The 72,089-nt window shown below is 40.4% G+C and overlaps 3 protein-coding genes across 6 annotated transcripts in view; 2 read left to right on the top strand and 1 right to left on the bottom strand.

The window, feature by feature from the left end:
* Positions 1 to 2,506, top strand: part of LOC108703870 (up-regulator of cell proliferation) — a 4,564-nt gene extending 2,058 nt beyond the window's left edge. The window contains exon 1 of the mRNA XM_018240175.2: positions 1 to 2,506. This exon is cut by the window's left edge and continues 2,058 nt beyond it. Coding sequence (XP_018095664.2) covers positions 1 to 2,499 — 2,499 coding nt within the window. The 3' untranslated portion in view covers positions 2,500 to 2,506.
* A 5,290-nt stretch (positions 2,507 to 7,796) lies between these two features.
* LOC108703896 (up-regulator of cell proliferation) lies at positions 7,797 to 17,637 on the bottom strand. Its single transcript, XM_018240200.2, has 3 exons — positions 17,438 to 17,637; positions 15,631 to 15,711; positions 7,797 to 13,119 (listed from the first exon to the last, which is right to left on the bottom strand). Exon 3 carries the CDS (start codon positions 13,091 to 13,093, stop codon positions 8,411 to 8,413), a length of 4,683 nt encoding a protein of 1,560 aa, XP_018095689.1. The 5' UTR covers positions 13,094 to 13,119; positions 15,631 to 15,711; positions 17,438 to 17,637; the 3' UTR covers positions 7,797 to 8,410.
* Positions 17,638 to 34,756: 17,119 nt separating this feature from the next.
* LOC108703957 (interferon-induced very large GTPase 1) lies at positions 34,757 to 71,150 on the top strand. 4 transcript variants are annotated; one of them, XM_041576361.1, is made up of 12 exons: positions 34,758 to 34,930; positions 40,551 to 40,675; positions 40,786 to 40,872; positions 43,523 to 43,573; positions 49,576 to 49,653; positions 50,190 to 50,312; positions 55,927 to 56,013; positions 57,820 to 57,933; positions 58,613 to 58,798; positions 59,787 to 59,900; positions 60,535 to 60,648; positions 65,768 to 71,150. In XM_041576361.1, the coding sequence occupies exons 2-12, from the start codon at positions 40,591 to 40,593 to the stop codon at positions 70,342 to 70,344; spliced, it is 5,616 nt and encodes a 1,871-aa protein (XP_041432295.1). In that variant the 5' UTR covers positions 34,758 to 34,930; positions 40,551 to 40,590; the 3' UTR covers positions 70,345 to 71,150. The 4 variants fall into 4 exon arrangements, with proteins under 4 accessions (XP_041432296.1, XP_041432295.1, XP_041432294.1 ...); XM_041576360.1 differs by having other exon boundaries at positions 34,759 to 34,930; positions 50,187 to 50,312; XM_018240268.2 differs by lacking the exon at positions 40,551 to 40,675 and having other exon boundaries at positions 34,759 to 34,930; positions 50,187 to 50,312.
* Positions 71,151 to 72,089: the final 939 nt, after the last annotated feature.

Below are 72,089 nucleotides of genomic sequence, written 5' to 3'. Positions count from 1 at the left end.
GAGATGGCAACTCTAGTTGTTGGGTTGAGTGATATCACAATAATCAACATGGCCATGGAGAATACAGCAGAAATGAAAGATATTCTGCAGTTAGTGATACATGCTTTCCTTCGGATGAAACAAATAGGCAAGAAGCACAACTGCCAGTTTGTCCACCAAAATGTCAGTGATGTTTCCGCTCATGAGAAGAACCTGAGGGACAGACAGAAGCTCTTGCAGCAGTTGGATAAAATGACAGAAGTTGCAGCAAAAATGGAGAAAAAAAGCCATATAAAGATGTTTTCAGATATTATTGATTATAACCTTGAAGAACATACTTGGTATATCCCTGGCTTGTGGTATGGTGTCCCACCCATGGCTTCAGTTAATGCTGGTTACAGTGATGGTGTGAATGAACTGAAGAAATATTTGATTTCATATATAAAAAAGATGAATGTGAAGGCTCAGACTATCCCAGAATTTACAGAGTGGATAAAAAGCCTGTGGAATGCTGTGAAACATGAGAAATTTATCTTTAGCTTCAGGAATAGCTTAGTTTCCGAAGCCTATAACCAACTGTGTGTGCATTATACAGGCTGGGAATGGAGCTTCCAGAAGGCAACTTATACCTGGTTTAATGAGACAGAAACTTTTATCAGGAATCTACCAGCAGACAAACTGGATTCAGAAAGGAGAAACATTATTATGCAAGAAATGAAACAGATATTGGGAATAGAAGAGAGAACCATGTCACAGTCGCTAGAGGAATATTTTATCAGTGGTTGTGACAATGTTCATCTCTTGGAACCATTTAGATCTGATTTCTTCCGCAGTGTGAAATATCTCAGGAAGACACAGGAATCATCTTTAGCTAAAAAGTGTGAAGATGCAATACGCCTACAAAAGGACAGGTGCAAAGTCCAACAAATACAGGGAAAATTCCTCCAGGTTATAGAACACCATGTAAAAGCGATTATTGAGAAAAGAAGGAATAATTGGTATGAATTGGATGATAATATGTTGAAGATGGCATTTGAAAACATTTGGGAGAATACACTACAGGACTTGCATATGCAAACAGTAAGGAAGAAGAACATAAGCCAAGAAATTCTACATTATCTGCAAAGTGTATATGGCTCAGCCAAAACAATAAGCTTATATTCTGATGACCACTGTTTGAAAGCTGATTATAATGACCCTATAATAAACAAATGCCACAATTATATTACAGAAATAATGAACACTAAAGAGAACTATGATGTGACATACTGCCATGATCTCCTCAAAATGATAATGGTAGAACATAACGAGAAATCTGTACATACTGATTGTTTACCTCCATTGGACCTGGTGGTTTTTATTTTTAAAGAAGCTGCCAAAAAATTCCAGATCCTGCACAATCAGTATATTGAATATAATGACCCTACTTGTTCCCTAGAAAACCTCAAACACCATTACTTTTCCTTGTTTGAGAGCGTGTACAAACAAATGGATGAGTGTGAGAAAAGAGCTAAATATTTCTGTGAGGTTTGCCTGAAGCCGGCCATCGTCCAACACATTCAGAACAATATAGGGAAGGAGCTGTTGGATTATTTTCTACAAAAAGCAGAATTCAGGAGTCGAAAATCTTTTCACTTCTGTGTCCTTGTCCAGCTTCTGAAAGAGAACTCTTTTGAGAAATACAACGAATACATTAATAACTATGAGAGTTTCACCCGACAATTAATTTTAGATTGCGTAAAGCAGCAATACCAGAAGTTGAAGAACAGCAGTGATTTTTATATTAGAGTCCTTGATTCCATTATGCAGAAAGTCAAACATGCTTGTTCTAAATCAGCAGGGCAAGCGTGGACTATTTCAGTTTTTTTAGAAGCTTTTTGCAGACAGTTGAATAAAGAACTGGTCATCTCACAAAATAATTTGAAATTGATCGTTTTTGAAAACGAAGTTAATGTTTCTGACTTTTTAAATTATGTTGAGATCTTTTTAGGAGATACTGGAAATCAAGTTAAAGCAGAAATGAGAGAATGTGATGTTGAGTCCTTGCTCTCCAACATTACTCTGAAGCCTCAGGATGAATTGTATAAGAAGGTCATTGGATGTGGGAAGCAGTGTCCTTTCTGCAAAGTGCCGTGTGAGGCTGGAACTGATGACCATCCAGAGCACTTTGCTTCTATCCACCGGCCAATGGGTCTTGCACAGTCAAGAAAAGATGGTTCAAACGTTCTAGATCATTCTATCTGTTCCACCGCCATTGTCGGTAATAGAAGTTTCAGTTCTGAAGACACAAGATGGAACCCTCATCCTTATAAAGATTACCGTAACTATTACCCAAACTGGAATATCCACCCTGAGGATGGCAATAAAGGAACAGATTACTGGAAATTTGTCTTGAAACAGTATAACAATAAGTTTGCACGTGTGCATGGGACACAACCAGCTGTACTCCCAGAAGACTGGCAGAGCATATCTCAAGAGCAAGCTCTACAAAGTATAAAGAAGTCTTTTAATATCAAATAACTTAATTAATTTAATGGTAAAGTAACAAGAAAGTCTGGAGAGTCTTTGCAAGTGTGTAGTTTTATTATCGCACTAGATGTTTTGGACCCATCTGGTCCTTCCTCTGGTGCAGAGGAAGGACCAGATGGGTCCGAAACATGTAGTGCGATAATAAAACTACACACTTGCAAAGACTCTCCAGACTTTCTTGTTACTTTATGTTACTGAAGGTGGAGATGGCTACTCCATTGGTCTGTGGAAGAGTCTGACTTACTAAAGCTACTGGTGGATCACTGAGGAATAATTTTCAGTTTTCATTAATTTAATGGTATCATTTTGAACTCAGGCGCATATAGAACTAATATTCAGGGCCCTTTGACCATGTTCACTCTCTACCTTTATAGCCAATGTTATGTCTTATAAAAATTTCCAGACCCCTGTCATTGGTTTGGGAGCTGATCAGCTGACATATCTTGAACAACATACATAGTGGAAAACCTATAAGTTGAGAAATGTTGTCTTGCCAATAACAAAAATCACCATTTAGCCACAACACTATAGTCTGTAAAGGAGATCGTCTGAGCAATCATGGCTGATATAAACAAAAATCTATGCACAATAGACACATTTTTTCTAAAGTTTCCTGGCATTCATATAGCCGTTACACATTTCCGCTGCACTTTGCAGAGATTATACATCATTCCACTCTGTCTCTGTCCCAGTGGAGCTAACAATCTAAAGATACCCTATCACATTCATTGACAGGAGGGGCAGTTTTATCAGGAGCCAGTTAACCTGCTGTTTTTTGGAGTACAGGTTCTAAATCAATTCTAAAGTAAATATTTCTTCTTTCAGACAAATGGAGACATTCTTAAATTTAAAAATTGCACATTTTTGAATGATTTGGGCATTGTGTAATTCAACATCTTATTTACATAAAAATACATGAATGTGTTATTTAATCTCTACTAAGGATGTGCACATATCACTTTATTAAGCCTCTCCATGGGGCAAAAAGTACACACATCCCCCATGCACAGAATCAAGAACCTGACATTTTAATCATTAGGGCTCCGAGGTTTTACTTAGAATTTAGGATTATACATCTGCTTTAGCTTTTTTACTGCTGTGTAAAATAAATGCTCGTCATCACCATGATCACGGCCTACACAATTCAACTGCATAAAGAATTCCCTGTCTTAGCAGGAAGTGTCAATTGTTGCTGCAGGTCAAATAAGACACAACACAATTAGATGGTGTACAATAACAAATGTAATAAGTCTGTAGTAGGTAGGGTTGCTACCTTTTTCAGACTCTAGGTCTGGGCAGATGGTGGGGGTGACATCACAGGGGGCAGGGCAATTTTATCACAGGGGCAGCGTAATTGCATCACATGGGCGGGGCTATAAAGTGGCAATCAGTGATTGGCAATCGCCATATGAAAATACTGCCCAGTTTTTCAAATAACGAAAAGCAGTTTTGACCCAAGCAGCCTTTCCAAAAACCAGCTGTCCAGGTCAAAACCAGTAGTACGGTTACCACCTTTTCCTGCAGCACAGACTGGGCAGGGGGTGGGCCGATGATGTAGTGGTGCAGGACATGGGGTGGGTTGATGATGTGGAGATTGGGGATTGGTTGTTCGCCACATCAATCTAGGAGAATCCTGCCAAGTTTTCCTAATTTGGAAAACCAGGCAGGCAGTTTTGCCTCGGGCTGCCCTTCCAAAAACCAGGCTGTCTGGGTCAAAAAAGGACAGATGGCAACCCTAGTCTGTAGCCTTGGCATGTGCTTGTAGTGGGATGGGCATTAGGGCAACAGAAGGGCAGTGTTAAAATGAAGTTCTCTATCTGTAGGCCAAGCAAATTTACTGGGGCTACATTTGCATTCATGCCTTTTTTTACCTAGAACACTAGAATTCATGGAGCCTTTGCTACCTGATTTCACTAAGGGTCTTCATACCCTTGGGGCCTTTCTTTACTGTAGCCTAAGTCCCAGGTTCCCCAGCACTATCCATTCCCTACAGAAGTGGAAGCCAAAACAGGAAGATCCACCCAGCACTATACTGAAGTGTGACAGGAAGTGGTCTCTGGGCCAATGATATAAATAATGCAAATAAGCAAAACTGGATACATTCCCAGCCACTAGGGAATAAGGAAGTGTAGGTATTTAAAGCCGTAGGGTAGCATTAACCCAATGGGTCCCTACATTCAGTAAATATATAAATGCGTATATACAGTCCATCAGAGTAAAATTCTACCACTCTCTATACATTTGTGGGCATATTTAACAACAAGTAAAAGTGACACCAGCTTATTTATATATATATATATATATATATATATATATATATATATATATATATATATATATATATATATATATATATATATAAATACACTGTTACAAGGCCATAGAAGCGAACAGAAAGTTCTTGTCTTCATAATTTAAAAAACAAAAACCTTAAAAGGGGCTTATTATATACTGATTGTGTCTAAATATTCTTTGAATCAATGTTTATATCTGATTAAATGTGCTTAAATGAAAAGTAATCCTGTGGCTGTACATATTTTTAGATACAATAATGGCTGCTTTTATGACATCTGGAGTTACCTGAAAGCCAGATCGGAAGGATGAGTCAATTCTGACAGGTCTTGATGGGAAAACAGCAGCTGGGGTTCAGTATTTTTAAAGTTGTCTATGAATCAGAGCTGAATCATTGATTCTGCCTTGGTTTGGAGCTACCCCCAGGCTCTATACTGTTTATCCTTGAGCAGGAAGCCTGTTGATTTTTGGCACCATGATTTGTTGTGTAATTGAGTTGACCAGGGGCAGAATGATATCAAAATGCTAATTCAGCCCCAACCTTAACTGGGGTTTCACCAGCTTGGCCAGTGAAATACATAGAACACATTAAATATTAAAGGGGAACTATCGAAAAAATTAAAATTTGATAAAAACTTTATCATACTGAAATAAGTGAGCTCTAATACATCTTCTAGGCAAAAGGAGCTCCCCTATAAGATATATTGGCTCATCCATCTGACACCCAACTCCCGAATGAAGACAGAATGAGGAGAAACAGCGAGAGGGCTAGTGAAGATAACTGTCAGAAACCCCTCTAAAAGTCGGAATTGATTTAAAATGGTCCAATACGATCTATGTGGGTCCCACTGACTTCTATAAGACTTTTATGGTTTTTACTTGCCAATGTTTTTCATTTTAACATTTAATAAATCTCACATTTTTAGAGATTTGGAAAAATAAAAAACAAAATTTTTTAGAGAAAAAGTTCAATTTCTTAAAAATAGAGATTTGAACTTTAGTAAATAGGCCCTTAGTGTCTAGTGTGAAATTCCCACTAGTCTTGTAGACAGTACAGACTCTTACTGACTTGGAAGAGACAGAATGTGCTGCCTACTGTCAATTATTACCATGAGTTTACTAAAAACAATATTACAAAGACACTGAAAATGTTTATTGAAATGCAAAACATGAAAACAGCATATAACATAATATACCAATAATCATGTAGCCAATGATTGTACTTGGGTTACATGTAATTGTGTCTTGGGCAGCTAAGAAGGCTGGAAAATTAAATGTCAGAATGTGTAATATTCTATAAATTACAGAAAATCCTGCTTCACTTGTAGGGGACTGATGAATAAATTCTCCATATATATTGCAATCAACTAAAGCTTGGCCACTAAAGGGCTCCTTAGATACAGGAGCTTGGCTCCTCTTCTTGGGTCAAAGCATGACCAATAGTTATTCCTGGTTTAGCCACTAGGTGTGTATTAATATAGCATTTTGCCAGCCCCTTTACCTGAGAAGGCAAGAAATGTTCAGTGGAACCTAGACAAGGTCAGGTCTAGCAAGTAATTGACTACTCACTTTAATAGATTACTCTAGGTGTGATAGACAGTCAAGGCTATTTATGCAAGCAGCACATGCTCCCCGAGGATTGAAATGGGAATAAGATCCCAGGTACTAATTGCCCAGAGGTAGGGACTACTGGGCAAATTTATATAAGGTCGAGATGTGTTTTCCCAAAAATTGAGAGAATAGAGTTCGAGGGTAGTTTCAATAAAAACTCGAATTTTTTTAAAAAAAACAAGATATTCTGAGATTTATCATGCTTCTGAAGCTTTAGTCCATATATTCTCCAGCTAAAACCAATGGCGGAGGTCCTGTGAGCCATCTGAAGGTGTTTTTAGCCTTCATAATTTTTGGGTTTTTGTTGGTAGTTTACACTCGAAAACTTGATCGATTCGAGGTATTCTATCTTATTTCACAGAAAACTCAATCTGTTTTGAGTATTCGAGTCCCCCTCCCCCCCAATTGCATTCATTTGAGTTTTTTTACATTCGTTTTTCATAAATAAGCAAAAATTTAGTTGAGATTTCATTTGAGGTAGAAAAAGTCTCACATACCTCACAAACTTGACCTTTGATAAATCTGCCCCGAAGTGTCAGAGTTAGGGTCCAGGTAGGTTAAATCGTACTGATGCCTGCCTATATTAATCTGTTGGGATTAAGGCACAAGGAGAGAAGCACTGGCCTGAGGAAAGGCTGTGAAAGCCTGAAATTTAGTTGGGGCACATGACACTAAAGATCAGATTTAGATTGGCCAGTTTCTCAAATATTGCTATTATACAGGATGAAGATCTGTGCAGCAATTGGCTATAATAATGTTATGGGTAAGGACGATGCTACCTTATGGCCACTAATGCTGAGCTCTGTACCTGGTACAGAACACAGCCATAAACTGATGCTTCTTTGGCCCTCAATGCTCTTGCACTTGCACCTGGGGTCTCTAAAAATGACTCCCCTTAAGTTTTAGTGAAAAATACAAGATTTTATGGTCCTGCAACAGTCAGACGAGACTTGTGTCTGCAGGGCAAGAGTTTTACTGCGGTGGTGCAACGTTTCCGGAGCCCCTAAATGTATCCTCCAATCACTGTGCACTGAGCGAACCCTAATATTTACACAAAGGGTGTGCGAGCGTCCTCTTCAATTGAAGCCTGCAATAGTCAGCCCAACGTGTCCATCACTACTGATGTTCATCATCTGATATCTAAAAAGGATTATGAACTGAGCTGTAGGGTACAATTAAGAGCATAGAAGGCTACAGTGGCTGTTATAAGTGAATGTTTTAACAGTGCTCTAATAATAAAAAATTATATTATGATGACTTAAAGGCCTGTTCTTTAGCCCAGTGAACATTCCTGCTATTAGTGTATTTGAAAGCAGATAAAATGTTCTGAACATTACTGTGAAAAGCAAGAATTTTTAAGGCAAAAAAAAACCGGTAAAGGTAAATAATGAGGAAAATATTTATTTGTCATTATGATAAGATTTTCTGATAGGTTGTTTATTGTAATATAAAATATGTGTTCGTTTTCATTTACAACATACAGATTCCCTTTAAGGCAGGAAGTTGCTATCCAGCAAGAGAAAAGCAGAAAATAGTGGACAGATAATAAAACAAGGGAACGATGTCATGAAAATTGCAACAAAGACTGATTTACTGTAGAATTCAAATCATTTTCTTGAACTTGATTGAGAAAAGATACCTCCAATATAAAAATAAAAACACATCACATCTTCCAAGGTGTTGGCTGTTGAAGGATTAATTTGCATTACCGTTATGTTATTAATGGATAAATATAGAAAATTCTAATTGCGGAAAAGGTCATGATCTTTACTTTTGATAGATTTTCCCCTAGGTCTAGAAACCTATTAAAATATAATTACAAGGTTGCATTTACTGGTTTTAAAGCAAATATATAACTTGTTGGTATGGGTTACAAGACTTGATAAAATCTTTGTATTACATTGCTTAACAAATGTATAAAAGCAAAGCTATTTGTAGAAGATACCATTCAATTTAGGTGCAAAATTTGAAAAAAGACAACTTAACTATGTTTTATGTATTACTCCATGAAAAATGCTTCTTCAAGGCTCCTCAAAGCTTCCTCTGCAGTCACATCCTTCCAGTCTTCAGGCAATTGAGCGATGTCTGTCAAATAAGCATCTGCAAACTGCCTATTGAACTCTTTGAAGATGTATTTCCAGTAATCAGATGACTCCCCGATTTGTGTAGGCTGAATGATCCAGTCTTGGTAGATGGTTTGGTATTCTTTGTAGGGATGAGGCTTCCCATTTGTTTCTGGACTTACAAAATACAGTTCAGTATCAACATCAGTAGAACATATGGATGTGGTAAGAGAATCAGTTTTTTTCCAAGTGCACTGAGCCAAACCCTTGGGTCTATGAGCAGATGCAAAGTGCTTTTTATGGTCACTACCTGAGGCCTCACAGGGAACTTTACAGAATGGACATAGTTTTATACAGCCACAGACGGACTTGAACACTGCGTTCATGGGGTTGATTGATAACTTGCAAAGCACTGATTCAGTACTGGACGATTTCATTTCTGATGCTAATTGTTTTTCTGTCTCAGTGAGATACAACTGAATGCCATCTGAAAAACTCTGGATATCGTCTTCAATCTGAAAAATGACGACAAGAATATTATTCTGTGAAATGACCAGATCATTTCTAAGCTTCTTGCACAATTCTTGTAAAAGGTCAGAAGGGGTGAGAAGTCCTACTGATCTGAGTTCTTGGAGAACCTTCCTGACTTTCTTGCAGATTCCTGATAGAATGTTTATTTGCAATGTTTCAAGTTGTTTGGACGTTTTGTATTTTCTCAGTATTTCTTTTGCAATCCAAGATTTCACAAACTTCTCATACCTGTTAATATAGTCTATATACTGGTGAAGGTCTTTCTCTTCTAGAAGATTCTTGAGCAGAGCAAACTGGAAATGGCGACTACTAGAGAACTCTTTGAAATTTCCACTGTGAAAAATATCGTCGATGATTGCTTTCCCAAGGTGTCTGTTGATGTGCTCCATTAAAGCTGGCTTCAGACACAGCTCACAGAAACTTTTAGCTCTACATTGAAGATCATTTTTCTCTAGGTGGAAAAGACTTTCAAGGCTTGACAAATAGTAGGGTTTCAGTTTTTCAAGATACAGTTTTGGATCATTTTCTTGTACAAACTTGTCATGCATCACTTGAAGTTTCAGGGCTGCACTTCCCAAAATATTCAGTTTAATGTCCAACTCAAAGATATGTGTTGTGGGTAAATTCAGAACATCTTTCTCTCTGAGTGTCTTATTGATCATGTTAAGCAATTCATGGCAATATATGCTGTCGTAGCCATTGTTTTTGTTGATTTGTTCTGTGACATAATCATTACATCTTCTCACAAGAGATCTAGAAAGCTCATCTATTTTATTATGGGATGCACTGGTAAAATATTCTTTAATGATGACCAATGGATTCCAGTTTCCAGCTATGTGATTGTTCTCTATCTGGAAAGATTGTTTTCCATACTCAGATATTTTTTTTACTGTGAGTAACTTCTCCTTTATGACAGCTCCCTTATTATCCATGTCCTTAATAAGACGTCCAAGCATCTCTTGCCCTATGTTGAGTTTCTTTATTTGACACTTTGGCAATTCCGAGATGGCTTTTGTCCACATGGTTTCAAACATGCCTTTTGCTTTCTTATTTCCAATATTTTTGTTCTGTCTGCACTTTGTTAAAAGACTGCTGACTTTTTCTTCGATTAATTTTTGGTATTTGTTCTGGACTCCTTGGAACTGATCATTAGATTTTTTCCGTCGAATAATCTCTTCGATTTTATTAGACGCTGAATTGTTAAGCTCCTGCCTGAGACATTTCACACTTCCTAAAAATTCTTCTCGGTAACGTTCAATCAGATGGACATTTCCAGTTGCACTTTTGTAATAATCTTCTATTGATTTCAGCATTTTTATTTCTTCACTTTTTAAAATTTCAGATACTTCATTCTTTAACCTCACATTAATGTCTGGTTGTATTTTATCAGCTGTCTGATTCTTAGTTGTGGTTTCTGCATTCATGATCCAGGTATGAAGTTGCTTGCGGAAGTTCCATTCCCACTCTGAGTATTTTACAGCAAGCTTATCATATGCTTCTGCCACTAGGCTATTTTTGAAGGCAAAGATGAATTTTTCATGCTTTACTGCACTCCACAAGCTTTTAATCCATATTATAAGATCATTAATAGTCTGAGGATTCTGAATTCCTTTATGTTGTTTTATCAAGTTGAACAAATGTTTTTTTAATGAATAAACATTTTCGCTGTATCCTGTGTTTATAGAAGCCATGGGCGGAACACCATACCAGAGCCCAGGAATGTACCAGTTATCTTTCTCATGATTATAAGTCATTATATCACTGAATGAGGTGATACCACTCTTTTTCTCCATTTTTGCTGCCACTTTTGTCATTTCATTCAGCTGCTCCAGCAGTTTCACTCTATCTCTCATGTTCTTTTCAGGAGCAGACACATCACTGCAGTTGTGATGAACAAACTGACAAATTGGTTTCTTCCCAATTTCTTTCATACGGAGGAAGGCATGAGCAACAATTTGCAAAATATCTCTCATCTCTACTATATTTTCCATAGCCATGTTGATTACTGTGATATCACTTAGCCCAACCACTAGAGTTGCAAGCTCATTGTCATGTTCATAGCTGTCCTCCAGAGGTCCAAGTTCTGGAGCCTTCAGACCTTCAGTATCAATCACTAGAATAAACTCACAGCCCAATTCCGCTCTGAAGTTTTCTTTCACTTTAATCACGGTCATGAAGGCTCCTCTTGTGCAGCGGCCACTGGCCACAGGAAACTGCAACCCAAACATGGTGTTCAGGAGGGTGGACTTCCCTGTGCTCTGTACTCCCAGCACAGAGATTACTCTCAGTTTACATCCCTTTCCTGTCATGGTGTCCAGTTCAGACAAAACGTCTGTTACCCACTGCATGGGGACATTGGAGGCATCTCCATCTATCAGCTCTAATGGGAAACCATCCAGTAGGAGCTTAGCAGCTATTTCAGGCAGTCTACTAAACTTCCTCTGGTTTATATTAATCAGCTTGTCTCTGATGAGTGAACATTCTGACTCATAAAACTGCCCCAGCTCACGTAGGAAGTGTTCAACTCCCAAGGAACTGTCAGATATCATATGATCTATCTGCTTTAGCTCTGTATGATTACTTATTCCTGTACTGTAAATTTGACTGTATTTTGTTGATAAGGTTGACAAAATATCTCTAGATGTCGAATCAAGACTAAATTTCATGAATTTTAAAAAATGGATCTTCTCAGTGTCAGTTAATTGAGTCATTGCAGTTATAAACTTATTCATGCCATCAGGCATGACCTGTTTGTGCTGTTCCTGATGGAGCAGTGAACGCTTCTTTTTCAGATGGCACCTATATTCTTCAGCATTTTGAAGCCCTTGTTTTTTCATTCTACAAAATTCTTTCTCTAACTGGGACAGTTCTTTCCACAGCTGTCCTTGTAGCTTCATATTCCTTCTTTTATATCCAGCCACATCACCAATTTCGTTAGTAATTTCCATGACCCATTTCTTTGCTTTCTGAAATTCTTCAGCGTTCTCATCTACCCTGATTCCAAGCTTAATCGCTTCTTCTGATATGTCTTCAAGTTTTACTCTCCTACAGGAATTCTTCATAAGGTTACTCATAATGTTTTGCAACCTTTTGACAAGTTGTGTCTCGTTAATTTTTTCCTTGTTTATTATATGTGCTGGTGTAATATTCAGCTCATGAATCAGACTTTTGAGAAAACCCAAGGACTTCTTATGTTTATCTTTCTCACTACTTGGATGAATAATGAAACAGACAGGAGTCCTACATTTTTTGCAGCTGGAGAATAGTCTATAATCATTGTCAGAAATAGTCTCAGCAAATATAAACACTGCAGATGAGACTTGCATTAGGAACTGGAACTGAGTCCAGTTAGAGTCCAAGTTACCACGAAGATTTGTAACTGCAACTGGTTCGGGAAAAATATCAGAAGTTTCTTTACCTGCAGGAAAATACCATGATATTTCCACTAACCCACTGGAGATCTTCTTTTGAATGTCTCCACCATCCATGTTGTCATGTATAAAGAAGCTATGACCTTGCTGCGGTGGGCTAAGCACTTGATTGAGGGTTTTAGATTTGGACATTTTGTTTTGGCCCAGTCTCACAAAAGAAAATATAGGCATGGATATGTTCACCACACTGTCCTCTTTAAACCCTTTGGTCTCTGCTAATGAATGAGGTCTCCATCTTTTTACTATATCTCTCATTGCCCAGAGCATGAAGGTGTAGCCTAGTCCATCGCCTGCAGGGAGCAATAGTGGGATGGCAAACTGACACATGCACATTTTCAATGCAATCTCCTGTTGTAAAACCGAATTCGATTTGTGTAGGACAGCACATAAGACATCAAGAGGATGCATAGAGTCTGTATTATTCTCATCAACCTCAAACTCTTCAAAGATATCCTGATTTGGATTATCTTTACTACTGTTCAAACATGCAGTGTTTCTTGCTTCTTTGTTTAGGGCCACAAGCCTTCTCAGGAAGGTCCACAGAAGATCTTCAACGGTGGTAGAATGCACCTCATCAATACTCTGTGGCCCAATTTCCAAGATATTTTGAAGGCTGAACATTGAGGTGCTATATTCATTCGCACTGAGATGGGCCATCTTTATGCTCCACAAACCTCAGCTTTCTAGGAGAACACATGAAAATTAATTAAATCATTAAAGGGCACTATGCCATCTGTAAATAAAGTGCCATCTGTATTATCAAGGATTAAACCAAGTTTGTCTATCACTGTTCAATTACATATTTCTCAAGCTATGCAGGGTTTGCAGCCCACTTAATTCAAAAGGATCCTCCATTGAGGACCTTGTCTGCTCGTGTACACCCAACCACCCTGTTTTTGCTACTGGAGGCATTAAAGCATGTCTCCTCTACAGCTTATTTCAGTTAGTATTTGGTGCTAGAAAATATATTTTTTTAATTGCCTTCATCATGACCAATCTCATGTACAAATAAAAGGGAGGTGAATATGCACCAAGTAGGCAGGATCCTCAGTAAAGTAGGCAATGGCCACTTTCCCTGGAGAACTGGGGAAAAGCTATAATAAGCATGGCTACTTTAATGAATCATAACTGATGTTGCTAGACTAAGGCTTACTTAGAATGGCATGCAAGTACTACCATCAGTCAAATGTTTTTGAGTGAAAATAGAAATCACTGGAGGAAGAATTTGGCTTGGGGTTTAGTGCATGAAATCCAGGTGGACTTAAGGTGCAAGCAAGGGCATGAAAGACATATGTAGTTATTGTTTGGGATCAGAGTTAGGCTAAGATGCAGCTGTATATTCTATAGTCTAGTGGCCACAAATAACCCAATTACCCAGGCCCTACATCCCTATCTCACGTCAAATTAAAAAAACACGTTATTTGGAGTCGATAGTGGTGCACTTTTAAATTACAATAACTGTTTGGTTAGCAGGTGAGGCAGCTTTCTTTCCCTTTCCTAAAGCTGTGACCCTAAGCTGAAGCCTTTGTAACACTTTATATTTAGATGCTTCCTGTTAGAATGATCAATTCATTAAAAAATCTGTCAGTACTGAGTAACTACCACAAAAAATACTGAGGCTTTACAAAAGATTGAATAAGAAAAGCTAAAAAAAAACAAAGGCCTCAACAGAAAGGTGTAAGTCCCAATTCAGGCACTGGGTCAAGTTCAGGGCAGACAGCAAGGCATATATATGCAGGCAGAAGTCAGGGCTAGCAAAAACAAGCAGAATCTAATATCAGGCCAAGAACAAAACTGGGGAGTTAGAAAGGGGACAAGGTCATGGCAGGAACAGGCTAGATTCAGGAGCAAGGAACAAGGTTTTCAAGATACAGACTATAAGATTTCAGGAGCTAGGAAGAGTGGGAATGATAATCAGTGTAAAAGAGAGGCAGGCTTAAAAAGCCCCTTAAATTAATTTGTTGCCTGTAACTGGGTCACAGGTGTTTTTTAGGGAACACAGACTGGTGATTATTATCATACTTCAGACCAAAAACACAGTGAATCCTGTGGTTCAATTTGGAGAAGCAGAAGCCAGCATACATACTGACCCTGGTTCCAGATCAGGGAGTTGCAAAGATTCCCAGAAATTAGGCCAGCCAAGCTAAAGGCTGACAAAGTTGCTGCCATCTTTCCTGGGAGAAAGCCAAACCACCTTAAATATGAAAGATCTGAACTCAGACCTGTCATCGTTGGGCCATTCCACCACTTTTCATGTCCATGATGTACACTCACGTGCAAATTGGCACATTCCTTGCACATAAAAAGAATTGTCAGTCACATAGAAATCTAGTAGATAAGACCGAAGCAATCCAACTAATGTCCATAATGACAAAGTCCTCCTCTGAATGACTGTACACTCAAGGCATAATAAAGATAACAACACCATGCAGTATGAGAAATACTTTAGCACTGGTGATTCAGAAATTGGTTTGGGATGTAGTCTAATTCTTCAGAATTCAGCAAAACCAAATTCTAGTCATTGATGTTACTGGGCCCTGCAGCAAATTCAATTTATGACACCAAAACATTGGCAAGTTGACCTATTCAACCAAGATGGAAACTGATAATATTGAAAATTTCAATAATTAAGGAACAATTAATTAACAACTCCTGGTACCCCCTGTAACCACAGGGTCTGCCTCCTCTGTAGTTATGCCTATGCTAGTCATCAAAACTCATGTTCAAAGTTTCAGACAGTTAATCTGATTTCTTCAAACTATATTCTTTCTACAATTTTATAGGGTTTTTGTTAAATCTGTTAATTTAGGGTTTGGATTACACTGACAGCGATTTCAAACACCATGGAATAATTTTCAGATGACCACACTCCCTCACTCCAGGGTGGAGCTTAACATGTCTGCATTTGATACTCAACTAAACCTTTTTTCAAGAATTTAATACTGGCCCTTTATTAGCAGTATAGGCAGACCAAAAGTTCAAAGAGTTTGGTCTACCCACAGCCTGATTGAAAAGTGTTATAGGGGGTGTGGCTAGCTGTCAAGCATGGCGGATGTGAACTAGAGGAGCTCCAACAAGATCCATCCAGATCCACCATGACAATTGGCCTAAGAACAAGGGGAAGCATGGAAAAAGTAGAGAACAGGGAGGAGAAGATGGCAAAGTGCTCAAAGCAACAGATATTCAGCACTTACTCAAACAATTCTTCACTCTGACAGACCGATCCAATCAGAATCATCAAGGGTCCAAGATGGTGCAGAGACAAGAGAGTAGTCCTGGGGAGGAGTCAAAAAGGATATCTGTAACTTCAGACTGCATCGCTTTGGCTTATTTTAAAAACCTCCCGGCAAAATAAGACTTTACTGAAATGTTCTCCCAAAATAAAAACCACTCTAAAGGAATAAGTGGCTTTCCTTAAAACCATGATTTTCTCCCTTCAAACCATGGTGAATGAAATAGAAACTAGAAGCCCAGCAGTGGAAGGAGTAGAAGCACTTATCTCTGTGATCTAGACCAGTGCTGCCCAACTTCTTTGGTTACCGAGTGCGGAAATTTTTCTGGCTTACATGGTAGAGGGCCTATAATGGAAGTCAGTGTTCACCACTCCCCCTTTTAAACCACAACCACTGTAAACCACACCCACATTACAACATGAACTTTTAAGATCATATCCACATTAACGGTGGTAGCACACCAAAAAAACCAAATGGTTGGTGCTCACACAGGAAGCACTGGGCAAGCAGAGAATGGCACACCCAAGCAGCACTGGGCAAGCAGAGAATGACACACACAAGCAACACTGGGAAAGCAGAGAATGGAACATACTAGCAGCACTGGGCAAGCAGAGAATGACACACACAAGCAACACTGGGAAAGCAGAGAATGGAACATACTAGCAGCACTGGGCAAGCAGAGAATGGCACACACAAGCAGCACTGGGCAAGCAAAGATTGGCTCACACAAGCAGCACTGGGCATGAAGAGTATGGCACAGACAGGGAGGGAAGGCAGAACAGAGCAGGAGACAGGGAAACCTATCAGGACTCAAACATGGACAGTTCATACTGTGCTACATACAGTGACACAGTGCTGGTGCCCCATTAGCATTTTGTATGAGTGTGAACAGATGAACAATTTGGCAGTTTTAATCTGGGTCTCAGGTGGAACAGTACAGGCTTTAGGATATAAACAATAGAGGTGTCACAAGTGTGAACAGTGCAGGGGGATCACAGGTGTGAACAATACAGGGGATTAGTTTGAATTTGAGGTTTAAACAATGCAGGGGCCAGTTAATCTCTGTAGTGATACCTTTTAAAATGTAGTGAGTCTACTGAGTGCATACTAAGACTCTTATTTCATTTATAATTTTATTATTAGGGATGTGCGAATTTGACCCGTTTCATTTCGCCAAAAATTAGCCGGAGGCAAAATGTCGCAGATGCCGATTTAAGTCTATGGGCGTCAAAAAAATGTTGTTGAACGACGCCCTACGAGTCTATGGGCGTCATTTCTGCAGAGAAACAAGGCAAAAAAATTCGCCCATCCCTATTTATTATCTTTAGTCTCCTGCACCGTCAGCAATTACTGACAATGTAGACTTTTTTCTGAATTACCCGGTGTGCACAGCCACTCTCAATTATATCTCTAATACTTAAAGTTACCTAAAAGGTGAATCCACCCTATTAATACCATTAAACTGGAGAAACAACAAAGCACCTACAACAGAGAACTGGTTCAAAGTAATTAATGAGCTGCGACTGATGGAAGAAATAACGTCTCTCGGGGGCAATTACTACAACTACTCTGGCTTCCGTGCAAGGAATAGATCAACAGAAGGACATAAAGAGACAAATACAGCAATAATATCTCATGGATAACATCCCTCGTCACAATATAATACAGAGAGACCCTGTCTCAGTACATTTCTACCGAATCTACACGTCAGATTGTTGTGATAATTAATAAACTGAAATAATAAGTGTAAGAGAAAAATGACACTTACCTAGTACATCCTGGGAAACCATTCTTGAGAATCTGAAATGTTCATCCCGTGTTATTGTCTTGAACTATATCAACAAAACCTGGTTGAAAAAAAGAAAAATATTGTAGAAACTTTAACAGTAAATGGGTCGTTCAATAACAATGTGCAACAAGTCCCCCTTTTTTATTTTTGTGATATTGAGGGCTTTTTTTTGGCCCTGCAGTTCTCAGGCTTTGAACTGTTAGAACCAGAACAGACGATGATTCATTGAAGAGCCTCCGACGATACGACTGACAATAAAACAAATGATTGACAGTCAACATTTGTAGAACAGGAAAGCGTCATTGTTCAGACCGATAAAAATAAAATGAAATATGATGACAAAAACTGAAAAGGTGTCCAGAATAAATCCATCTATAACTAGAGGGGATATTCACTAAAGTTTGATGTATTTCCCCATTTAAATATCTGTATTATGTGCTAATAACACTATGAACGTTTTTCCTGCTGCTTACGAAGGCATTTTGAAAGAGATATGACAGTTAAGAGAAGGGGTGAATGGGAAGAGGTGGAAAGAGTGGGAGAGGAAAATGGGAAGAGTAGAGAGAGAGAGAAAGCCCAGTACTTATATGAATGAGTACTTGAGTATTGAGAGTGATGGGAGAGTAAAAAAAATAAAAGTTGGAGTAAAGAAAGAGTAAAAGAAAGACAAAAACATTGTACATTGAAGCCTTCTGGAGTTCTCCTGATCTTACCTGAGCAGTCGTTGTTCTGCTGTAGCTCAGTGTTGTCAATGTGCTGCCCTGAACTCTCCCAACTTCGGGAAATGAAACTGAAAGAGAAAAGTTGAAAGGTTTTTTTATATCTAACCTGATACTAATTGTTAGGTAATGGTTGCTGATGTTTCAGAGTGACCTTTGCTTTCAATTGTCTATAGACAAAATGAGCCGATGATAAAAAAAAATGCAGAAAATCCAGATTCGGTTCCATTGTTTACAGAGCCCGTCCCAGTCAAGGAAGAAAAAAACCAAATGTTTAATCAGAAAGAATATTTTTATACATGTGCAAATATTGTTCTGAAGTGCGTTTGTTTGTGTAATACATTTGCCTCCATTGATTGGATAAATAACACTGTTAAAGTAAAAAGAGAGACACTGGTGAGGAACTGAAATGACAGAAAAGAGCATAAATGGGAAACTGGATCTGGAAAAGGGAGAAGAAAAGCAGTATCAGTAGAGACTGGAAGAGGGATCAGTGAACCGAAGGCAATATATCTTGACCTGGCACCTAATCCCCCCCCCCATGCTCTACCTGCTTCTTCCTCACCACACTTTTGCATACAACACCTGCCACCATTCCAACCACCCCCATTCCCCATATCCATCAAGGGTTGCCTCCTTTTCTGGAAAAAAATACTGGCCTTCCTATATATTTATCTTTTTTCCCAATTAATAATATTGAGATAAACCATAATTTTTACTGACCAGGCCAGTAAAATATCGGCCAGGTGGCAACCCTAATAAGGGATCCACTTCTACTAACCCATTCTCCCAGGGCTGATGGGAGCATTGAGACTACACCTCTTTATTTTTTTTTTACCTATTTGCGCCCCCCTCCAATGGCTCCTAGGTAGGTGCCTACTCTACTCCCAGCCCTGAGAGGGGTACAGCAAAAGAAAGAAGATATAACTTTGTGAGTAGAAGATAAGGGAAATGGTGGAGGGAGAGTGAAGATCATGAAAAAGGTAGGGACCAAAGTGGCCCTTGAAAGAGATGTGCGCCTTTTCCAGGTTTGACACACGCATGCACATCCCACTGGTGAGGTCATTGTTGGCGTGAAATTCAATTATTTAAAGGGGACACCGTCAATTGCACATTGTCCAACATAGGTCTATTTTCTGATAGTTCCTGGGTGTGATTCTTGTCTGATTATCTGTTCTTTGAACCCTGCCTGTTCCTGACCGTACCGACCTTTGCCTGTTCCTGACCATTCTGTCAATCCTGACTTTGTATTGTGTTTCTGTTTGGTTTGACCCCGGCCTATGTCCTGACTACGCTTCTGGTTCCAAATTCTGTACTGCACTCATACTGATTGGTATCAACCTCAGGCTGACCTTCAAATACTCTCTCTGTTCCCTGTCCTTTCTGTATAGGTTATGGTTCCCTTGTCTGCCCAGAACTCCCCCCCCCCCCTTGGTCCTCTCACTTTAAGACCTGGTGGCATCTGAGTAGCAGAGGGCTCCTTCCGAAGTGAAAGGTGGTTCTTAGAGGCAGATGCGTGAGCCAAGACTGGGACCTTGGGGTTTGTTCTGGGTTTTGGGATACCATATGTTACAGTACATTGGGCATAATGAGGAATTGGCCACAGCCCCTTTAAGTAATTGAATTTCGCCCAACAATGATGTCACCAGAGCCGCACAGAAATTAAAGGAAGCATACATGCATTGGTGTGTCAAACCCAGGAGCGCAATGCCATCCCCTCCGCCCCTACTAGACCACCAGGTATTCTCACAAGGGGCAGAGAAAAAGGATGAGAGCAGGTTATTAATAAAAAAAGAGATTAAGAATGGGGAGATCAAAAGTTAAAGGGGATCAGTACAAATATGTGCTATGGAGAGAAAAAAGGAAGGAGGTCAAATGAAAATTTGTATGATGGGAATAAATATGCAAGAGAACGAAAACATAATGAGGGAAAGGGATAATGGAAAAAAAATGTATAGCAGCAAATAAGTGGAGAAAGGGATAGAATAAAGAGAAAACAAATTGAAGAGGAGAGAAGAAACACAAGAAAACCAGAATGAAATAGCTAAAGTGGAAGAAAGAGTTTTCTGTTGTCCTCACTGGCTCCCCAACATCTAAGTACAGCCATGAATGGTCTCCCATATCTATAACTGATTCATTATAGTGATGAAAGCTGAATTTATGGTTTTGCCTCTCTTCTTGTAGGGCTCTTCTTCTTGGAAGGACTTGTTCTGAATATTTGGCAGAAATTGTTGCCCCCTCTTATCCATTCCATTGAATCTGGCTGCATGCACAGTATGGAAAGCTTAATAGAAAGTTCTACACTGTGAATGCACCTGACCAAATCCCTAACCAGCGACTCGTGAGCAACATGTTCCTCACCAACCCCTTGAATGTTGCTCCCAGTGGCCTCAAAGCAGATGCTTATTTTTGAATTCCTGGCTTGGAGGCAGATTTTTGAATTTTAAAGAGCATGTATACTGCGGAACAGAGCCTTCTGTAGGATGCCAGTCCACATAGGGCTACCCAATAGCCAATCACAGCTCTTGTTTGGCACCCCAGGGAACATGTCATGCTTGCATAGCTCCTTTTTTGTAATTAAATATGGCTCATGGGTAAAAAAAGGTTGGGGACTCCTTAGGAAACCTGGGACCAGAGAAAAACATGGTGGCACTTCACCTTGTACCCAGGGTATGGAGGGAATTGCCATTGAGTTCTGCTTCCATTCTAGCACGTTTGCACTGAAAAATAATGAACTTTCTTATGTGTCAAGAGTCAATCTATATAATTACAACTGGTGCCTTGCCCTGACCTAACTTGTTTCACTAAACATTAGCAGATTAACTCTCATTGTGTTTAGTTATTCATTAACCAGTAGACCTTTCACTGCGTCTCCATTGCTGGGTGGATGGAATAGAGTTTATTCTGGTTGAACATCTTCCTCATTCCAGTCTATGTATAAACCAGTTGTTTACAGGTTTCTGACACCGGTGAGAGTGGAGCAAGAGGGGGGCTGTTCTGTTTAATTTCTGAATATAAATCCTCTTCTTTATTCCAAGTAGGGAAGCCATTAACTTCTGCCTGATAATTGTGCTGGCGGTTAATATTTCCTGTCTTAGGAAACCCCAGGAAGAACTGCTTTGCAGATACCGAGGGGTGTGTCCCTAGCGCTATATAAAGTTCTATAAAACAAAGCAAAAGAAGGGTGCACTCCCCTAGTGTAATCCCTTTTTTAGAATATTTCTTTATTAGAATAAAATGTGCTTCCAAGATTGGAGGCATTAACCGCTCATCAGTTAGCAGCAAGAAGAATCAAGCCCAATGCGTTTCATCACCAAATAGTCAATAGATCAAAATGTTCCTTACTCACTGAAAGTACTGGGGACACTGGGATCCAGCTGGGTGTGATGGCTTGCACCTCTTAAGAGATCTTAAAAGGTGCAAGCCACCACACCCAACTGGATCACAGTGTCCCCAGTACTTTCAGTGAGTAAGGAACATTTCGATTGATCAATTGGTGATGAAACGCGTTGGGCTTGATTCTTCTTGCTGCTAACTGATGAGCGGTTAATGCCTCCAATCTTGGAAGCACATTTTATTCTAATAAAGAAATATTTTAAAAAGGGATTACACTAGGGGGCGCCCTTCTTTTACTTTGTTTTATAGATATGTGCCAGTTTGATCATCTGTTTTTCTGAAGAGACTGATCCATTGCGGCAATATTAATTTTTATCTGGGCTTTTTTACTACACATTACAAATTTAATTTGACTGGCAGTGTATATGTCGGAAACTAGTTCCTATGTTATGTCAGCCTTTTGTTTTACATTAACTGATATTGCTGGTTGGTTTAGCAGTTGGAACATCTCTGCGGTGTATGTCTATACCATGGCCATTCTCCATTTGTATATGAGAACAAAGATAGGAACTTAAGATAAAAAAATTTATCAAATCAAAAGATGAAGAGAAAGAGAAGGGATCAGAGGCAGGCCATTGGTTGAACATTATCATAGCACATATTTGATAGCAAATCAAAAATTTGTTGTACCATGTTAGTCAAAGTCATGAGTTAGAGATGTGGCCAGTTCATCCATCCATTTGCCCTTCAAGATCAGGGTTGCACTAAAGGGGGGATTTTAGGAGGGAGAAATCAACCTTCAGCATCTTTAGCAGGCAGGAGTTGAGAGGTGCAGTCGCTCCATGCAGAATATATTGTGCGAGAGTCATAGCAGCCTCTGCAGGCATTACTTGTGAGAAGGACTTGGAACCTCCATGATTGCTGTACTTTCTTAGGACCAGGCATGAGTCCATCTCTGGAAATACAAGTATGGGACCTGTTATCCAGAATGCTTGGGACCTGGGGCTTTCTGGATAATGGTTCTTTCCATAATATGGATCTCCATACCTAAAGACTAATAAACTATTCATTAATTAAACCCAATAGGCTGGTTTTGCTTCCTATAGGGATTAATTATATCTTAGTTGGGATCAAGTACATTCTTAGGACCAGGCATGAGTCCATCTCTGGAAATACAAGTATGGGACCTGTTATCCAGAATGCTTGGGGCCTGGGGCTTTCTGGATAATGGTTCTTTCCATAATATGGATCTCCACACCTAAAGTCTAATAAACTATTCATTAATTAAACCCAATAGGCTGGTTTTGCTCCCAATAAGGATTAATTATATCTTAGTTGGGATCAAGTACAAGCGACTGTTTTATTATTATAGAGTATAAGGAAATCATTTTTAAAAATGTGGATTATTTGGATAAAATGGAGTCTATGGGGGATGGACTTTCTGTAATTCGGAACATTCTAGATAATGAATTTCCGGATAATGGATCCCATACCTGTAATATGCCCCATGCAGTCCACCATGCTTACTTGTACTGAAGATTGTGTTAAACATTAAAGGGATTCTATCATAATTTCATGATGTTTTTATTTCTGAATGACATGGTTTACACTGCCAATAATTCACTCTAGGATATAAAATGTCATTCCTGAACCAGCAAGTGTATTTAGTTGTAATATTGGTGTGTAGGTGCCTGGTCATGTGCTTTCAGAAAGAGCCAGCACTTTAGGATGGAACTGCTTTCTGGCAGGCTGCTGTTTTTCCTTCTCAATGTAACTGAATGTGTCTCAGTGGGACCTGGATTTTACTATTGAGTGCTGTTCTTGGATCTACCAGGCAGCTGTTATCTTGTGTTAGGGAATTTTATTGAAAGTAAAAACATTACAGAAAATTATATAAACAATTCAGAAACAGAAAAGCATCACATTAACCAATGAAACATTAATTAAATTAAAGTAAGTTCCCTTTATCACTAAATCCTGTTTAGTTTGTGCCTGGCACCACCACTTTCCTCACCCTCCAGGTCAATCTCAATATCCTCCTCTAGGGACTCCCATTCCTCCTCCTGACTCAAAACCTCCTCCTCCTCTCTTTTCTTCATCTCTCAGCCTCTCCTCATCTTCCTCAGCGAGATCTCCCCAGCGTTTACCTTCTGGCAGAACAAACCTATTGCCTGTTGTTAGCACCATTTTTGGGGGGATGTTTTTCTTTTTAACTGGGGCTTTCTTTCCCACCACTCTCCACTCCTCCCCTCTACTAGGTTGACTGGCGCTCTGCTCACCCTTCTCCTTGGGTAACTTCTCTGCTGCCTACCCACCACCTTACTGCATGGGGCACTGGATTCCAGCTGTACAACCTCCCTTTCTGATCCCGCCACTTCAGATATTGGGGCACCCTCCTCCACAATCTCCATTCTCTGGCCAATTTCTTCCTGTAAATTAGGGCAATCCCTAACAATGTTGTGCCAGGCATCAGGGCAAGAACGGTGGGCATGTCCCAACTTCAGGCACAAATTGCAGCAGATTTCATGGCATTCTTTACTGGGGTGTCCAGTTTCACCACAGAGGGCGCACTTCACCACTGGACATTTAGCTGCAAAGTGCCTGTTTGAGCCACACCTGAAACATACCCTGAGTTGGCCAGGATAGAAGCAAACCCCCCTGTCCTTACCAATAAAAAAGGAATTGGGAAGGTGTTTGGGAACATGGAAATTCATGTGCAGTTTGACCTGAATCTTCCACCCTCCTATCCAGAAACCCTCCTCATCATACAGTGGGGTAAGGGGGGACAGGACAGTGCATTGCCTCTTTAGCCAGACCATCACATCTTCCGGGGGCACACACTGTCTTAAACATAATGGTGACATTCTTGGTCTCAGGCCGGGAGACTGGGATCACACTAAACCCCTCCCACTCTAGAGTGCCTCTCTTACCCTCATATTTGCGCCAGAACTCATCCAAACTCAAACCTGCGCCCAGGGAGCTCACCCCTTCACCCACTTAATTTTCACCTCATTCTTCCTCCTACTGGCCTGCCTCTCACCCAACTCAGAGACATTCTGCCTAAACAGTCTCCTACCACCCCAAACACCTCTCCTCCTTTGTGACCCTTCACTCACTATTTACAGGAGGATTCCCTGCACCTTCTGTGACACTGCTTTCACCATCTAGGTTCTCTCTTACTGCAGCGTCACATACAGTTTTATTAGTCAGTGGTGCAGCCATGTTAGTACTCCCCGCAGCCATGTTAGTACTCCCTGTAGCCATGTTAGTACTCCCCGCAGCCTTGTCACACTGCACACTTGCACCTGACACACTGGGCTCACTCACTGCACTGGGCATGCTCACACCCCTCCAAAATGTTCCTTTTCTCTTCCAAGCCTTTAATGTCTCTCAGGACCCTGATTATTTGGCTGTGATTGGGCCCAGCTCTGCCACAGGTTTTAGGTTTCCTCCAATCAGGTCTATTCTACAGTATAGAACCCTAAGGTCTCATACCGCGGCCATTTCGGCAATGTCAGGTACATCCTGGTCTTCGGATAAAACAGTACAAAGATTTTTTAAAGCCATTCTCAAGACACTACCGGTCTGGAGTCTTCCATTAGTCCTAGGTTCCTTTTCCTTGCCTCCATTTGAGCCCTTGGAGTCAATTTATTTTTGGCTCCTTACGCTAAAGATCTTGTTTTTGTTGGCCACAGCCTCGGCATGCAGAGTTGGAGAATTACAGGCTCTCTCCTGTGCTCAGGATCACATTTCATTCCTGCATGATAGAGTCATCTTAAAGCCGGTTAAATCCTTCCTTCCGAAAGTTGTATCAACCTTTCACTTAAGGAAAGAGCTCACTCTTCCCATCTTTCTGGAAGATATTCAAGGATCTAGAGAAAATTGATCCAGTGAGGTGTCTCAAGTGTTATTTGGAGGTTTCAGGCCCCTTTAGAAAAACCAACAGGCTATTTGTTATTCCAGCAGGAAGCAGGAAAGGACAAAGCGGCTGCCTCTTCAACCATCAGCAGATGGATTACCCTATGCATTTCCAAGGCCTACCAATCGCAGGGCAAGCTAGCTCCAGAAGGTTTGACGGCTCATTCTACCAGTCTCTTTGTCCTGGGCAGCCTTAGCAGACGTCCCGGCATCCCAGACGTGTGAAGTTGCCTCGTGGGCCTCGACTCGAACCTTCATCAAACATTACAAACTAGATTTGTCCTCTTAGTAACCATGCTTTTGCTACAGGAGCCCATCTGGCTTTTTCTAGTCAATAAATTATTTGTAGCATCTGGTTATGTTTTTTCCCACCCTAAGGGAATTGTATGGCTCGGTATATCCAGTTGTAATGCTGATATGGAGTGGCCAGGAAAGTGGAGAATTCCTATCATACTTACCGTAATTCTCTTTTCCTGGCAACTCTCCATATCAGCATTTTCCACCCAAGACAGTCCAGATGCTTGGTATTAGACAAGGTAGGTGGGCTCAGGGGTTGGTCTTAAAGATTGTAAGAAGGAGGGACATTCTCTCTCTCCATGGCTCTTTGTAGGGTGGAATTTTTTCCTCTATTCAATTGCTACCAAGCAATGATCCTCATGAGAACCACTTCATACTATTGGCCTCACCAAACAAGCAGATCTTATAGTATATGGACATGTGCACAGTAGATTCACTCTTCTGCCAGATCTATCTCCAATAGGAAACCGTTTCTTTCCTGCTAAGCTGCAGTTTTCCATCCTCGGTTGTTTTGGGATGAAGCAGTGTTGTTTTTAATTCAGGTCTCTGGGGTCCAGACCCTCCTGCAGAGACACAGTTTTATCTTCTGTGATCACTTGACTGTTCCCCCAAGCACTGGGGTTGGTCACATCAGCCTCATCATCATCATTTATTTATATAGCGCCAATAAGTTAATCAGTATTTTACATTAGTATGGTATTTGCCAGATGAGCAGGGTCGGATTGGGAGGCGTGGGGCCCACCGGGGCTACTGCCCCAGGGCCCCCCTCCGGCCGCCGCTACCGCTCCGGAGTGCTTTAGGGGACTAGTGCGCATGCGCGCGGTGCCGTGTTTGTGCGCAGGCGCGCGGCGCTACCTTTATGCGCATGCGCAGTTACTCTATTATACCGCGACCCCAAACAAAGTGGGGTCGCGCCGCCCCACTAAGTAGCGGATCTGGGCCGGCGGGGCCCACAAGAGCCCGGGGCCCACCGGGGTTTTTCCCGGTGTCCCGCCGGCCCAGTCCGACACTGCAGATGAGTGTATCACAGGGGGGGACCATTGGGGTCGGTGAAAATATGGTTTGTACCAGGGAATTCTCGTAGCCTCTCAAATACATCTGTTTAGAGCTGGGCCAAGTAATGTTGGTGCTCAAGGCAATATCACTGTGGTTTCCACTTTGGTTGGCATGTCTCCTGCCCGGTTTTCTTCATTTATAAAGCCAGGCAGGAAGTTTTGACCCGGACACCCCTTCAAAATACCGGGCTGTCCGGGTCCAAACTGGACAGGTGCCAACCATAGCCTACCCCCAGTTCTGACCCTATATCTAAGAACTGGCCCAGTATAGGGTTGCCATCCGGACAGCCAGTTTTTGGAATGGCTGCCCGGAAGAAATGTGCCTGTCCAGATTTCCAAATTAGGAAATCCGGACAGGACATTTAAGTGAATGACATGGCGATCAGCCAATCGCTGATCGCCACATCATCAGTCCCGTCCCCTACATCACCTGCCCCACTCCCGACATCATCGATTCTGCCCCTGAAATCACTGCCCACCCCCGACATCACCTGTCCCGCCCCCCTGCTCGGTTTCCCAAAACAATAAAGGTGGCAACCCTATCCCAGCAGCTGATCTTTAGTTTTAGCTATTCATAGTCCAATCATTCTCAGTAAGGTTAAACAAGACCCTAGCAACCAGCTGCTGAAATTGCAAACTGGAGAGCTGACGGATAAAAATCTAAGGGGCAGATTTATCAAAGGTCGAAGTGAAAATTTGAATTAAAAAATTTGAATTTCAAGCTAATTGTTGTATATTTTGACTAGGGAATAGTCCAAATTCGATTCGAATTTGAAAAAATTAGAAAATATAAATTTATCATGTACTGTCTCTTTAAAAATTCAACTATTCACCATCTAAAATTTGCCGAATTGTTGTTTTAGCCTATGGGGGACCTCCTAGAACCTATTTGGAGTCAATTGGTGGACTTTGAAAAATTTAAGTTTTTTTGAGGGGAAAACTTTAATTCATGTGTTTTGAATGCGTCATTCCTTCTATTCATATGGTTCGAATTCAGATGAATTAAAATGAATACGGACTATTCACCCGCAAAATAAACTTTGATTTTTTTTAATAAATTTCGGGGTGCTCTTTTTTAATTCGAATTTCGAAGTTTTTTAAATTCGAAATTCGACCCTTGATAAATCTGCCCCTAAGTATCTGAAAAACCACAAATAATAAAAAAACAAAACCAATTGCAAATGGTCTAAGAATATCCCTCTCTGGGGCTCATTCATAAACTTCGCGCAAGTCAGATTGGTTCTCAAATTGAATATATTTGCGCTGCGCATGGTTATAATTATGAAGCTGAATAAGAGGGTGCAAACGGAATTGCAATTTTTTTTTCACAATGCGAATGTCTATAAGGGGTTTTTTAAAGAAGTCAAAAATCGCAAATTGCGAATATTTATGCGCACACTCTGCGACTGAACTATGCGACAACTTTGGTGGCGGAGAAAATATTCGCAAAACTGTTTTGGAAAGTGCGAATTCAATTTACTGTCAACGCTATTTTCGCACACAACAAACTCGCACATTGGGTGCGCTCGCGCAAACTCCCGTCTCATTGGGGCGCCATTTGCGAAAATGTATTCACAATCCGAATTTGCAAAAAATGGAAAGACAGGCAGAGCAGTGCAATAGATTAGCGTTCAGGAAAAAACATGGGCAATACAACCGTTTGCGAAAAAATATGCGCTGCGCGAACTTTATAAATGTCCCCCACTCTGTCTCTTTACAATTTAAAGGTGAACAACCCCTTTAATTGTTCCTCATATACAGTAAGTAAGAAGTCTGTAGAACATGTGGCATTTAGGGGAGAACTCGTCTGTATGGAGCAGAGCCAAGTGGCACGTTTCATAGGTTTCCTATAAGAGCAAAGATTTAGTGAATGAGCCCTTAGCCCTTATCATTCACATCTCACTCCCCCACTTGTCAGCCTATCCCTTCTCCTTTGGGTGCAGCCGACAGTGATGTGTATTTATATGAAGCTCATAATGATATTCATGGGGAATGGAATGAAGGTTGTTATACGTAACTGACAGTTTAATGACTATATAACTCCTTATTACATGACCCCTAATACTGTACATGATATATTTGCTCCAGTGAGCAGGGATACATAAATCAGCCTAACTGGTAAAATACTTGTCAAGGCCAGGTATAGATCCGTTAACCAGAAACCCATTGTCCAGAAAGCTCCAAATTACAGAAAGGCCGTCTCCCCTAGACTCCAAATTTGAAAAAAAAAAAAGATTTCCTTTTTCTGTGTAATAATAAAACAGTCGCTTGTACTTGATCCCAACTAAGATATAATTAATCCTTATTGGAAGCAGAACCAGCCTATTGGGTTTATTTCATGTTTATATGATTTTCTAATACACTTAGGGGCCGATTCAGCAAGGGTCGAATATCGAGGGTTAATTAACCCTCGATATTCGACTGGGAATTAAAATCCTTCTACTTCGAATATCGAAGTCGAAGGATTTTAGCGCAAATAGTCGAACGATTCGAAGGATTTTAATCCAGCGATCGAAGGAATATCCGTCGATCAAAAAAACTTAGGAAAGCCTATGGGGACCTTCCCCATAGGCTAACATTGAGTTCGGTAGCTTTTAGGTGGCGAACTAGGGGGTCGAAGTTTTTTCTTAAAGAGACAGTACTTCGACTATCGAATAGTCGAGCGATTTTTAGTTCGAATCCTTCGATTCGAAGTCGTAGTCGAAGGTCGAAGTAGCCCATTCGATGGTCGAAGTAGCCCAAAACACCCTTCGAAATTCGAAGTTTTTTTACTTCGAATCCTTCACTCGAAGTTAGTGAATTGGCCCCTACATGTATGAAGATCCAAATTACGGAAAGATGCTTTATCCAGAAAGCTCCAAATTACAGAAAGGCCGTTTCTCATAGACCCCATTATAAAGAAATAATCCAAATGTTTAAAAATGATTTCCATTTTCTGTGTAATAATAAAACAGTAGCTTGTACTTGATCCCAACTAAGATATAATTAATCCTTATTGGAGGCAAAACCAGCCTATTGGGTTTATTTAATGTTCATATGATTTTCTAGTAGACTTAAGGCATGAAGATCCAAATTACAGCAAGATCCATTATCCTAGCGTTTTGGATAATAGGTCCCATTCCTGTATTACAAATATAGCAGCAATATAGTCGCTGGTACATTTGTAATATACTAATTAAGTTCAGCCCCTGGCCCTGGTAGTTCGTCTTTAAATTAGTATGTTATATAATGACCAATTCTAAACAACTTTTCATCTGGTCTTCATTTTTTTCTTTGTTATAGTTTTTGAATTATTGGCCTTCTTCTTCTGACTCTTTCCAACTTTTAAATGGGGGGGGGGGTCACTAACTAACTTCTCCCAAGGGACCTGTTGTCTTATATTGTTACAATTACTTATTTGCTTATCTCAACATGTTTACAAAAGTATCTATTTATAGTAAGTTAGAAACATTGTTTCTTTTTCTGGCTGTTCAGTGCAGAGAAAACAGGACATTCCAGTACAAACGAGGGACTGCGGGTTGAGCTGTCAAAAGTGGGACTGTCCCTCTAATTGGGAGGTATGCTGAAATTACAAACTGGAGAGCTGCTGAATAAAAAGCTAAATAAGTAAAAAAAAACACAAATAATAAAAAATGAAAACCAATTACAAATTGTCTCAGAATATCACTCTCTACAGAATACAAACAGTTAATTTAAAGGTGAACAAACCCTTACATTACACATGATAAAGGAAAATCATATTATACTTACCGAGATTTTCGTTTCCTGTTCCTTTCACATGGCAGTGGGCACACAAATGGACTTAACAAGCTTAATTTAAAGGATGGGAAATAAAGAACCATAATCCCATATGTATATGCAGAATTATTTTGTGGATCAGAATGAAATGTAAGATGTGCATGGCGATTGCTCTCATTGGGGCAAATTCATTAAGCGCCGAAGCGCCGAACGCTAGCGTTACTTCGCTAGCGTTTGGCATTTTCGTTACTGCGCAAATTCACAAACGAACGCTGGCGTAGTTTCGCTAGTGTTACTTCGCACCTTTACGCCTGGCGAAGTTTCGCTAGCGACGTAACTACGCAAATTCACTAACGCGCCCAGTGTACTGAACGCTACCTTTTACGCTAGACTTCCTTCACCACCACAGACCTGGCAAAGCGCAATAGAGTAGATAGGGATTGTTTCAAAAAAAAGTCAAAAATTTTTCTAAGTCACAAAAAACGCTGGCGTGTTTTCTACATGACGGGTGATAGGCTGAAAAAGATCCAAATATTTTTTGGGGCTCCCCTCCTTCCCCCCTACATTTCCTGACTCATGACCTAGACAGTGGGCACATGTGTAGGGCAAAATAAAATTTTCATTTGATGTTTTGAAGCTTTTCTAGCCATTTGTAGTGCTGATACGTATTCCTCCATTGAAATTTGAATTTGGCGCCGTATGCAAATTAGCCTTCGCTAGCGTAACTTCGCTTTACTTAGCAAATCAACGCTAGCGCAACTTCACAACCTTACGCTACTCCTGAGCGCAACTTCGGATTTTAGTGAATTTGCGAAGCGCTGGCGAAACTACGCCTGGCGAAGTGTGGCGAAATGCGGCAAAGTTGCGCCTGGCGCAACTACGAATCTTAGTGAATTTGCCCCATTGATTCCATCTTGAAGGTTTGAACCTTTAAATGTTGATTGAGGGTCTTTAGGTTGAGAATCTCCCGAAATGCTCCATTTTGCTTTTGTCTTAAAAATAGGTGAGAATATGTGCCTGCGAAATTGGTACTTCCTCTATGACTCTTTTGGTTAGAAGATCTGATAGGGCAATTTGGACGTTTTTCATGTCTTGTTCTGATCTTTTCTTGTCGATGACGCGAAGCTTCTTTTGGGGGTGCTTTTTAGTTGAAGGACATACCCCCTTGAAGGACCCATAGATCTGTTACATGTTGAGCCCACACTGCCCCAAATGCTTTTATTCTGCCTCCCACTTGGGCCAGAGGGGCTTGCGCACCGTCATGCTGAGTTCTTCTCTGTTTTTTGTTCTTGATTTTGAAACCTGGATCTCCCAGGTTGTTGAAAAAAAAAAAAGGTTTTCCTGGCTTCTACTGTTTTGTGTCTTGAAGGGAGGGTTTTTGATCCCTGGACCAAGTCCTGTAGGGTTTCCTATCTTTTCTACCCTGTGGCAGAAAAGCAGATTTCCCGGCCGAAGCCTTCGAAATAATCTGGTCTAAGCGTTCTCCAAAAAGGAATTTCCCATTAAATGCTACAGAACATAGATTGTGCTCAGATTAGGAGTCTGCTTGCCAGTGGCGCAGTCACAATGCCCTTCTGGCCGCAACTGCCATTCCCATTGACTTAGCTGCCATTCTCGATCCATCGAGTGAAGCCTCAGCTGTAAAATTGTTGGCTGTCTTTATATCTTGGATGATATCCAGTATATTTTCTTTAACTGCTCCTGACTTGATGCCATTTTCAATATCTGCAATCCATATGTTATTAGCTCTAGCCAGTGAGGTGGTTGCTACGGCGATCTTGCATGCCACCCCTCCTACCAAGAACATCTTCTTTAATATGGCATCTTGCCTTCTTTCCATGGCATCCTTTAAGGACACTCCTTCGTCCACAGGTAGCGTAGTTAGTTGGGGTATTCTGGTAATAGCAGCATCTAGTTTGGGTGTGGACACCTAGTTTTTTGCTCTGAAAATGGATACATTTTAGTGAAGCGTTTGGATTCCCCCAGTTTTTTGTCTGGGTTTTCCCATTCAGATTGTATCATTTTAGAAATAACTTCATGCACTGGGAACACTTGAACCCTTTTACTTGACTAAGACATTTTATCTTGTTTTGGTTTAGGAACTTCCTCATCTAAGTCCAACGTAGCTCTTATGTGTCTTATCAGAGGTTCAATAAATTCAATGTTGAATGTTGTATCTCTTCTGTTTCTGAATCAAGAGAGAGGTATTTCAGCTTCAGAGGTGCTTGAGTCTTCAATATCCTCAGTTCCTCTAACTGAGCTCTTACCACTAGGTGGTGTATAACCCTGTTTAGTCAGGTTTTTCATGACTTTTCCCCGTAACTTCATCCACCATTGTAGCCATGGACTGTTTGAAGGTGGATTGCATCCAGTCCATCAGTTCTTGAGCCGGTTCTCTTGCATCTGTCCCTCTGGCGCTTGAATGTGAGCGTCTGTGACTCATTACAGACAGCCTGTAAAACATATGCACATCACAGGTTACTTTGTTTAATTAACCGGAGCTCCCAGCGTTGAAAAACTCCCATAGGTAACTACTTACACCTGGGATTCAGTAATACAGTCAATACACACTGTTCAGCCTTCAGAAGCAGCAACCAGCCACATACACATTCAGTGTAGTAGCTTCGGGATTTTAAAAACATTTTTTGGCGCCATCCCATCCCTTTAAGGCTTACCCGGAAGTTCACACATGTGCAGGGCCGGTACTAGGGGTAGGCAGAGTAGGCACGTGCCTAGGGCGCAAAGCTGAGGGGGCGCCAGGCACCTGCTCTGTTGCCTACCCTGTGTCCGGTCCTGTGTCTCCCTGACTGGTGCCGGCAAATGCGATTGTGCGCATGAGCGTAGTTTCACACATGCGTGCTTGCGCGTAGTTTTGTGCATGCGCGCCGTGCTCGGCCAGGTTGCCTGGGGCGCCTGGCCGGGTTGGCCCGGCTCTGCACATGCGCATAGCGCATTCAGGATGGACGTGAGTAATGGGCGCTTCATTGTCTTATTGCGCATGCGCCGCTCGACAGAGTGCATTGCGAGTTATTGCGCTGTTGGCAACAGATGGCCATGAGCCTATCGGCTCCTCCTGTCTCGGCTCAGGAGCTTCAGACAGAGGGAGAGCAGCTCTGCTGGGTAAGAGAGTATTTTTCCACCACAGCAAGAAAAAGAATGGGCGCCAAGGTGAGTTCCTTTTATGTTGTCATTTCCTGTACCCAGGGGCGCTCCGCCAATGAGGCGAGCTGAGCCGCTCGCCTCAGGCGGCAGCGCCAGACAGGATTCCAGGGGCGGCAAAAAGCCACTCCTGCACCTTTAAGAGGCGAATTTCCGGTTTTTAAACCGGAAATTCGGCTGCGCTATTGCGAGAGAGCGCAATTGCGCTCTCCGCAATCGTGTTCCTGCCTCCCCTCGCCGACAGGTAAGTCGCACCGACTTACCTGTCGGCGAGGGAAGGCAGGAACACGATTGCGGAGAGCGCAATTGCCTCAGGCGGCTCCTTCCCCAGAAACGGCGCTGCCTGTACCTTTCTCACGGCAGGGGGATTAACCCTTTGTCATACCTCCCAACATTTTGGAAGTAAAAAGAGGGACAAAAAAAAATTTTCCGCACGTAGCGCAGCAATTTTTTTGACCACACCCCTTTCTGTGGCCACACCCCCTAATTACCATGTTCGTTTTACAAAACTTGGCAGGTTATGAAAGTTTGAAAATATTTCTCCTTATCTAAACTGTGTTTTTGTGTCTCAAAATTGTTATAAAGTATCTTATTTGCACCTGTTAGCTGTTCTGGGCTCTCTGCTAAAAGCCAATTAAGTGAGAAACTTTGTTTCTTTTTCTGGCTGTTCAGTGCAGAGAAAAGAGGGACTTTCCAGTACAAATGAGAGACTGCGGGTTGAGCTGTCGAAAGAGGGACTGTCCCTCCGAAAAAGGGACAGTTGGGAGGTCTGCAGAGGGAGAGCAGCTCTGCTGGGTAAGAGGGTATTTTTCCACCACAGGAAGAAAAAGAATGGGCGCCACGGCGAGTTCCTTTTATGTTGTCATTTCCTGTACCTTTCTCACGGCAGGGGGGTTAACCCTTTGTGTGCCCACTGCCATGTGAAAGGAACGGGAAACATTATTGCACAATGTAAATCTGTATTCCTTGGATTTCTATTACACTGGCCGGGAATGTTTGTGCTGAGTGATAATGAGATAAAGATAGAGGAGATATCTGCTGCCATTTCCCTGTAGTTAACACCCAGTTACACCCACATACAGGAATGTGAAAGTGAAAGAGACAGACGTGATTTTGTTCTTTCACTTTACTCCATATTCCCCTCTGGGCTCGGCTGCACATACTCGTTACTACTGGGGAGCTGCTGGGATACAACAGGGGCCCTATTATGGGCCACAGAGCCATGGCTGAGACTACAGACATCTCCGGGGGTAAGAGCATCTTATTTTCACCCCTGAGTAACACTTACAATGTGCAGTTATAGACAGGCAGGACTGGGCCACAACTCCCAGCACTTATAACGAGTCAGCTACTGATCTCTGTGTGTGACAGCATTCATTAAAGGGCAAGTTTACCTTGCACAATGCCACCCTGACTGCACTTAAGAGAAGTTAATCTCACCTAAGAATCCAGCGGTCACTTATAGGGAAACCAGGGTAGAAGCTCATTGGCAGGAGCACCAGTGAAAACAAGGCTTGATGGTTCCCTGTATATAACGCCCGCTACAGGCAAGTGCTAAACTGCAACGTCATTGAAAAACTGTTTTTCTTTTGTGCATTCGCTCCGTTCTCCGGTAATACATTCATGACACATTTTGCAATGGGCGTTATTTGTAACAGTAATTGCAAATGAAAAATGAAATCATTCAGCTGGGCAAGCCCTTGCAGTTTAATTCAATGCATGGTGCCATGGGTGAATGATATCCTTGTGTGCCGGGGACCTTCTTCAATTATCGAATAAGGGGTTTGCCGATTTCCCTATCACTGAGCACCAGGAGGAGAGAATTGTGCTGCGCGGTTTATTCCCAATCATTTTTGAGGTATGGTATAGAGCAGGGCTGTCCAACTGGCGACCCACGACCCCCCCTTCTGTGGCCCCCCAGATGCTCTGTCTGGTTACCATATGTAAGATTTAAAAGGTATCACTACAGAGATAAACTGGCCCCTGCATTGTTTAACCCTCAAATTCAGACTTTAACCCCCTGTATTGTTCACACCTGTGATCCCTCTGTATTGTTCACACTTGTGACACCTCTATTGTTTATATCGTAAAGGCCTGTACTGTTCTACCTGAGACCCAGACTGTTCCAGACAGAATCACTCCCCGGCTTCCTTTTGGCAGCTGCTGGCACAGGTACATATTTGTGGGCAATATCTTGGCTGCTACTTGCACAGGTAAACAGATGATATGATGGATATTTGGCTGCTGCTGGCACAAGTACATATATGGAGGCAATAGTGTGGATTGTTTGGCTGATGCTGGTACAGGTACAGATTGGGGGCAATATAAGGGATTGGCTGTTGCCGGCTCAGGTACATGGGGCAATATGGTGGCTGCTGGCACAGGTACACACATGTTTGAGGGCAATATGATGGGGTTTTGGCTACTGCTGGAACAGATGCAAATTGGGGCAATATGATGGATTATTTTGGTTGCCGTTGGCATAGGTACATATTGGGGGAAAAAATATGATGGATGTTCTGGCTTATGCTGGCACAGGTACAGATTGGGGCCTGGGGGCAATCTGAGGGATTGACTGCCATTGGTATAGGTACAAATGGAGGCAATATGATAGGTGCTGGCACAGGTACAGGGGGCTATATGACTGGTAAGTTGGGAAATGGTAATGCAGGACTGGGTGGGGGGGGCACTGATTGAAGCCTTTGCCTAGGGTGCAAAAATACCTTGGCCCGGCCCTGCCTCCCTGTGTGTGCCATTCTCTGCTTGCCCAGTGCTGCTTGTGTGTGCCATTCTCTGCTTGCCCAGTGCTGCTTGTGTGTGCCATTCTCTGCTTGCCCAGTGCTGCTTGTGTGTGCCATTCTCTGCTTGCCCAGTGCTGCTTGTGTGTGCCATTCTCTGCTTGCCCAGTGCTGCTTGTGTGTGCCATTCTCTGCTTGCCCAGTGCTGCTTGTGTGTGCCATTCTCTGCTTGCCCAGTGCTGCTTGTGTGTGCCATTCTCTGCTTGCCCTACCCTACTTGTATAATGTAAGCCTGTTAGGGGTTTGTTCTTGGGGTTAGCATTTGGAAAGTGTTGTTAAGGGCCCCTAAGGTGTTTAATCATGTGTTGGGGGGTTGTTGTATTATCCACAGGGGAGGATGAGGCATATGGATTTAAGGGGATGTTTTTAACATGACTTCAATTTCTCACATATGAGTGATGAGGGATTTGCCTGCAGTGAGCACCAACCATTTGGTTTTTTGGTGTGTTACCCCCGTTAATGTGGATATGATCTTAAAAGTTCTTGTGGTAATATGGGTGTGGTTTACAGTGGGTGTGGTTTAAATGGGGGAGTGACCAACACTGACTTCCCTCCTCCACATAGGCCAGTAAAATTTTGGCCCTCGGTACCACAGAACTTGGACAGCACTGGTATAGAGCAATTAGAAATTGGATCTCTGTGAGTCCCAGACTGGATGCATCTGAAGGGCAGTGTGTAAGGTGGATAAAAATGGTGTTATGTGAAAAGTGCAGTGAATGATGGTGTAACTGTAAGAATGTTTGTTATGTGTATGTATGATTTTTTTTAATGTTGAAAATTATAGTGTTAAAAATGTATTTACAGGGTTTGGCCACAAGAGGGCAGTAGGTTCTCACTAGTTATATAATAGTGTTATGTGACGTGTAATATTCTCCCCGGGCCACTAGAGGGAGCTAAAGGGAATAGTATAAATAGGGGTAAACAACCACGGGAGTGACAGTTGATAGGTGGGCGTGGTCCAGTGAAGAACACCTGCTGGAGGAAAGAAGAGCCCAGCCCTTAAGTAAGTAGTAGGCTTAGCCAGAGTGAGGAGATGTGTGTTATAGTGGCACTAGGTGTACAAGGCAGTTAGGAAAAGGGTATCAAGGGCAGCTAAGAGCCCCAACCAGGAGTAAGTAGTGAGATCCCTGGTACGGCTCCTTGGTATTCAGAGGTAATACCAGAAAATCCTGTGAGTAAGAAAGCTAATTCTGAAAATGGCTATGTGATATGTGACTGAAGACTTGGCTGTCAGTGTGAAGTTGCATCAACAAATTGTAATTAAGAAAATAAAAAGAACTTTCTAACTGCTTGCTGTTACCTGTTACTGTAAGTAACCCTGGGCCACGTACTTACAAGTGCTGTATGCAGGGGATTGCACAGGGCACAGGAGGAAGACATAGGGGCAGTGGCATAACTAACGGGGGAGCAGGGGGTGCAATTGGGCCAGGGCCCGCACCCCCTCAGGGCCCCCCGGCAGCTCGCACACCACTGACTCCGGCAGAGATACGGGCTGATTCCGTATGGAGGGGGGCCCGGCTGCACGTCCCGCGCCAGGGCCCGCCCCCCTCTAGTTACGTTACTGCAAAGGGGATCACCCAGAGCTGACAACCAATGTGGGGAACCCTGCTGAAAACAATTGCCGCTAACTGGCTGTCACGTACAGCTTGGGTTGCCACCTGGCCAGTATTGCTAAGCCTAGCCAGTAAAATACCAGCCAAGGCCAGTATTACAAATTTACGGGCAATGCATTAAACTGTAAATTTAAATCCCTATTGTTACGCCCCCGGCCCACCTCAGATCTGCCCCCTGGTCCGCCTCAGATCCACCACTCTCGGCTCCCCTATTCACCTAATCCAAGCACTGCAGTCCCTTCTTGGCCAAACCGGCTTTAGAACTGAGTTACTCTGCCCCCAAAATGACAAAACGCCACCCCCAAAACAGCACAACTCCGCCTGAAATATCACAACTCTGCTCCCGAAATGGTACAATCCCGCCCCTCTCTGGCCTCATCCACTACGTCACCAGCCGGTAGGGCCAGAACTAAAAGGTGGTGGCAACTCTACGCACAGCGCGCACATTCGCAATACACACGCATACGCAACACATACAAACTCTACCCATAAATGCCCAAACGTTCTCCTATGATGTCACTGAATGCTATTGCGTATGCTCATTATGGAATTTAAAGAGAACCTTGAAAAATTGGGGAAAATCTGGAGAATTCTGGAGAATGTTGGGAGACAAGTAAAATTGCAAGAGCTTGTCCTGCTGAAACTGCAGTTTGTGTGCCAGGGAATATTCTCCACAGCTCATTATAGGTGCATCCGTCACTGCAGGGGGTTCCCTTTCATAAATGAACCTGATAAATTGCCCTTTGTACTACTGGAAATATAAATGTAGCATATGGTATTGCTAAACCTCCCAACTGTCCCGTATTTCACAGACAGCCCCGATTTTGACAGCTCAATCTGCAGTCCCAGATTGTTACACTTTCTCTTTGATCTCCTGCACTGAACAGCCTGAAAAAGATAAAAAGTTTTTAAAACTGAATTGGCTTTTGGCAGAGAAGCTAGAACACTCAGCAGGTGCACTTGGATACTTTTGTAACAATTTTAGATAAGCAAAGAAGTAATTGTAACAATGTAAGCTAAGCAGGTCTCTTGGGGAAACTGATTTGCAGCTTAAAGGGCAATTCACCTTCATTAGCAAAACTGAAATAACACATAAAAACCACAGGAATATGTTTAAACTTTCATAACCTGACAAATTTTGTGAAATGAACATGGTAATTAGGGGGTGTGGCTACAAAAATGGGCATGGTCATAAAAATCCACATCATTTTCAAAAAATGTTTTTTTGGAGTCTGGCATCATATAGAATTCACCATTCAGGATGAGTGTGATTTTTAAAAATGAAAGGGGTGGTTTATCTTTAAGTCAAATTTTAGTATGATATAGAATAGCTAATTCCAAGCAACTTTTCAATTGGCCTTCTTTTTTTATTTTTTATAGTTTTTGAATTATTGCCTTTCTTCTGATAGTTTCCAGCTTTCAAATGGGGGTCACTGACCCCATCTAAAAATGAATGCTCTGTAAGGCTACACATATACTGTTATTGCTGTTTTTATTAATCCTCTTTGTATTCAGGCCTCCCCTATTCTTATTGCAGTCTCTTATTCAATGGTTGCTAGGGGCATTTGGACCTTAGCAACCACACTGGTAAAACTGCAAACGGGAGAGCTGCTGAATAAAAAGCTAAATAACCCAAGAACCACAAATAATAAAAAAATATGAAAACCAATTGCAAATTGTAGTGATGGGCAAATTTATTCGCCAGGCACGAATTTGCTCGATTCGCCGCCGGCGAATAAATTTGCAAAAAGGCCGTGAAAATTTGCTGGTGAAAAAAATGGACGCAGGCGTCAAAACATGGATTTTTTTCTGCGAAGCGAAACGGCATAAATTCACCCATCACTAGCAAATTGTCTGAATATCACTCTCTACATAATACTACGGGGCACATTTACTAAGGGTTGAATAGCGAGGGTTAATTAATTCGAATTCGAAGGATTTTGCGCAAATACTTCGATCGATCAAAGTAAAAATCGTTCGAACGATTAAATCCTTCGAATCGAACGATTGGAAGGATTTTAATCGATCTAACATTTTTTCTTCGATCAGAAAAAGCTTAGAAAACTTACGGGGAAGGTCCCTATAGGCTAACATTGTAGCTCGGTAGGTTTAAAGTGGCGAAGTAGGTAGTCAAAGTTTTTTTTAAAGAGACAGTACTTCGACTATCGAATGGTCGAATAGTCAAACGATTTTTACTTCGAATCGAAGGTCGAAGTAGCCTATTCGATCATCGAAGTACCCAAAAAAAACCTTCGAAATTCTACGGTTTTTTACTTCGAATCCTTCACTCGAGCTTAGTAAATGTGCCCCTAACAGTTAATTTAAAGGTGAACAAAGGTGAAGGTTTCCCTATGTGGGTTATTCTGCTGCTTGCCATTTTGGGTTAGTGAATGCCAATAATAACATGATTATACAATGAATATCTAGAACACAAATATCATTTCTGGTGTTTCTTTCAGTTACAGTGAGTGGCCCAAAGTTACCCACAATGTTGTGGACATGAGGTGCAGAAAACGCCTACATTGTCTGACTTTAATTCTACTCAGCACATTTCTGGGGATTACATTGCTCGGGACCATACAAGGTTAGGATCATCAGTGTATGTAGCGAGGGATGACAGTGGGAACTGCAGTTCAGCAAGAGTAAAAACACAGTCCTGATTGTATTTATAGATATAATCTCCTCTTTCCACAGGCAGAAAAATGGACATCATGGAAATGAAACTACAATACTGCATATTCTCAGTTGTATGTACAGTGGGATTGCTCTGGCTGTTATTCAGTAAGTAGATGACGAAATCAATGCATGAAAAATGTTCAACCTCGCAGATTTGAAATCAATATACGTAATTGGCTGGATTCCATTTTAAAGGGGAACTATCCCGAAAATGATTATTTTTAATTACTATAATAAATATAAGCTTCCTCATACTGAAACAAGAAACTTTCTAAATACAATCAATTAAAAATTCTGAAATAATCAAGTTTATCTTCACTATTCCTCTCTCAGCATCTGTTTCTCTTCATTCTCTCTTCATGCAGCAGTTGGGTGTCAGATATTCATTGATAGGGATGCACCGAATCCAGAAAGCGGTTCGGGATTCGGCCAGGCCCAACCGAATCCGAATTTGCATATGCAAATTAAGGGCGGTGAGGTAAATTGCGTGACAAAACAAGGAAGTAAAAAAAATTTCCCCTTCCCACCCTAATTTGCATATGCAAATTAGGATTTGGTTCGGTATTCGGACGAATCTTTCGTCAAGGATTCGGGGGTTCGGCCGAATCCAAAAAAGTGGATCTGGTGCATCCCTACAGTTAGATCCAATAGGGGGAATGTAATTAAAAACTTTGCGATGAAGTCGTTGAGGTCTTTAATTTGTCAAAAAGGACGCAAACATGTTCAGTAGCGTTCACACGCGTCTTTGTACAGGTCTTTTTGTGTTTCTGAAGTTTATTACATTTCCCCCAATATATCTCATAGGGGGGCTCCTTTCCTAGCAGATGTATTAGCGCTCACTCAAATAACTGATTCCAGTACAAACAAAATATAACAAAATAACTGCCTTTTGCACAAATCCTGCATGTAGAGAGACATGATGTCTGGTGAGTTTAATAGAGTGACCTCTAATACATCTTCTAGGCAAAAGGAGCCCCCCTATAAGATATATTGGATCTAACTGTCAATGAATATCTGACACCCAACTGCTGCATAAAGAGAGAATGAAGAGAAACAGATGCTGAGAGAGGAATAGCAAAGATAAAATTTCATATTTAATTGATTGTACTGTATTTAGAAAGTTTCTTATGTCAGTATGATGAAGCTTATATTCAATTTTCATTTTCACAACAGTTCCCCTTTAAAATAGACATTTAGGGATCAGTTTACTAAAGTGCGATTAGTAGCCAGAAAAAAAACACCATAAAATCCGCAGATATGTCTGAAATTTTTACCGCCACCCGGAGAGCGGCATTATGTGAAAAAAAGACAGAAGTCGTACAGTAAAAGAGGAATATGGTCAGTTTTTTTTTTATACATAAGCAGTGAAAATGAGTGATTGCACTATGAAAGAATGATACTTATACATGTATTTATAGTGAATTTATTAAATTAAACATTAATATTATCTTTAAAAATAGCCCCTTTATTGGAGCTCCCTATAGATGTTCTCTGGTCCCTGTCTGTGTTTCACATGAGGGGTGGGCGTGTCCTAACGGTCCCTGCCAGAAGCACAGTAGGAGGGGGACAGCCAATCACAGCCCTGCAGTCACACAAGCACAGACAGGCTTCAGTTCCCTATCAGGTCCTGCTAGCTGCTGATTGGTTCCTGTCCTACAGTGCAGTGAGCTGAGTGCACAGCCTGGGAATTCAGGGAGCAGCAAGTGGAAGAGAAGGGAGGGATTATTAGGGGTTTTGCAGAAATATTCAATAAATCAGCCTGAAACACTACTTTTTTTAAGCACAATTCTTCTATATCTAAATGAGTATAATGTACTGGTACATTCTTATGTATGTACCAGTACATTATACTCATATATCTCATTCTTATTTATTAGTAAACATGTAAGCTGCGTTAAATTTTGTCGCTAGAATATTCTCAGCTGATAATAGGCGATGGGTTATACTGTAGACCATTTTTACGAACTAAATGGACCCCTTCGTGGGATATTTTCCAACTGGCCTTTCTAATGCAGGGACACTTCCTGTTTGCATGCCAAGCCTCATTCTGAGCTCTCATACCAGGTGACTTATAAAGCTGTGTGTTGAAGCAAGTGGGGGACAGGGTGTATACTCGTTACACACAGCCCAAGGGATGTTGATTTTTAATGGCTGTAGCAGTTTTCTAAGTCTCCTAATTAGTATTTAGAATAATACATGGCAAGTACTAGGAACAAATACCAGAACAAACACCATGGCTGTCTGTTGCTAATGTGGCCCGTTATTATGGCAGCAAAAGAAAAATGACTTGTCGTTCAGCCACCGGACACTTATTCTGTATTTTATTTATTAATATTTTATTTATTTGTTACCAGTTTATCATTTACCAGTTACTGGTTTTCAGTGTTATCAGAGAATAACGGATTGTATTTTGTTTCTCTTACCTGGCCCCAAAACGTCTTTCCTTGCCCAAAGGAAATAAAAACTCGTGTCCAAGGTGGACAAAATTTCTCTTTCAAATTTTCAGTGAAAAGAACGCTTTGAACAGAAGGAAATAAGAAAAAGTATTTTCATTTCATAATGTTTTTTTTTTTTGTAAATAGTAGTTACTTTCCAAAGAAAAACAAAAGGGGCTGAGCCCTCTTTGGCCTATAGAAATGAAAGCCCAGGTATTTCCTGTCTCTCCTCAGAGACCAGAGAAATGATGGAAGTCAAACCACAAAGGACTGTTCCTTGTTTTTCTAGGTTTAACTAAATCCATTTTTTATCTTTGCAGAATGTTTGCAAATCAAAGAAAAAAAGAAAAGAAATGTTGATGAAGAGACAGGTAAGCTCATGGGCTACAAAACCACTGTCCATTGGCACTCTCTCCTCTAGCTTCCAGGAAAACCTGACGTTCCCAGGCCAGTGGTTTTCAGACATTTTTGGTCCCCTCCCTTTGAGGTGCAAGTTTTTGTTATTCATAGGGTTGCCACCTTTTCCCCAAAAAAATTCCGGCTGGTGGGGGCGGGCACAAAAAGGGGGCGTGACGTGGCGTCAAAGGGGGCAGGGTTATGTCACAAAGGGACGGGGCCACGGCACGGCCAGGACAAGAACCGAAGGACAAGGTAAGTTTTACAAGGGATTGGGGGCTGGCCGAGGGGGTCTTTTTAAGGGTATTACAAATTTACATTGCCGGTAAATTTGTAATACCGGCCCCGGCCTTGGCAGGTGTTTTACCGGCTAGGCCGGTAAAATACCGGCCGGGTAGCAACCCTAGTTATTCATGAGGTTACAGAGATAAGAAAGCATTCCTATGTCAGCAATTCCTTCCAATGACATCTAGAGCAGAAATTTTATTCTAACTTTTTTTGTCAGTGTCCAGGAAACCTCACCCCAATTGGCCCTTACCACAACCACTTAGCCATAGCTTGGGCCCCCCTGGGGCAGTTCACAGCTGCATTATTTAAAAATCACTGCCTTGGGAGGGGCTGTAGGTAGGGTTGCAAACTGGCCGGTAAAAATTTTGGTTGATCTCAATGTTATTAATAGGGAAAAAAGATAAATATATAGGAAGGCCGGTATTTTTTTCCAGAAAAGGTGGCAACCCTAGCTGTAGGTGGGATAGTTTTGTTTTCGCCACCAGAGATCTATATTTAATGGGCATGTAAAGGCAAAAAATAAAATCCAATTTTTACTTTCTTTAATGAAAAAGAAACCTATCTCCAATATACTTTAATTAAAAAATGTGTACTGTTTTTGTAAGAAACCTGAGTGTATGCAGTGAAATTCTCCCTTCATTTACTGCTGTGCATAGGAATTGTCAGACGGTCCCTAACTGCCCTGCAGGGAAACAATCATACTTATGAACAGCAGGGGGAGCCCCCGCCTTACTTCCCAGCCATGGTTTCCAACTCCGGCTGCAGGGACAAAGATCATGGAGCCAGATTTAAACAGATAAACTGGGATTCTATTTGAAGGATTATTTTGCTGCAGCCACTAGTTCTGCGGAGTTGGAGAAAGTTTGTATTAAACAATACAAAAACTATAAAATCCACATTAGATTACATGACAACACAGGACCCAGTGCAGTCTGTATATGCTGATTATTAATCAGTCTTGCTGTATCGGCTTCTGGCAGATATTATTTGACTTGTGCTGTTTTGATCATTTATGATGACCCCTAAGCAGCCCAGACCACACTGAGCATGTGCACAGTCTTGGTCTTGCAAAGATGTATAACAAAATTACAAGATGGTGACCCCCTGTGGCCAACTTTGAAAGCATAAATCATTTGTTTGATAAGGCTTGTGGTGCAGTAAGTACATGTTTATGTTTAGTATACAAAATACAGCATTTCTAGCCTTATTCTATTTTACACTTTACTTCCCCTTTAAGACAGAACAACATGATGCTCCACCCTGGATCTTCTTCTGCTAAGGTGTCCTAAGTAGGGCTCCACAGAAATGAAGGGTCACTACAGGATACAGGTGGCCATGGTTAAGCATTTGTGTGGTACCTCATACAGATCCTACAGATATAAGTTTGGATTTTAATGATTAACAGCAGCAGAGGTCATATCTAACCATAGCTGCTGATGCACATTATAGCCCAAACAGCTAGCAACCCTTCTTTAATCCTTCTTCAATACCAATGACCCCTCCTGGCATGTGAAAAGCAGATTAATCCTCAGGTTAACTATTTGAACCATTGCCTGGCTGCTAGTTTATGTGCTTAACTGATGAACAGTTAATTATTAAGTAAAACACAATGAATAAATTAGGAAGACCATTTGTAAATTGTCTGGTGGGCCTGAAGTCTCAACACGGCCCAGATACCCCAGTCCAGTTGTGAAAAAAGTTGAAAGAAAAATTCCTCAGTGCCAATTTCATATACCTAATTGATCATTGTGCATTTGAATGTAATTCATTGTGTATCGTTAACGTGCATGTAATAAATAAAGTGCTGTATTGGAAATTGATCTGAAATATTATAGTGATTCTCAGTTCGGACAGGATTTGGCCTTTTTCAGCAGGATTCGGATTCAGCCAAATCCTTCTGCCCGGCCGAACCGAATTTGAATCATAATTTGCATATGCAAATTAGGGTCAGGAAGGGAAATCACATGACTTTTTGTCACAAAAGAAGGGACTAAAAAATGTTTTCCCCTTCCCACCCGGCAGATTCGGTATTCGCCGGAATCTTTTGCAAAGGGGGTTTTGGCCAAATGCAAAATAGTGGATTCGGTGCAACCCTAATGGGAAGGGAAGGGGAATTTGGAGAAAGGTGGTTAAAGGAATTCTAAGAGTAATTCATATTTTTTACAGATACCGGAACACTAAGTGGGTGACTTCAATAATAGAAGGGGTGGGGGGAGTTGCTTGATGCAATCCATATTTATTCCACGCAACAGACATTGCTGATTGCGGTAGAGACTGAATGTGCAGTAGAATTTAGAGATAAGGATTAGGCCATCAATTATTTAGGTGCCTATGAGAGGACATTGGGGCAGATGTATCAAGGGTCGGATATCGAGGGTTAATAAATCCTCGATATTCGACTGCCGAATTAAAATCCTTCGACTTTGAATATCGAAGTCGAAGGATTTTGCGCAATTCGTTTGATCGAACGATCAAAGGAATAATCGTTATAATAATAATTAATCCATCGATCGAAGGATTATCCTTCGATCAGAAAATTGTTAGGAAGCCTATGGGGGCTAACATTGGCCTTGGTAGGTTTTAGGTGGCGAACTAGGGGGTCAAAGAAATTTTTAAAGAGACTGTACTTCGATTATCGAATGGTCCAATATTCGAACGATTTTTAGTTCGAATCGTTCGATTCGAAGGTCGTAGTCGAAGGTCGAAGTAGCCAAAAAAATCATTCGAAATTCGAACTATTTTTCCTCTATTCCTTCACTCGAACTTAGTGAATGGGCCCCAACGTGTTAGGGAGAGTTTTTTGGCACATCATACTACACCCGTGGAATCAGTTGCAAAGGAACAGGATTTTTGGATTCAGACTTTTTGCATCCTCGGTATAATAAATCTCGAAAAAATCAGAGGTTTTTTTCCCACTAAAAATTTGGATTCTATAGTAAAAAAAAAAAAAACTTGGATTTTTCAAGTTTTTGGCATTCAAACTTTAATAAATAACCCCCCTAAAGTTCAATTTAATGACTAAATACTGAATAGGTGATGCTTTGTGAAGAATTGGATTTCTGTTGTTCCCGGGACCAAAGAAAGCCAAGAATCTGTGTTTTTCTAAAAGGAACAGTTCAGTATAAAAATTAGGTAAATAGGCTGTACAAAATAAAAAATGTTTTCAATATAGTTTGTTAGGCAAAAATGTAATGTATAAAGGCTGGAGTGACTGGATGTGTTACATAAAAACCTGAACACTACTTCCTGCTTTAGAGTTAAGTCACATTTAAAAATTAAAGGAGGAATTAAAAAAGAAATTGTTTACTTCATAAAAAGGGAGAAATATCATTACCCCATTACCTACAAACTTTCACTTTCCAAGATGCCAATCTCTTGTTCTAAAATAGGTATCTGGTGGTACTTGTGATACCCCAGTGGGATTCCAGTGAATGAAGGTTCATTCCCAGTGGCACTATAAGGTATAAGGGGACTATAATACACAAAAGCCATGAATATCTTGTAAATTATATCCTTATAAACGGCGAGTTCTGATGTCATCAGTTATAAACGGTGAGTTCTGATGTCATTTCTGTCACATGACTCACTGAAACTTGTGTATTATAATAAATAAAGTACCCCCAGTTGAAAAATATTAGGATATTAGAAGTTACCTCGGAGTTCCATGACCTGTATAAAAACAGTCGGCCTTCGGCCTCGTGGTATTTATATGGTCATGAAACTCCTCAGTAACTTATAATATCCTTATATTTTACAAGAGGGGGTACTTTATTCACTATATAAGGTACTTTCTCCTGGCTATATCACCACGTGACTATTTGTAACCTGTGTGCCCATTGTGTCAATACAAGAAATTTATCAAAATAATGGCACCATTATTCCAAAAGTGTTTTGCTATAGCGGAGACTCACTGAGGCTTCCACTTCTCATTATTAATCAATATGCCCCTACCTATCTCACAATAATCCTGAATGGTATAGCTCTGAAAACTACAAAGCAGTGATAATACAGTACCAGTAATAATACAGTATCAGTACATCATGGTATTCACATACAGTGTTTCTCAAGGTTGTTTTTACACCATAAAATAAAATCGTCTTTACACAAGCTTTATTATTACCGTATATACTCGAGTATAAGCCGTCCCGAGTATAAGCCGAGGTACCTAATTTTACCTCCAAAAACTGGGAAAGCTTATTGACTCGAGTATAAGCCGAGGGTGAGAAATGCAGCAGCTTCTGGTAAGTTTCAATCAAAAAATTGAGGGTTTCTGCTCCCATTGGAGGTGCCGGCGTCTCGTTTTTGGATGCCGGCGACCATTCTTGGATGCCAGCGAATATTCTTAGACGCCGGCAAACATTTTTGCGCTTGACCCGAGTTTTTCAGCATATTTTGGGGGCTGAAAAACTCGGCTTATACTCGAGTATATACGGTATGCTGTAAATCTACTACCTGATGTTTTTACATTACCTATCCGACCCCCTTTGTTCTTTCTCTATTCGGGGGCTGCCATATTTGTGCAGCAGGAGTTCATTAGTATTAGAAACTCTGACAGATTGAAAAGGAACAATCGGGTTGTAAAGAAATTCAAGTGACAATTACTTACAAAAACAGACCTAGTAGTGTAAAATGATCAACATGACCTGTAGGCAACTTTTAGGGGCAGATTTATCAAGGGTCGAAGTGAACTCGAGGGAATTTAGAAGTAGAAAAATTTGAAGTCATTTTGACCTTCGATTCGAAGTAAAATCATTTGACTATTCGACCATTCGATAATCGAAGTACTGTCTCTTTAAAAAAAAACTTTGACTTCAATACTTCGCCAACTTAAACCTGCCGAAATTGCTGTTTAGCCTATGGGGGACCTCCCGTGTGTTTTGCTAAGTTTTTTGAAGTCGAAGGATTTTTTTGGGAAAATCGCACAATAAAATAGTTCGAATTGAAGTACGATCGTAGTACGATCTGAATACTATCGTACGATGTATAAAATCCTCCGACTTCGAATGTCGGAGGATTCTATTCGATGGTCGGATTTCGACGTTTTTTCTACTTTGAAATTCGACCCATGATAAATCTGTCCCTTAGGGGCAGATGTATGAAGGGTCGAATATCGAGGGTTAATTAACCCTCGATATTCGACTAGGAACTAAAATCCTTCGACTTCGAATATCGAAGTCGAAGGATTTAGCGCAAATCCTACGATCGAAGGATTATTCCTTCGATCGAACGATTAAATCCTTCGAATCGAACGATTCAAAGGATTTTAATCCAACGATCGAAGGAATATCCTTCGATCAAAAAAACTTAGGCAAGCCTATGGGGACCTTCCCCATAGGCTAACATTGAGTTCGGTAGCTTTTAGCTGGCAAACTAGGGGGTCGAAGTTTTTTTAAAGAGGCAGTACTTCGACTATCGAATGGTCGAATAGTCAAACGATTTTTAGTTCGAATCGTTCGATTCGTAGTCGTAGTCGAAGGTCGAAGTAGCCCATTCGATGGTCGAAGTAGCCCAAAAAACACTTCGAAATTCGAAGTTTTTTTAATTTGAATCCTTCACTCGAGCTTCATGAATCGGCCCCTTAATGTACATTGCTATTTTGAAGAGTTGTTTTTTTTTGTCACTATGACACTAACACATGCCCTGTGCAATACAGTTCTATAAAAAAACATTGTTCTCTTTATCTTCGCAGGATGCTGCTTCTTCTCTTCTTGCAAGTCTTGCTGTTTTTCCGGTAGTACGGAAGAGTATAAAGCCAGTGAAATAGAAGGTATAAAATAGCAAATGTAATGTTTGTTTTTGTCTGACGTTTTTGCCGTTTGGAGGGACGTAATGAAAACACTCAAGCAGTTCTGGAATTAAATCTGTAATACATGTACTGCAGGTCCCAAATGCAAATTAAAATTGAGGCTTCAGTAATATTACGTCTTTCCTTGCACTTTGTGGACATACAAGGGATTATGGGAAGACTCTGTTGTCTTGTGTAGTAGTGATAAAACGTTAATACCCTGAGGGACCAATCAGTGCCCCCAACACACACGTCATGTTCTGACTCCATAGTAGTTGTCTGGGTTGCACATTGTTTGCATAAATCCACAATAATAATATTTTAGACACAGGAAAGCTGTATCTTTCTGAAGAAATCTTGTCTATTGGGATTTCTAAAATGGAAGAAAACCTTATTACAAGAAGAGGGGTCTGTAGTTTGTATGAGAAAGGCAATCACGCCGATGTGGCTTCTTTAATAGTACAACCGATATATTCAGCCTTCTAATGGTTTCACTGTGTGTGATTTTATGTTAGCAGTACCTGACTCTGAAGGTTCAAACAAACAATTGTTGAAGCCTCGAGACAGAGAAACACAAGTTTCCGGAGACAGAGAAACACAAGTTTATTTTCCACAACATGGATCTTCAAAACATTCTGATGGTAAGGATTTGTTCTCCATTTGCGGTTTGCTTTAGCCAACACAACGTTTATTTTTTTGTGTTTGTAATGTTATGTTATGTTATCGTTCGGTTGTGACACAGGCGATACAACGTTGTTGCACCATAAAGGCAAAGTAACCCCTGTTGAATCTTTACAACAACATGGATCTTCAGAACATTGTGATAGTAAAGCTGCGGCCACACAGGAACAGAAATCTGCATGCTGAATTACGCCGGCCGAAAATCAGCTCCTATGTGGACAGTTGCCTCCTCTCCTATCTGCCCCCCCGTCACCATTGTGTCAACTTGGGTGCAGACATGAGGCTGATTTCAGTACGAGAATGTAAACTCTTGTGTTTCTTCACCAATATCAGGATGAGGCTACTGCCCACATAGGAGCTGATTTTCGGCCTATGTATATCAGCAGGCAGATTTCAGCCCTCCTGTGGCACTAGCCTATGGGTTTGTCCTCGATTTACTCTTTGACTTTAGCTGTGTTTGTTCCCATGATTTATCCCAGCAATTGCTCTTCTTGTATAACACTCATTCTGCAGGTCCTATGAAGTTCATATTTTCATAAATTGGGAAAAAATACCCATTTTAGTGTCCTGGTGTTGGAAGTTTTATTGGCTCTACAGCAAAATATTAAAGTATTCATATTTGATTTTTTTGCAAATCCTTTTTCCCTTTCTAGTGTTTTCAGATAATTCTCGAAATTTAAGGTTATGTTCTTCTCAAAAAGTGAGTGAAATAAAAGACAATCTACATCAGCAAAATTAGTCCACCAATTGCCCATCAATTATTGTAGTGGGTTTCTCAATTTTTGGTTTCCCACTGCTCACATTATAATGATTTCCATTAACTGGCATTGATATTCAACTGGAGCTATGTCACATAACTGCTTGAGACAACTGATCCAATGAACCTAGGCTGGAACTTAACTGTGTGTAACCACTATATGTGGGTAAAATGGGTCATCTTTCCCCTAAAATTTGAGAGAGGAGGCCCTGTAAGCCCATTAAATGTATTTATGCCCGTGATTGCAGAGTAACAGAGAGAAGCTTCTTCGTACGGCTTCTCTACTAGTACAGCCATTAAATCTTGTCTTCTCTACTAGTACAACCTTGTCTTAAGCTTGAGGGTTAAGTTATAATGTAAGGAATTAAGAATTTAGTTAATTAAGAGAAAGGGAGAAATTTTATCATTAGCCCTTTCCTACAAACTTTCACTTTCAAAGATGCCAACCTCATGTTCTCAAATAGGTATCTGGTGGTGCTTGTAATACCCCAGTGGGATTCCAGTGAACATCACTAAGGTCCATTTCCAGTGGCAGTCTGGGGGCTACAATTTACTTTCTCTTGGAAATATCACTGTGTGGCCATTTGTAGCTTGTTTGTGCCAATTGTGTCAATATTAGAAAGTTACAGCTACCAAAAGAATGACACCATTATTCCAATACTGCTTTGCTGTAGAGCCACCTCTCATTATTAATCAATATCCCCCATATAATTATCCTCAATTGTGTCGATCCTAAAGCTACAAAGCAACGTTCCTACATAACAACCAGCAGAGGTATCTTTTCAGTGGTTTATGGGATTAAATTATAACAATACAGTGTGCTCTAGAAGGCAAGTTGTCAAGTATTTAGTACATGCTGATTTTTGGTTCCAACATGGAATTTAGTGAAAGGTTTAGTTCCTAAAGGTGGCCATTCATGGAGAGATCCGCTCGTTTGGTGATGTCGCCAAACGAGCGGATCTCCCTCAGATATGCCCACCTTGAGGTGGCCAATATGGTGCTGATCCGATCGTGGGCCCTAGGGCCCAACGATCGGATCCTAGCGAACGGGCGGTCGGAAGGCGGGACCACATCAACGAACAGATGCGGCCGCGATCCGATGGGATTTTTAGTCCCATCCGATTGAGATCTGGCCGACTTTCGGCCAGATCTCGTTGGGGGAAGCCCGTCAGGGGCCCCCATACATGGGCCAATAAGCTGCCGACTCGGTCTGTCGGCAGCTTTTATCGGCCCTTGTATGGCCACCTTTAGACAAAGGTAAGTAAATGTTTACTTGTCATTGAGAGGACCAATGGATTTAGTGAGGCCACCAAGAGAAACACGGGCAGTAAAAACCAAATTAATAATAAAGTACCTGTACTAGTAGTACATACAGTGTTTCTCAAGTTTTTATGGTGGGCATCTACTGCCTGATGCTGTTATATTACCTAACCCATCCCCCATGTTCCGCTACGAGGGGGCTGACATACTTGGTCAGGAGGAGGAGTTATTAGAAATTCTAACAGGTTGAGAAGGACATTTGGTTTGGCAATACAGTCAGTTTTAGGACCTTCAAGTAAATGTTACTTACAGAAGCAGACCCATCATAGGTGCCCCTGAGTCTCGTCGGCCCAGTAATGAAAACACACAACCAGTTCTAGAATTGAGTACCTAATGTATCTTTAATATATGTGGTGCAGGTCCCAAAAAATCTAATTACTGGAGGCTACGGTAAGTACAGGTCTATTCGTGCACTTTGTGGCTATAAAATTGAGAATCTGTTGCCTTGTATAGTGCAGGAGTTGCGGGTCAACAAAAAGTGTCCCACAACAAACCCTAACCCATCCTCTCCTAACCTGACCTGGAGCCCCGCCAATACTTAAATACCCACACAAACTTAAATAAACAATGGCAATTTGGCAAACAGGAGGCTGAGAAATTGGAGCATGCTGGCATTGCAGACAGGGTTGGCCAGTGGAAAGGTTTAGGCCAGCCACTTGACTGTGACCCACTGAAAGAGTTTTGCACTGGCCCAAACCTGCCTGAACCACAGGTTAATCCATGGATTATTATTAATTATTAACATGTATTTTTTTTTATAGTGCCAACATATTTCGCAGTGCTGGATCCCACAGGTTTTGGCCCAGCGTATGCAACACTATTGTATAACATGATATTTATTTATGTTGTACCAAGCCTACACAGTGCTTAATGCTTTGCCTGTCAAGCACATACAGTATATACTAAGGCTCTAACTGGCAAGAATATATGTGGTGCAGAGGGTTAGGAGAGATGATGGCACCCTGGGCAATGAGCCAAGAAGGTTCTCATGTAATCATCGCAGGACCGACCTCCAAACAACAGACATGAATATATTATATGTCTGTTGTTTGGCCTACGCCTTCCTCTGCCTACTCGCTACAAGCTGTGAGGACTCTGCAACACTAGGGGGGGAATTCACAAAAGTGTCGGTAAAAAAAGTAACCCAGAAGTGGCGGTCGACAAATTTGTAAAATGTCGTACGTACGGCAAATTCACAAAGGCAGATGTTACCATCTCTGAATGTCTCGTAAGTCTGACAATTTTCTAAAATGGCGTATATCTTTTCATCGTACAAACGACATTTACCAAGACTTTTTAAACGACAATTTGTCTGACATTTTCATTTTGGAGAGCCTAAAGTGTCTGAAAAATTGTCGGTAAAAAAAATGAGTTTACAAGTAATTCATAAAAATGACGGGAAAAGTGGCGCCGAAAAAAACCACGCCCACTTTTAACGACACTAATTCAAAAGTGTCGCACATGTCGGAAAACTGGCGGAGAAATGCTCTGTGAATTTGTCGGCTGTTGCTACGACACTTTCTACGACATTTTAAAGACATTTTTTCGTTCCCGACACTTTTGTGAATTCCTCCCCTAGGACTTCCATTGTTCCCAAGGAACCTCCATCTGTGTCTAAAAACTAAAGTTTTAAAGCTCTTTGGGGAGGGATGGGCTTTTTTCCACACATTTGCACAATTACATGAGCACATACACACACACACCTATTTTTAAAACTAATTTAATTTATTTATTCATTTTACCATTTTCTTTTTTACATCAAAACTGTTTATTTGGCAGTGTGACTATTGGATTAGGTATTTTGACTACTCATTAAGCTGCCAGGTCAGTTATTATGTTATTTTATTGATTTGTACAATTTTGGGGGTTTTATGGCATTTATCCCTGCATTACTGTTCATTACATATTTTTACAAAAGCTTTGCAGTTTGGTAGTTTGGAGTAGAAAAATGTTTCACCCATTTTGTAATTGTCAGAACGTGTACTTATGGTTTTATGGGGTCTTGGTACAAGTAGGGGGTCTTACGACACAGGCGGGAGGCTTTGTTTGCAGAAGCTGAGTTCAAAACAGAGAACATTCATTTGCACTATATTATTTTTGGGTCCCTATAGGCCACCTGCTCTAGTAAATACATGCATCTTTGGCTTCAAACAGTTCAGTAGACCTCTGGTGTTCATTTTTAGGGTGATTTGTGCAAAGCAGTGCAAGATAAATGCTGCAAATTGCAAAACTTTTCAGAAATGTCATAAAAACACTAACTTTAGTAAAGCTTTGCAATTTGGTAGTTTGGTGCAGAAAGAAGTCTTTACTTCATCAAAATGTGTACTTTCTGAAAATATATGGCTTTCTGGGTTCTTTGTACAGTTAGGAATGTCCTACAACTCGATACACTGAGTTGGCAGCCAAAAAATTATATATAATTATATAAAACTAATATGCACTGTTTTTATTTTAGGTTTCCTACATACCTTAGTAAATCTATGCATAATGGAAATCAAACTGTTCAGTAAAAAAATATTCAGTGTGATTTATCTTTGTATGTAAGATATTATGTGAGATAATTGCAGCAAACCAATATTTCTTGTCAGTTTTCCAAAATGTTATCAAAACTGCTAACTTTAGCAAAGCTTTGTAGTTCGTTAGTGTAGACTAGAGATGCATATTTTTCAATTTGTCAGAATACGTACTTTCCAAATATATTTGGTTATCAGGGGTCAGAGTACTTTTTAGCAGATTTTACTTGACATAAAACAGGTGTTATGTTTTTTCAAATAGTTGAGATTTAAGCCATAAAAGTAGTATGTAAAAGGTATATTTCAGGGTCTGTATGCCTAAGCATATTGGGCATCAAACTGTTCAGTCAACCTCTGCCATTCAGATTTAGGGTGGTTTATCTTGGTGCCTAATGAAATGTAGGAGATCAGATGTTGCACACTGAAACCTTTGAAGCAATTTTCAAAACTGCTTTTACATGTAGGAAAGCTTTGAGGTTTGGTACTTTGGAGTTGAAAGACATATTGGATTTGGGATTATATATATACTTTCCAAAAATATATGGTTTTCTGGGCTGAACTTTACCCCAGATAAACTGTAGTTGATTTTTCAGTAGCTGAAATTAAACCTATACACATTGGGTATCAAACTATTCAGTAGACCCCTGGCCTGTATATTTAGGGTGTTTTATCTTGGTACCTAATGACCTGTAGGAAATAGGATTCTGTAAATTGGATGTTGCAATATTAAAAAATGCTAAAATATTTTATAAAAACTGGTAACTTTAGGAGAACAATGTGACTTTGTAGGTTGTATTAGAGAGACACATTTACCCACTACTGGTACTTCTAAAATGTAAGAAAACCTAATCACAAGAAGAGGGGGTTTCTTGTTGTGTTAGAAAAACAATCACATTCATATGACTTCTCTATTAGTACAACAAATAAATCTTGCCTTGAGACACTCTTCTAACTGCTTTATTGTTTGTAATTTTATGTTGTCAGTATGTGACCATGAAGATACACATTTGTTGGGGCTTGAAGGAACATCGGTTCATCCTCCAAAACATGGTTCTTCAAAACATTTTGATGGTAAGGATTTGTCCACTATTCGCTGTTTGCTTTAGCCATTTAAACTGGACGTACCTGCAGACATATAATCATACAATTATCTGTTTTTGTGTGATGGCGCACTGATCCCACCCAATATTCATAGGATGCTATGGATGTCGTCAGTTCAGGGATCTGGCCGTGTTTGAACAATGAGTATGTGAAGAGGAGCCACACTTGTTATGGCAATTTGTGCACTTTGCATGACTGAATGAAACAATAGAAAGGCAGAATCCTGCATACACTCTTTGTACATTCAGCCTATGGGCCCATCAGTCCAAGAGCAGATTTTAAAAATTATTCATATTTCTGTTTTAACTCTTGGGAATGTGTATGCCTCATTATTTTGTTTTTATATTCAGAGAATGGGGGAATGTGAGGACAGCAGTGACATCTGGGAAGTGCTGAATGGAAAGTGAAAGTAATTGTCTGCCCCGTCTCTATGCCCAGGGCATAGAGGAGGGGCAGACAATATTTGATTGACAGCTGAGATGTTTAAATGAGCTTACAGCAGCTATGAATGCTTTAATAAAAAATAGAAATTGGATTTCATGTTTAATTTGAAAAGGACTTTTATTATATACAGATTTTTGTTTAAGGAACAAGGTCCTGAAAGGGGCCTGTCCCCATGGTAAATAAAATAAATCATGGGTAAGATGAAAATGAATAAAGTATACAAACCTAGTTTGATTGCCTTTTTCCTGTAAGATACTAAAGGCAACATTTACTTAGTTGAATTGTATGAATGGCATTGGAGTTATTTTGTTCCCCTAAGACTGAAGGAGGTAGCACTGATTTCCAGCTATATTTATCCCCAATAACCTGCAGAGGTGAATCTTTATTTGGAGCTAAGGTATCCCCTAAAAAAAAAAACTTAGAGACTCTACTAATGATGGGCTCTCAGGCAGTGGTGTTTTGAAGGAATGTCCCCAGGCTCCTGATGGCCACATTGACACTTCCATTCCTAAATCCAACTCCTACCCTATCCCTATGGATGATTTGGAACAATCAGGTGTCAAGTTTCAGTTTTTCCTTTTTGCCATTTATCACATGAACAATATCATATTTGTCTGATGATGCACAGTTCTTCTCATCACATCTTCTCTTTTGCCTTCCCTTTCTCCATTTCATTCTCCTTCCTACTGTTCTCTGACCCTGTTCTGCTCCTTTTCTCCCATTCTTTTCTATTATATTTCCCATTCTGTTTTAATTCTCCCTTCTTACACAGGGAGGGTAAATGGCCATCTACAAACATAGAAGTCCAAGTATAAGTGTCATGCATTCACTTATTTTGCAACAGAAAACCATTTTCAACTCCTAAATCTCAAACTGAACCGAAACAAAATGCTAAGGGTTGTAGTTCAGAAAGATCTGTAGACCCCAAGTTAATAAACAGTGATGAAGGCCTCAGACTGCTGTATATGTTAAGGGTTGCTTGAAGTTTAGCCTGGTTCTACCATAAAGAGAGAATTACTATATACTGTATACCTTAACTTCTTTATTCCTTATGAACTTGGCTAACACAAATAATAAGAGGTGAATGGGTGATATTTGCCCTTTGCTCCCCTCTCAGGCTTTATGAAGCTGAAAAAGATTCATGTTGCTTTTTTCACTGATTTGAAATAGTAAAGGTGGAATGCTGTAGGTTCCCCTTAGTGGGATCAATGTTCTAGCAGCCTAGTCCCATCTCATCATAAAAAAATGACAACGGCTTCTGACAGAATAGATGTATTGCCACACAAAAAAATATCATGTGTCCACTCACAAACTTCTGGTATTTTGTTGCAGGAGAGCAAATCACAACTCAAGCTCAAATTGCATTTGAACAGGAGACCTTACAATCTTCAGGACCAGCATCAATATTTCCTAGCCTGGAAGGACTCAATCGTCACCAACCAGAAGGTAGAATTTAATGGTTACCTGTTTAAAAAACAACTTTTTATTGGTTGCTATGAGTTACTGCACCTGGGCAACATCATCAGTTTAGATTACATTTTCCAAGTGAAATCTGGGGGAAACTATAAAGATCTGGCACACAAGGTGCACCTTGCAAGTACTGTATGTATTTAGGCCATGCCTACTTTTTGACCACTTTCCTTTGACCACACCCACTCAAAGTCTGAGCTTCGAAGTTTAATGAACAGCAGAAAATGAATATGTTTGCTTGCTATACATTGAGACTGTGTTATCCCTGTTGTTGTGTCAGTGCAAAAGCAAATATAGCAATAGAAATGTGGGGCGGGCAAGCCAAAAAATGGGGACATTCTTCAACCAATAGAGGCAGGAGGTGCTTTTTATGGGACACTTTTTCCTAGGGCCAAGTTTCTGAAACAGGGCTGTTCCCCAGTGTGTGGACTGATGGTAACTCTTGGTAAGAGGTACTAAGGGTAATGATACTCAAGGTGTTTTTCTGTAATTTTGTTACCTCTACAAAATGCCTTGTGTCATTGCCCTAAAGGCTAAATTGATTAGGTTTTCCCTGAAAGTGTTTTCCCTGATTCCCAGTCGTAATCATCCTCAATAAACTGTAGGAAGCTTTATTTGGATCTGAGATATCAGTTCTTGTATTATATTATTACAGTGACGGAATCTTCTGCTGATGATCAAGAACCCAGGAAACGGAGAAAACTAACAGACTCTACTGATGTTGGGCCCTCAGGCAGTGATGTTTTGCAGGAAAGCCCCAAAACTTCTGATGGCCTCGTGGAAATCTCCTCTCCTGAATCCAACTCCCACCCTATCCCTGTGGATGCTTTAGAACAATCAGGTAGCAATTCTCAGTTCTTCTTCGGGATTTTATTATCACATGAGTAATATCATACATGTCTCATGCTTTGAAGGTTGATAAAGGATTGTTTAAAAAATAAATATATATATAATAGAGTTCGTTGAGATGCAAACTTTCACACCACTCAATAAAGATCCACACTCTCAGGTCTTTTAAGAATATATGAAAATTTTTTATTATGAACATGAAGTTCGTGTTTATAATAAAAATCTTTCATATTTTCTTAAAAGACCTGAAAGTGCAGATCTTTATTGAGTGACATATATATATATATACAGATTTATATATTGATGATTTATTGATGAGTTTTGTGGGCAGAGCTAAAGGAGAGTGAAGAGAGGAGCAGTTGTAGAAAACACATAGCAATGTTCTTTAAGGAGAATGCCCATTTGCTCTTTTAGATACACCTGAAAGCCCAGCCTGAAAGTCAGTTAGGGGAAGGTGCATTATGAAAATGTATTTGTTGTCTTAGATATTCTGGAAACTATGGCTGAATGGGTGACTGATACACCACTATTTTCTCTATCTGTACTTATTTCATGAGGCCAAGGGAAGCCCTGGCCAAAGGTTGGTCCTCCAAGTAGGGCTTAAATGAAAAAAGTCTGACAACCACTCTTCTAACCTATAACCAAACTATAGATCCCCCAATAGCTGATTAAACCCCATTTGAAAAAGTATTCTCTTTTCATCATCTTGTCATTACACCCAGTCTTTTTTTGTTATTTTTTTCACCTTTGGTTCTTATGTTCACTTCATGAAGCTGAAAAAGATTCATGTTGCTTTTTTTCACTGATTTGAAATAGTAAAGGTGGAATGCTGTAGGTTCCCCTTAGTGGGATCAATGTTCTAGCAGCCTAGTCCCATCTCATCATAAAAAATTATGACAACGGCTTTTGACACAATAGATGTATTGCCACACAAAAAAATATCATGTGTCCACTCACAAACTTCTGGTATTTTGTTGCAGGAGAGCAAATCACAACTCAAGCTCAAATTGCATTTGAACAGGAGACCTTACAATCTTCAGGACCAGCATCAATATTTCCTAGCCTGGAAGGACTCAATTGTCAAAAACCAGAAGGTAGAATTTAATGGTTACCTGTTTAAAAAACAAATTTTTATTGGTTGCTATGAGTTACTGCACCTGGGCAACATCATCAGTATAGATTACATTTTCCAAGTGAAATCTGGGGGAAAATATAAAGATCTGGCACACAAGGTGCACCTTGCAAGTACTGTATGTATTTAATGTATGTACCTACTCAAAGTCTGGACCACAAAGTTTAATGAAAAGCAGAAAATGAATATGTTTGCTTGTTATACATTGAGACTGCTGTATCACTGTTGTCGTGTCAGTGCAAAAGCAAATATAGCAATAGAAATGTGGGGCGGGCAAGCCAAAAAATGGGACATTCTTCAACCAATAGAGGCAGGAGGTGCTTTTTATGGGACACTTTATCCTGGGGACCAAGTTTCTGAAACAGGGCTGTTCCCCAGTGTGTGGACTGATGGTAACTCTTGGTAAGAGGTACTAAGGGTAATGATACTCAAGGTGTTTTTCTGTAATTTTGTCACCTCTACAAAATGCCTTGTGTCATTGCCCTAAAGGCTAAATTAAAAGGTTTTCCCTGATTCCCAGTCATAATCATCCTCAATAAACTGTAGGAAGCTTTATTTCGAGCTGAGATATCAGTTCTTGTATTATATTATTACAGTGACGGAATCTCCTGCTGATGATCAAGAACCCAGGAAACGGAGAAAACTAACAGACTCTACTGATGTTGGGCCCTCAGGCAGTGATGTTTTGCAGGAAAGCCCCAAAACTTCAGGTAACAATTCTCAGTTCTTCCTTTTGGGATTTTATCACATGACTAATATCGTACATGTCTCATGCTTTGCAGGTTGATAAAGTATTGTTTAAAAAATAAATATATATATATATATTTATATTTAGTTCGAGTGTTAATGTGCTTGTGTGCAGGGTCTGCAAACTTTCACACCAACTCAATAAAGATCCGCACTCTCAGGTCTTTTATGAATATATAAAAGATTTTTTATTATGAACACTAAGTTCGTGTTTATAATAAAAATCCTTTCATATTTTCTTAAAACACCTGAGAGTGCGGCTCTTTATTGAGTGATATATATATATATATATATACATACATACATACACACAGTGTTTTTACAGATTTATATATTGATGATTTATTGATGAGTTGTGTGGGCAGAGCTAAAGGAGAGAGCAGAGAGGAGCAGTTGTAGAAAACACATAGGTAAGAGATATAGTTAAACAAGGCTGTGCACACCAAGTAATTTCAAATAAAGTCTACATTGTCAGTGATTACTGATGGTGCAAGAGACTAACGGTAGAAAAATTATAATTGAAAAAAAAGAGTCTCAATATGCACTCAGTAGATGATTTTAAAAAAAAAGCATATCATATAATGAATGAATTAATTGCCACACATTAAACATCCACTGAAAAAAGTTGAAGTTGATGAATGATATGAACAGTCCAGTACAGGCCCGGACTGACAATCTGTCTGTTCGGTCATTTGCCCGAGAGGCTGCTCTATTTTTTCTTTAAGTGGGCCGATCCTGATCGCTACAACTTATTAGAAAGTGCCACTGCCTTTCAATGCATCAGGCGGGCTCTAGGACCGCTCCTGCATCCTCTCTCCCACTGTTGCTCTGCCCCTCCCACTCCTCTGTTCTGGTGCTGCCGTGCTCTATGCAGGCCCGCGCGCTATCAGGAGGCTACAGTCCCAGGCCCAGCAAGATTTAGATTTAAAGGGGGGCTGGATCTCTCTCTGCACTTCGTTTCTGTGAGTCTTTGTCACTCTCTGTCCCTGTCCCTCTCTGTCTCTCTCTCTGTCTTCTTCTGCACTGTCTGTCACTCTCTCTCTGTCACTCTGTCCCTCTCTCTTCCCCTCTCCCTGTCACTCTGTCACTCTGTCCCTCTCTCTTCCCCTCTCTCTGTCACTCTGTCTCTCTCTGTCATTCTGTCCCTCTCTCTGTTTCTCTCTGCACTCTCAGTCACTCTGTCCCTAGGAACCAGTCGGCTTTAATTACAAACTTGAGAGCTGCTGAATAAAACTCTAAATAAGTCAAAAACCACAATTAATAAAAAATGAAAACCAATTGCAAATGGTCTCAGAATGTCCATCTCTACATCATACTAAAAATTAAATTGAAGGTGAACAACCCCTAAGGCAGCTCTTTATGCGCATACATTTTTTCAGTTTTACCCCAATATATGAGTGGATGTGTACAAGTCAGACCATTGCGTCTTTACATGTGGGCTGCTTTTTACCCCCAGTCCGGCCCTGGTCCAGTATCAAAAAATGAATTGTGAAAAAGTTCCTGTTAAAAATAGAAAAGGAGAAGCTATAAAGTGCCCGGGCTGATTTCTCTCCTCAATCCTAGAGGGTTTCTTTAATCTGGCCGTAATGCAAAGCCCAAAATTGGAAGCTGCAATATAGTAAGGTATGTTTTGCCAAAGGAAAAAAGGAACAAGCGTCCGTGTTGTAGAAACAAAGTGTATTGGACATTACTCACAAAACTGTTCTACACGCTAGCAATCCCCTGCCTTATACAGTCTCATACTTACAGACTTGCCGCACAGCACAGATGTATGGCGGGTCGGACTTTGAGCCACGTACCGTGGCCTAGAGCGGATGCTTCCCCATAGTGAAATATGCAGTGAGACACCTTTAAACTGCGGCAGCGCCGCATATGAAACAGTTATACATCACCACTCCTCCGGGTCTGCATGGATTTCGTCTTGCAGCCGCAATGCTGTAAATGGCCGAACGGATATCCCAACAGGGGCAGTTAGCTTTTTACTTGCAGCATATCAGCAGGGCAGCTTTCGTGTAGCTCCTCCACACCACATGGTTACCTGTTTAAAAAACAACTTTTTATTGGTTGCTATAGTTACATAGTTAAATCCGGTTGAAAAAAGACAAAGTCCATCAAGTCCAACCCCTCCAAATGAAAACCCAGCATCCATACACACACCCCTCTCTACTTTTAATTAAATTCTATATACCCATATCTATACTAACTATAGAGTTTAGTATCACAATAGCCTTTGATATTATGTCTGTCCAAAAAATCATCCAAGTCCCTCTTATAGTCATTAACTGAATCAGCATCACAACATCACCCGGCAGTGCATTCCCCAACCTCACTGTCCTGACTGTGATGAACCCCCTACTCTGTTCCTTTAAATGAAACTTCTTTTCTTCTAGTCTGAAGGGGAGGCCTCTGGTACGTGATTCTCTTTATGGGTAAAAAGGTCCCCTGCTATTTGTCTATAATGTCCTCTAATGTACTTGTAAAGTCTAATCATGTCCCCTCGCAAGTGCCTTTTTTCCAGAGAAAACAACCCCAACCTTGTCAGTCTCCCCTCATAATTTAACTCTTCCCTCCCTCTAACCAGTTTAGTTGCACCTATAACCAAACTATAGCTCCCCAAATAACTGATTAAAGCCCCATTTTACAAAGTATTCTCTTTTCATCATCTTGTCATTACACCCAGGTTTTTTTTGTTATTTTCTTCACCTTTGGTTCCTGTTCACTTTTATCACTTCCTTATTCCCATTCTGTTATCTCACTCCCTCTAAAGTCATGTCTTATTCATGTAGGTCCTACTTACTTCACAGCAGGCATTGCGCTTGTCCCAGCATGCTTGAACCTTTTATTATACATTAAAATATGCTGATAATTGTAGTTCAGCAAGATCCAGGACCCTAGGTTAAGGAACAGGGATGGAGGTCTTTGTTTGTAGAGATGGGGGAGACATTTTTGCTGAAACAGTGGGTAAAGCTTATAGGGTAAAAGGTAATTGACGAAGGAAATGGATAAAGGGTAACAGTGCCATTTTAGGCAGGCAAAATACCAAGCTGGTATATGATACAAAGTGTTAGTGGGTTCAGGGGGTAAAAGAGATTTGTTGGGTCTCATCATTTATGTGAATTAAGCTCTTAAACTATTGTCATGCATATACCGTAGTCCAGCAGCCAACTAAGGGCCCAATACACAAATAATTGTTTCTGTCCCCATTTTCTTTTTCTTGCATTCTCATTTTGCTCTATTTTCCTCTTGTTCTGGTTTTCTGTTGTATTACCAATTTCTGTTCCATGCCTTTCTGTTCTCTTTTGCCCTTTGGAATGGTCTCCTCCATTTGCCCTTTGGAATGGTCTCCTCCATTTGCCCTTTGGAATGGTCTCCTCCATTCGCCCTTTTCTCTTTCTTTCCATTATTTCTTTATCATCCTGAATGTAAATGGTACTAAAGCTATATAGGTCCCTTAAATTGTGCTCCCCTGCTTTCCAGTGCTAGTGTCCCCTAACTTATTTCCAAATACATGGAGACTATCCAATTATACTTCTGTTGGCCAGTAAGACTTACTTGTTATTAAGACGAGAACAAAATCTGCACTTATACTTAGGAGCCTCTTGACTTTAAGTGGACTTTAAGAGATGTATCTGTGCATATTAAAGAGAGAAAAGGTAGCAGATATCGGGGTCCTAATTCTGCATTTTGCACTGATGCCACTAGGGGAAACACAAGAGTAACATTTCACTTGTGGGGACAGGATTTTATGAATAGCTATGAACACATCTTCCAAATGGAAAGGAGCATAGGGAGATAACTTTAAGGGTAAACTTAAGATCATAATCTCAACATACTTACTAACATATGAAAATTGAAATGTTAGGCAACACATTCACCAGCCATGCCTCCAACCCACTTCACCTCAAAGTCCAATCAACAGATCATAACAGGTACTTATGCAGAAGAGGAACTGTAGAGGACCACACTTCTTCAGAATGCAAGTACCTGCACTCAATGAATACAGAGCTGCCTGCATTTGCCATTACTGTTCATGAGGGGTAGGCTGGAGCGAGACGTGTAGGCATGCTCCATTACACTCCATAACATGAACATCATTCAGCACCTGCTGAATGATACTACAGAGCTGCCTAACAAAAAGCGAAATCATTCAAAAATAACAAAAAATCTAAGAATAGAAAAAAATCTGAGATTTAGCCCGACCGTCTAAGAATATCAGTCTGCACTGAACAAAGACTTAATTTAAAGGTGAACTACTTTTAAAAAAGTCTTTATTGTTTCAGCTCAGATTTTTCATATATGGGACTTTTTCTGCTATTACTTGCATAAAATTAAGTTTTTTCAAATTATGCTCTAATTCAAGCCTTCCAAAACCACTACCTGCTCCTACCAAGAAAACAGCTAAACATTATAAATCCACCTTCTGTTTTTCCAATGCACTTGGCGCAAGAAAAAACATGAGGAAAAAAACTCCCATTCATTGGTATGAGGAACAAATGCTCATTTACTTTAATATTTTTGACAAATTTTTCCACAGTTTCTTGAATTTGAATTCGGTGAAGCAAAAGGGGGCAGTTTCACTCTTCACTATGGCTAACACTTCTCTATTAGTCGACTAGGCCTATTTTCTAGTCATTTCTATCTCTTGTTATGGTTCATTTGTCTTTCCAATTTTTATTGTTTTTTCTTCTTCTTCTTCTTCTTCTTCTTCTTCTTCTTCTTCTTCTTCTTCTTCTTCTTCTTCTTCCCCAGAAATGGATTGGTAACTAGAGGGCTTCCCTATTGCACGGTCCTGCCTTCAGTTTTATCTGTGAATTAGTTCAGTCCTATGTGGAACCTCATTAGAATATATCTTCATTAGAGTAACCTCCAATCCACATTCAAACTTATTGAAATATATTAGCATTGACTGCACTAGTGAGGTGGTGGGCACTGTAGACCAAGATACCTTGTATTTTGAAAGACATTATCTAATCCTGTGAGGGAAGCACACTATATGAGTTAAAAATATGTCTACAAATGGGCTGTCATATGTAGTTTATACAGTGTTACTTTGGCTTATGGTTTGGATGTTTTGTTTTGCAGAAAAAATTGCACCGTTTCTGAATATATTTCAAGAATTAAAAAAGGACAAACCTGCTAAACTGAGCCTGAAAGATGTTCTCAATATTGGACAGGAAAGTGAGGAGACAATTCAGTGCCAGACTCTTAGTGATGTTCCTTGGTATTTTCTGAGAAAGTTGATGTCCCTAAGCAGAAATGCAAGGAATACAACCTTACAGCTTGAAGTTACAAACACAGACATAGACCTGGATAACTGGTCCTCATATGAAGATTCATCATCTGACAGTAATGATAGGTTTGATTCAGTCCATCCTCTAGATGTTCTCTGTGCTCTCCTGCATTGTTCAGACCCTTGTCTACAGCAAGAAATTCTATTAAAAATGTCCATGTGCCAATATGCTGTCCCTCTGCTGCTCCCTCCTGGTGATGGCACAGACTGCACCTTCATGCTGTGGGCAATGAGAGACATTGTGAAGAGGTGGAGACCTCAATCATCACAGGTCAGTAAAGGGTTTAAGGAGGATAACTTGGTAAACATATCAATGCCAGTTTTCTCTTTTGTGAGATTAGGGAAATGCAGAACGTCAAAGTCTCGCATTCTCAATCTTATTCTCAGCCCGGCTCATCAGGTGCAAGACTTTTTCCTGCACAGAGAAATGGAAACTGGGAATGTTTCACGTAAAATCTCAGATGGATTGGTGGAAATATGTTGGTATTTTCCTGGCAGCAACTTAAAATCAGACATAATCAAACAACCCATTGCAGTAACAAATATGAGAGGAGACTTGGGGTCTGGTGAGGAGCAGTTCAGATTTTTAAGATGCGTATCATCGGCAGTGTTCATATTCACAGAGAGTGTCGGGGAGAGAGAGTGTGAACTTTTAGCAGAATCCAATTACTTGAATAATACATATATTATTATAGATCCTTCTTCACAAACCTCTAGTGAGAAAATAAAGGAATACAGGAAACTGCTACAAGAAAAGCTGAACCTAGATAAGAAGAATGTCTGGGAAAGAAAAAGATCATCCAACGATGCAGCATTGGTAAGAGACTTAAAGAATTGTATTGCAGATCATATCAACAGATGCAGCAATAAAAATAAAACTCTAGAGGAAATATCACAAGAGGCTTACGAAATGAAAATATATGTTGATGAAAATTACAAAGATCTTCAAGCAGCAAAGAAACGGGCCGATGAGATTGGCACCAATATAAAGGACATTGTTGAATATAAGAATGAAACAATGAAACTACAGGGGGAGCTCTGGAAAGAACTGTCCAAAACAGAGAAAGAAATGTGTAGAATGAGAGACCAGGGCAGTGAGAATGCAGAAGATTACATAGACAAACTAAGGCAACAATGCTCTTCACTCCGCAAGAGGCAAAATGCTCATCCTTTCCCTGAAGCCATGGAACAGTTCAGAAAAGCAGTCACTGAGTTAACTCAGGTTGAAAGACAGTGTTTTTTGAAGTTTACAAAATTCAGCCTTGACTCAGTTGCTAGAGAAAATCTCTGTAAACTGCAGGCGGAGTACAAGGAGACATTTGACAACTATGGAGCTGATGTGGAGAAATTAAAGCAAATAGATCAGAGAATATCAGACAGCTCCTTAGGCATTGAACACTTTTTGAGAGAACTGGGACAGTTTTATGAAGCTAAATATGTTGTGGAGAATGGCAGTAACATGGAAGAAAAATTTAGCAAACTCCCAGGAATCGCTGCTGATCTTCTGCTGGATGGTTTCCCATTGGAGCTGATAGATGGAGATGCCTCCAACATCCCCCTGCAGTGGGTTTCTGATGTTCTGAGTGAGCTGGACACCAAAACAGGAGGGAAATGCAGAATGAGAGTAATCACAGTGCTGGGAGTGCAGAGCACAGGGAAATCCACCCTCCTGAACACCATGTTTGGCTTGCAGTTCCCTGTGGCCAGTGGACGATGCACAAGAGGAGCCTTTATGACACTGATTAAAGTGCAAAATGCGTTCCAAATGGAATTAAACTGTGAATTTATCCTAGTGATTGACACAGAAGGTTTGAAGTCTCCTGAACTGGCTTCTCTGGAGGACAGCTATGAACATGACAATGAGATGGCAACTCTAGTTGTTGGGTTGAGTGATATCACAATAATCAACATGGCCATGGAGAATACAGCAGAAATGAAAGATATTCTGCAGTTAGTGATACATGCTTTCCTTCGGATGAAACAAATAGGCAAGAAGCACAACTGCCAGTTTGTCCACCAAAATGTCAGTGATGTTTCCGCTCATGAGAAGAACCTGAGGGACAGACAGAAGCTCTTGCAGCAGTTGGATAAAATGACAGAAGTTGCAGCAAAAATGGAGAAAAAAAACCATATAAAGATGTTTTCAGATATTATTGATTATAACCTTGAAGAACATACTTGGTATATCCCTGGCTTGTGGTATGGTGTCCCACCCATGGCTTCAGTTAATGCTGGTTACAGTGATGGTGTGAATGAACTGAAGAAATATTTGATTTCATATATAAAAAAGATGAATGTGAAGGCTCAGACTATCCCAGAATTTACTGAGTGGATAAAAAGCCTGTGGAATGCCGTGAAACATGAGAAATTTATCTTTAGCTTCAGGAATAGTTTAGTTTCCGAAGCCTATAACCAACTGTGTGTGCATTATACAGGCTGGGAATGGAGCTTCCAGAAGGCAACTTATACCTGGTTTACTGAGACGGAAACTTTCATCAGGAATCTACTAGCAGACAAACTGGACAGTGAATGGGGGCAACTTACACAAGACATGAAACTGTTATTAACTAAAGAAGAGAGAATAATGTCACAGTCACTAGAGGAATATTTTATCAGTGGTTGTGACAATGTTCATCTCTTGGAACCTTTTAGAACTGATTTCTTCCGCAGTGTGAAATATCTCAGGAAGACACAGGAATCATCTTTAGCTAAAAAGTGTGAAGATGCAATACGCCTACAAAAGGACAGGTGCAAAGTCCAACAAATACAGGGAGAATTCCTCCAGGTTATAGAACGTAGTGTGAAAGTTATTATTGAAAAGGGAAGGGATAATGGTTCTGAATTGGATGATAATATGTTGAAGACGGAATTTGAAAATATGTGGGAAGATACACTGAAGGGTTTAAATATACAAAGACTAAGCAAGAGGGATATAAGCCAGGAAATGTTTCAGTACTTGAAATATCATTCAGCTAATAAAAAGCTACATGACCTAAATCATTTTGAAAATTACAATGGGGACCTTGATTTTCATGACCCTGTAATAAAAAAATGCAGGAATTACATGTCTGAAATAATTAGCAGTAGAGGCAACTATGATGAGACATACTGCCATGAACTCCTCAGAATGATAACGGAAGAACATAATGAGGAACCTGTAGATACCGATTATTTGGACCTGGTTGTTTTTCATATTTTTAAAGAAGCAGCTCAAAAATTCCAGACCCTGCACGATGAGTTTATTGAAAATAACGACCCAGCTCGTTCTTTGGAAAATCTCAGGTGCCATTACTTTTCCTTGTTTGAGAGCATGTACAAAGAAAAGGATGAGTGTCAGAAAAGGGCTAAATATTTCTGTGAGTTTTGCTTGAAGCCGGCATTCATCCATCACATTCAGAACCACACGGGGAAAGAGGTGTTGGATCATATTCTTCAAAAACCAAAATTCATGAGTCGCAAAATTTTTCAGTTCTCTGTCCTTGTCCAGCTTCTGAAAGAGAACTCTTTTGAGAAATACAATGAATACATTAATAACTATGAGAGTTTCACCCAAAAATGGATTTTAGATTATGTAAAGCAGCAATACCAGAAGCTAAAGAGCAGCAGTGATTTGTATATTAGAGTCCTTGATTCCATAATGCAGAAAGTCAAACATGTTCTTTCTAAATCAGCAGGGCAAGCAAACAATTTTTCAGATTTTTTTAAAAAATTTTGCACAGCGTTAGATAAAGAACTAGTCATCTCACAGAACAAGTTGAAATTGATCGTTTTCGAAAACAAATTTAATGTTTCTGAATTTTCAAATGACGTTGAGATCTTTTTAGGACACATCCAAAAAAAAATTCAAGCAGAAATGAGAGAATGTGATGTTGAGTCCTTGCTCTCCAACATTACCTTGAAGCCTCAGGATGAATTGTATAAGAAGGTCATTGGATGTGGGAAGCAGTGTCCTTTCTGCAAAGTGCCGTGTGAGGCTGGAACTGATGACCATCCAGAGCACTTTGCTTCTATCCACCGGCCAATGGGTCTTGCACAGTCAAGTAAAGATGCTGTAGATGTTCTAGATCATTCCATATGCTCCACTGCTGTCCTCTCTAATAGAAGTTTCAACTCTGAAGAGACAGGCTGGACAGTTCACCCTTATAAAGATTACCGTAAATATTATCCGGAATGGAATATCTACCCTGAGGATGGAAGTGAAGGCACAGATTATTGGAAATTTGTCTTGAAAGAGCACAATGATACATTTGCAAGGACACACAGATCAAAACCAGCTAAACTTCCAGAAGACTGGCAGAGAATCACTAGAGAGAAAGCTCTACAAAGTCTAAAGAGATCATTTAATCTGAAAGAAAGTCACTCTAATTAAATTAAACTGGACCACTTTGAAATCAGCCTTTGCAGTAAAATGTGTTGCATTGAGTTATGAGTTGCTCATGAAACAGAGACGCATCTAGAGCTACATACGTAGTAAAAAATCAACATTTTCTTTTTAAGGAGAAACTTTATGTTGCACTGCCAATAACAAAAGTGAATTTTACATTCATTTTGAAATTTGATTTAAGGATTTTAAAAAGGGTGGGGCTTGTTTGTTATGCATTCATGTAGTGATAGACACTTCCTTTAAAAGTGAAATTTGGCAAATATTCCAACATTTTTCATGGTTATTTGGCCACTAGAGTTTCATTAGAGTCTGGGGGAAAGGATATCTCATCTGAGCAATCATGGCTGCTCCCACTGATATAAACAAACTCAAATAAGGCAAAATATTGTACTGAACATGTGCTGTAATAAATAATTGAAATAAATCCAATGTATTAATCCTTTAATCATTTAAAGGGGTTGTTCACCTTCAAATTAACTGTTAGTATGATTTAGAGAGGGATATTTTGATAAAATTTGCAATTGGTTTTCATTTTTTATTATTTGTGGTTTTTGACTTATTTAGCTTTTTATTCAGCAGCTCTCCAGTTTGCAGTTTCAGCAATTGGGTTGCTAGGGTCCAAATTAAATATCTCATTTATAGGAACATATGTGAATATGTTTAATTATGAGCATTTCTTGTACTTCCAAATTAAGTCTACGTAAATGCTTGTTTATGTGACTGTGTAACTAATAAAATCGTCAAAATCACCTGTATCAACTTGCTAAAATATTAAAGGGTTGTTTTCATAAGAGAGTTTTTATTTGTGCCTGAAATTATGGTAACTTTGATAGAATGATTAAAACATTTTTTGAAATTTGACTCACAACAAGGTTACAGATATATATATAGAAAAATTGGGGTAACAGTCACCCTGCTATAGTTCCAGGGGTACCGAGGACACAAATAAGCACTCACCCCAAATCTCCCCCTAACTGACCTTCAGGCTGGGCCCCCTTAGCTCATAACAAGGTTACAGATATATAGAAACATTGGGGTGTCACCCTGCTATAGTTCCAGGGGTACCCAGGGTACAAATAAGCACTCACCCCAAATCTCCCCCTAACTGACCTTCAGGCTGGGCCCCCTTAGCTCATAACAAGGTTACAGATATATAGAAACATTGGGGTGTCACCCTGCTATAGTTCCAGGGGTACCCAGGGAACAAATAAGCACTCACCCCAAATCTCCCCCTAACTGACCTTCAGGCTGGGCCCCCTTAGCTCATAACAAGGTTACAGATATATAGAAACATTGGGGTAACAGTTACCCTGCTATAGTTCCAGGGGTACCCAGGGTACAAATAAGCACTCACCCCAAATCTCCCCCTAACTGCCCTTCAGACGGGGCCCCCTTAGCTCATAACAAGGTTACAGATATATAGAAACATTGGGGTAACAGTCACCCTGCTATAGTTCCAGGGGTACCCAGGGTACAAATAAGCACTCACCCCAAATCTCCCCCTAACTGGCCTTCAGACTGGGCCCCCTTAGCTCATAACAAGGTTACAGATATATAGAAACATTGGGGTGTCACCCTGCTATAGTTCCAGGGGTACCCAGGGTACAAATAAGCACTCACCCCAAATCTCCCCCTAACTGGCATTCAGGCTGGGCACCCTTAGCTCATAACAAGGTTACAGATATATAGAAACATTGGGGTAACAGTCACCCCGCTATAGTTCCAGGGGT

This window comes from Xenopus laevis, chromosome 9_10L, assembly GCF_017654675.1.
Source record: "Xenopus laevis strain J_2021 chromosome 9_10L, Xenopus_laevis_v10.1, whole genome shotgun sequence".
NCBI classification, from domain to species: Eukaryota; Metazoa; Chordata; class Amphibia; order Anura; family Pipidae; genus Xenopus; species Xenopus laevis.
The sequence above is the reverse complement of the archived record's forward strand: the minus strand, read 5'-3'. Positions and strand labels throughout refer to the sequence as shown.

Bases quoted from the DNA above. Each gene is read 5' to 3' on its own strand.
- LOC108703957 (XM_041576360.1), top strand. From the start codon at position 40,591: ATGAGGTGCAGAAAACGCCTACATTGTCTGACTTTAATTCTACTCAGC. The intron at 40,676-40,785 runs GTTAGGATCATC...CTCTTTCCACAG, and splicing joins ATTGCTCGGGACCATACAAG to GCAGAAAAATGGACATCATG. The intron at 60,649-65,767 runs GTAACAATTCTC...TTTGTTTTGCAG, and splicing joins GGAAAGCCCCAAAACTTCAG to AAAAAATTGCACCGTTTCTG.
- LOC108703896 (XM_018240200.2), bottom strand. From the start codon at position 13,093: ATGGCCCATCTCAGTGCGAATGAATATAGCACCTCAATGTTCAGCCTT.